The sequence below is a fragment of the Acomys russatus genome, chromosome 19, assembly GCF_903995435.1.
Source record: "Acomys russatus chromosome 19, mAcoRus1.1, whole genome shotgun sequence".
Taxonomy (NCBI): domain Eukaryota; kingdom Metazoa; phylum Chordata; class Mammalia; order Rodentia; family Muridae; genus Acomys; species Acomys russatus.
Window position 1 is genome coordinate 13,758,404 of NC_067155.1, and position 56,883 is coordinate 13,815,286.

General features: G+C 52.2%; 2 protein-coding genes and 1 non-coding gene across 4 annotated transcripts; 2 read left to right on the top strand and 1 right to left on the bottom strand.

The window, feature by feature from the left end:
- The first annotated feature begins 2,643 nt into the window (after positions 1 to 2,643).
- Rtn2 (reticulon 2) lies at positions 2,644 to 13,810 on the top strand. The gene is made up of 10 exons (XM_051162514.1): positions 2,644 to 2,782; positions 6,537 to 6,581; positions 6,660 to 7,130; positions 7,224 to 7,484; positions 11,274 to 11,481; positions 11,951 to 12,089; positions 12,219 to 12,288; positions 12,498 to 12,544; positions 13,485 to 13,543; positions 13,685 to 13,810. Exons 1-10 carry the CDS (start codon positions 2,749 to 2,751, stop codon positions 13,764 to 13,766), a joined length of 1,416 nt encoding a protein of 471 aa, XP_051018471.1. The 5' UTR covers positions 2,644 to 2,748; the 3' UTR covers positions 13,767 to 13,810.
- Positions 13,811 to 18,745: 4,935 nt separating this feature from the next.
- Positions 18,746 to 18,832, top strand: Trnastop-uca (transfer RNA opal suppressor (anticodon UCA)). The gene has a single exon. It is a non-coding gene; the product is annotated as a tRNA-Sec (tRNA).
- A 3,374-nt stretch (positions 18,833 to 22,206) lies between these two features.
- Positions 22,207 to 27,382, bottom strand: Fosb (FosB proto-oncogene, AP-1 transcription factor subunit). 2 transcript variants are annotated; one of them, XM_051162516.1, is made up of 5 exons: positions 26,996 to 27,382; positions 24,786 to 25,106; positions 24,203 to 24,310; positions 22,732 to 22,887; positions 22,446 to 22,591 (listed from the first exon to the last, which is right to left on the bottom strand). In XM_051162516.1, exons 1-5 carry the CDS (start codon positions 27,119 to 27,121, stop codon positions 22,589 to 22,591), a joined length of 714 nt encoding a protein of 237 aa, XP_051018473.1. In that variant the 5' UTR covers positions 27,122 to 27,382; the 3' UTR covers positions 22,446 to 22,588. The 2 variants fall into 2 exon arrangements, with proteins under 2 accessions (XP_051018472.1, XP_051018473.1); XM_051162515.1 differs by having other exon boundaries at positions 22,207 to 22,887.
- Positions 27,383 to 56,883: the final 29,501 nt, after the last annotated feature.

The window sequence follows — 56,883 nt, forward strand, 5'->3', positions numbered from 1 at the left end:
TTTACACTCATTTAATGTGTGTACTGGTCAGATGGCAACTCCGCTTCCACTATGAGGGTCCTGGGGCTCGAACTCAGGTCGTCAGGCTTGGCAGCAAATCGTGTTTACCCATTGAGCCCTGTCACAGGTCACACACTATTTTACATGGCCACTTATTTATTTAGTTATTAGTTATTTAGTTAGTTATTTTTTGGATTTTCGAGACTGGGTCTATTTATGTAGGTAACCCTGGCTGTCTTAGACCTCACTCTGTAGATCAAACTGTCCTGGAACTCACAGAGATCTGTCTGCTTCTGCTTCCTGAGTGTCAGGATCAAAGGCATGTGCCACTACTGCCCAGCTATTATTATTGTTGTTGTTGTTGTTATTATTATTATCGCCATCATCAGTGTTCCGTTTTTTTGTTTGTTGTTTTTGAGACAGGGTCTCTCTGTGTAGCCTTGGCTATCCTGAACTCGCTTTGTAGACCAGGCTGGCCTCGAACTCACAGCACTCCATCTGCTTCTGCCTCCCGAGTGCTGGGATTAAAGTTGTGTGTGCCACCACGCCCAGCTCATCATCGGTTTTTGAGACAGGGTCTCGCTATGTAGCCTTGACTAGCTTGGAAATCACTATGTAAACCAAGCTCTCAAAGTCAGAGAACTGCCTGCCTCTGCTTTCTGAGTGCTGGGATAAAAGACTTGTCCACCACAGGTGGCTTTTTTTTTTTTTTTTCTTGCACTTTGCTTTTAGATTTATTTATTTTATGTGTATGGGTGTTTTGTCCACATGTATGTGTGTGCACCATATGTGTGCACGATATTCTTGGAGGCCGGAAAAGAGAGTCAGATCCCTTGGGACTGAGTTGCAAAACTGTTGTGAGCTGCCACATGGGTGCTGGGGATTGAACCCGGGTTCTCTTTAAGAACACCAAGTGCTCTTAACTACTGAAGGAACACTTGACCCCTACGCCTAGTGCCCAGCTTTTATGCGACCAATTTAGAAAAGAGGAAACCGAATTACAGAAAAAAGGAAGCTGTGTTGCAGGCCCGGTGACCTCTAGAACTGGTGTCCTCAACCAAAGGGTCTCCTTCCGGTCCTAGATTGTCTAAACCAAAGCTCCAGCCACTCCAGTGGGGCCAAGTGCCAGCTCGCGAACGGCTTCGTTTCATTTTTGTTCAAGCCAGATCCTCGTGTTGCCCAGACTGAACTCAGACTCGCTGTTGTAGCCGAGGCTGGCCTTGAACACCTCATCTTCCTGCTTCTGCCTTGTAGGTACTGGCTAGCCGGATGTTGTGTTATAGGCCTTTAAGGCCAGCACTTGAGAAGAGGAACAGGAAGTTCAAGGCCGTCTTAGGCTGCATAAAGCCCTGTCTGAAACAAAACAAAACAAACCTAACAATAATACCTTAAAAGCCATAGCTGTCCTCTCTCCAAATCATGATCGATCGGCTTACCGACGTCACCTTCCTCTCATCTCCGGACCTATCTATGACATCATGCTATTACTGTTGTTTCAGCCACATCTGTGTTTAAGTCTCCCTCCGTGCCTCAAAAGTTTTCAGTGCCTTGTGGGCAAGAAGGCCCAATGGGGTAAAAGTCCTTTGCCTGATGACTTGAGTTTGGTCCCCGAAATCCGCACGGTAAAGAGAGGGAATCTCGGCACCTGGTGTTGGCCAGACCTACCTGGGAGAGGAGTTGAGGATGGATGTGGTTGATAATCCCAGCACTCGGGAGGCAGAGGCAGACGGATCGCTGTGCGTTCGAGGCCAGCCTGGGCTACAAAGCGAGTCTGGGACAGCCAAGGCTACACAGAGAAACCCTGTCTCGAAAAAACCAAAAAAAAAAAAGAAGAAGAAGAAGAAGAAGAGTCAAGCTAGAAGCTGGGCGGTGGTGGTGCACCCCTTTAATCCAGCACTCGGGAGGCAAAGGCCGGTGGATCGCTGTGAGTTCGAGGTCAGCCTGGTCTACAAAGTGAGTCCAGGACGGCCAAGGCTACACAGAGAAACCCTGTCTCCAAAAAAATAAATAAATAAAATAAAAAGTCAGAATAAGAGTTTTGTCTAATTTGTTTATAGTGTGTCTCTCTGGGGCCTAGAATAGTGCCTGTCTCGCCACATGGGTTCAGTGAATGAATGTTGAGAAAATGAACGCACAGAAACTTCTCAAGGCTCCTTCTTTGAAGACTGAGAATAAGCTTCCTGGGTATGTATGTGTGAGTGAAGGAGAGTGACCTACACACATACACACACAAACACACAAGTAAGTGTAAAAATAAGTTTTATGTTTGTGTACTTTCCCCCGCCCCCTTCATGCCATCTGCAAGTCTAGGCCTCTCTCAATGGCATCCCTAGATCCGCCCGAAAGCTCTCTTATCCTCGTGCGCATCCTCTGGGCACTCTCTCCAGCTCCTCCCTTCCACCCAAGCCCCGCCCACTCCCTCTACAGGCCGCACCCACCCGAGATCCAGACTCCTCTCTTTAGAACGGAGGCCCCGCCCTCCATGCCCTCAAGCCCCGCCCCTCCTCTCCAGGCCCCGCCCCCGAGCCCCGCGCTGCAGTGCCTGCTCCTCCGCGGCCCCGCCCTCCCGCGCCGTGCGGAGCAAAGGGCGGCGGCGGCGGCGGTGCCGGTGGCGGCGGCTGCTGGAGCAGCCGGGGAGGAGGATGGCGGCGGCGTCGTGGACGCGGCGGAGATGAGCGCCCGTGGCCCCAGGCCCAGGGCGGCGCTGCCGGAGTGGGCGGGGGTCCCGATGCAGGCCCGAGGGGGGCCATGGGGCAGGTCCTGCCGGTCTTCGCCCACTGCAGTGAGTATGGAGAGGCTCGGGCCTGGTGTAGGGCGCAGAAACCCGAGTGGGGTCCTCCTCGGGTCTCCATCTTCCGCGCGCCTACTCGAGGGAGAGACGGGCTGCAGGGAAGGAGACAAAGGAATCCCTCCCCTCCCCCTCGCGCTTTGGCGGCAACTGGGGCGTCCTGACCCAGAGAACCCGGTGCATTGGGGTGGAGGTGGCGGGTGGCGGGGTGTGAAGATGTCATCGAGATCGCGGGCTGGGGTCGCGCGGGGCGCAGGGTTGGGTTGCCCCGCCCAGTCATAGAAGGAGCAGGCGCGTGGGGAGCTGTCCCCGGCCCTGGTGCTGGCCGCAGCTCCACGGGTTGAGTCTGGATGGAATAGAAGGATCCAACTCCTCCTCAGCATCCCCATTTAATATTTTCATCCTCATGATCTGCCCAAAAGGCACTCCTAATGTCATCCTGGGTGCCTGACCCCCTGTCCCCAGAAAACAGCCACCCTTGGGCTGCTGCCAAGACTACTGAGTCTTTAGCGGGCTTTTCCGCTCGTAGTAAGCGGCTGAAGATCCCACTCCTTTTCAGGCCCCTGCTTGCCCAAGTGAGGACATGAGATGCGAGTAGGGGGGGGTCCGGTTTCGGTTTTCGAAGGCTGTCGAGGGTCTCCTGTGTGCAGAGCCCCTAAGCTAGGGTCGAGGGGCTGGCTTCGCGGTTCCAAATCCTTCGTCTGATCCTGCTCAAATCGGAGGCGTGGGCTCCCGCAGTCAGACGGTGTTTACCATCCTGCATCCCACACGGGGTGCTTCTGACAGCTGGGGATGCCGACGCCAGCAGATCTAGCCACTTTGCACGTCTTGGGTATCCAGATGCCCAGGTTCTGAGAAATGTGTGGTTTGGACATTTTTAGTTTTACCCTCCTCCTCCTCCTCCCCCTCCTCCTCCTCCTCCTCCCTCCCTCCCTCCCCCCCCCTCCGTCCAAAAACCTTGTCTTTAGCTGAAACCACAAGGGGAGACCCTTCAGGCCTGTCCTCAGTCGCACCTCTCTTGTCCCCATCTATAATCTGTCCCTACCATCACTCTCCTCCATTTACCCCTTCACAGCCCTCTGTTCCTCATCTAATCTCAGGCTTTGTGCCGACTTTCCCCTTCCGTCTGGGAGGCTTCTCCGCGGGGCGTCTGCGCGACTACTGCTTTCCTTCAGGTCTGAGGTCTGATGCTACCAGAAAAGCCTTGGATACCATCTTGTGTCCGGTGGCACCCCACCACCCTTCCCTTGTTTGACTCGGTGTTTTATGGGCTCTTCCGCGGGGTGTAACTTTATGGAGTCAGGAGTTCTGTCTAATTTGTTGATAATGTACCCTTCTGGGGCCCTGGGACAGTGCCTAACACATAACCTGTGCTAGGTGAATAGATGTTGAACGAATGAATGAATGGAAACTTCCCAAGGCGAGATTAAGCTTCCACGTAGGGCTGGGACTGTGTGTGCTGTATAGGCAACCGTCTGAGGTTAACCTTGAACTCTCGATCCTCCCGCTCCAACCTCTCCCATGTGCATTACAGGCATTACCAGCACTCACCATCACAACCTGTTTATTTGATGTCGGAGATGCAACCCGGTGCTTTGTGTACTGTAAGCGAGCACTGCATCCTTGACCCTGGATCAGACGTCTCTCCGCTTCCATGTTCCTCCCATCCTCCTCTTCCTTTTCTGTTTCTTTAATGAATTTCATTTATGCTTAATTTTATTTATTTTATGCGTATGCGAACTCTATTTGCATATACACCTGCAGGCTAGAAGTGGGATCAGATCCTATTACAGACGGTTGTGGACCACCATGTGGCTGCTGGGAATTGAACTCAGGAACTCTGGAAGAACAGCCAGTGCTCCTAACTGCTGAGCCGTCTTTCCAGCCCCCTAATTTTTAAATTTTGATTTTTTTTTCCCCCGAGACAGGGTCTCTCTGTGTAGCCTTGGCTGTCCTGGACTTGCTTTGTAGACCAGGCTGGCCTCGAACTCACAGCGATCCGCCTGCCTCTGCCTCCCGAGTGCCGGGGTTGTATGCTATGTTGCCTTCACGTTCAGCTATGCACCACATTCGTGCAGTGCCCTCTGAGGCCAGAAGAGGGCGTTTGATCCCTTACAATGGTTCTCAACCTCCCTGATGCTTTAATACAGTTCCTCATGTTGTGGTGACCTCCAAACTACAAAGGTATTTTCGTTGCTTCTTCGTAACTGTAATCTTCCGACTGTTACGAATTGTCATGTGAATATCTGATACACAAATGTTTTTTTTTAAATACTTTATTTAATTTTAATTTATGTGCGTTGGTGTGAAGGTGTCCGATCTTGGATTTACAGACAGTTGTGAGCTGCCATGTGGGTGCTGGGAATTGAACCCGGGTCCTTTGGAAGAGCAGGCAGCGCTCTTAACCACTGGGCCATCTCTCCAGCCCCACACAAATGGTCTTAGGAGACCCGGTTTGACACCCTTTAAGGGGTCTTGATGCACAGATTGAGAATGAGAACCGTTGTCTTAGCTACAGATGGTTGTGAGCTGCCCTGTGGGTGCTTGGAATCGAACCTGGGTCCTTTGCAAGAGCAACAGGTGGTCTTAGAGAAAGCCATCTCTCCAGTCCCTCCCTTCCCCTCCAGCCCCTCCCTTTTTCCTCTTCCTCCTCCCCGCTCTATTCATATGGGCTGACAAGCTGGTAAGTGATCCACTCTCCCAAGCCTTGGCTGCCCTGGACTCACTCTGTAGACCATGCTGGCCTCGAACTCACAGCAATCCACCTGCCTCTGCCTCCCGAGTTCCGGGAATTAAAGATGTGCGCCACCACCGCCACCAAGCCCTTTTTGCTTTTTACTTTGAAACAATCTTGCTAACTTGCCCAGGCAGGCCTTGAACTTGTGGCCCTCCTATTTCAGTCTTCAATAGTGACATCAGGCCTGCAGCTCTGAGCTTCTGGCATCAATGTCCCTACTGTTTTACAGCCTGTATACAGAATGTGAAACGGACTACCACTCAAATATTCTTTTTTTTTTTTTTTTTTTGGTTTTTCGAGACAGGGTCTCTCTATATTAGCCTTGGCTGTCCTGGACTCACTTTGTAGACCAGGTTGGCCTCGAACTCACAGCGATCCGCCCGCCTCTGCCTCCCTAGTGCTGGGATTAAAGGCGTGCACCACCAGGCCCGGCATCCACTCAAATATTCTAAGATTTCTTAAATTCATTCCAACAATCCAGGCCTCCTGCACTTGGTGCACTTCCCTGATTAAATTTTTATGGTGGCGCACGCCTATAATCCCAGTACACGGGAGGCAGAGGCAGGCGGATCACTGTGAGTTAGAGGCCAGCCTGGTCTACCAAGGCTACACAGAGAAACCCTGTCTCGGAAAGAGAGAGTGGGGCGGTTATATTTACTCTGGCCAGTGGTGGCATAGTTCTTTAATGCCAGCACTTGGGAGGCAGATCAGGTGGATCTCTGGGTTCGAGGCCAGCCTGGTCTACAGATTGAGTCCAGGACAGCCACAGCTACAAATAGAAACCTTGGTGTGTGGGAGCAGGGGATGGGGGGGCGTGTGTGTGTGTGTGTGTGTGTGTGTGTGTGTGTGTGTGTGTGTACAGACTCTGGGTCCTGTGTGTGGAGGTCAGAGGTCAACTTTAGAGAGGCAGGTAGACAGGTTAGTAGCATGCACCTGCTGAGCCACAACAGCTCGTGCCTGTGATTTAAACCGTCTGTAGATTCTAGAATCTTCCTTTCTTTCCCATTACAGAAGAAGCTCCGTCTACAGCCTCTTCTACCCCGGATTCCACAGAAGGTAAGTGAGTGGGTGGACAGGAAGCGGGTGTCACTTCTGGGTGCTTCCAAGAGGCTGAGATCCCTCCTTCCACGGCAGGAGGGAATGACGACTCGGATTTTCGGGAGCTGCACACAGCCCGGGAATTCTCAGAGGACGAGGAGGAGGAGACCACATCGCAGGACTGGGGCACCCCCAGGGAGCTGACCTTTTCCTACATCGCCTTCGACGGCTTGGTGGGCTCTGGGAACCGTAGAGACTCAATTGCCCGTCGCCCCCGGCCCCAGGGACGTTCAGTCTCAGAACCAAGGGACCCACCCCCACAGCCCGGCCTGGGTGACAGCTTGGAAAGCATCCCTAGCCTAAGCCAGTCCCCAGAGCCGGGGCGCCACGGTGACCCCGACACCGTGCCTCCAGCTGAGCGCCCACTGGAGGACCTGAGGCTGAGGCTGGACCAGCTGGGCTGGGCTGCCCGGAGTGCGGGATCCGGGGAGGATTCGGCCACCAGCAGCTCCACCCCGCTGGAAAACGAGGAGCCTGATGGATTGGAGGCCCGCGACACGGGGGAAGGTGAGACCTCAGAGATGCATGGAAGGGGTGTGGCTAACCAGGATAGTCCCAAGAGGAAAGCTCATGGCCTTCTCTCTCTGTGTGTGACACCAGAGACGAACCTGGAACTCGGACTTGCTCAGCCTCTACATTCGCAACTTGAGGTCCTGACTCCTCATCCTAGCCCCAGCTCCGGGACCCCGCGGGCGCACACCCCATCCCCACCGAGGTCTCGAGATTCTAACTCCGGTCCTGAGGAGCCTCTGATGAACGAGGAAGAAGAGCACTGGCGGCTGCTGGAGCAGGAGCCAATCACGGCACGACGCCTCGATGGCGCAGACCAATCAGAATTCACGTTGGAGCCGCTTCTTCTAGGTGAGCGGTTTGTGAGCATAGGGTGGTCCCCTCTTGGCAACAGGAGGCCTTGTACATCCGGACGGAGGTGGAGAGATTTGCACTTAAATGTGACAGACCAGCTTGGCACGGGACCCAAGGATAGTGGAGATGGGAGTCCCCCAAAACTCCCTTTACCTGAGAATATGTACTTCGGGGAGTTCTCCCCAACAACACACATTCACACTGGTAACTAATTCCGGGGTCCCCCCCTACACTCTAGGCAAGTGCTGTACCACTCATCTCTAATCCTCTTCACCTTTTATTTTATTTTATTTTATTTTATTTATTTTTTATTTTCGAGACAGGGTTTCTCTGTGTAGCCTTGGCTGTCCTGGACTCACTCTGTAGACCATGCTGGCCTCGAACTCACAGCGATCTGCCTGCCTCTGCCTCCCAAGTGCTGGGATTAAAGGCGTGCGCCACCACGCCCGGCTCACCTTTTATTTTGAGGGAAGGTAGAGCTAAGCAGCCAGAGTGGCATTGGGTCTTTCTATACAGTTCCCTACCTGCCCACAAAATCAGGGATCCTTGGGACACCGAGATTGGGTGCTGCCAATAAATGAATCCTCCCTTTTACAGAGTGCTCCATCTAGAAAGCTGAATCTGCCCGTGGGACTCTTTAAAAAATTCTTTAATTAACTAGATGGGGCATTGTGGCATATAACTTTAATCTCAGTACTTGGGAGGCAGAGGCAGGTGGGTCTTGGTGAATTTGAGGCCAACCTGGTCTATAAAGTAATTTCTGGTCTAGCTCAGGGTATATTGTGAGACCCTGTCTCAAAAGTGTTTTTAATTAATTTATTGTATGCAGGTGTGTGTGTATGTGCGCATGTGTGCTAAATACAGGCATTTGCAAATCATGTCAAGTCTGTAGAGGTCAAAGGACAACCTTTTTTGTTTGTTTTTGTTTTTGTTTTTCGAGACAGGGTTTCTCTGTGTCGCCTTGGCTGTCCTGGACTCACTTTGTAAGCCAGGCTGGCCTCGAACTCACAGTGATCCGCCTGCCTCTGAGTGCTAGGATTATAGGCATTAGCCACCATGCCCAGCTTGTCTTTGTTTTTCAGGACTGGTTTTCTCTGTGTAGCCTTGGCTGTCCTGGAACTTAACTCTGTCAACCAGGCTGGCCTCGAGCTCAGAGAGATCTGCCTCTTGAGGGCTTAGATTAAATGTGTGTGTCGGGCTGGAGAGATGGAAGAAAGAAAGAAAGAAAAGACAAAACAAAAACAAAACCTTTTACTCAGCCGGGTGTTGAAGAGGAATGCTCACTTTTAATCCCAGCAGGAAAAAGAGGCAGTTTTTTCTTTGTTTTTTGTGTGTTTGAGGTGAGCCTGGTCTACATAGTAAGTTCTAGGACAGTCAGGGCTGTGTGGAGAAACCCTACCTCAAATAAACCAAATAAAAATTTAGAAATAAAAAAGCAAAGCAAACGAATAAACAAAAACCCTCTACTTGGGCCAGACATGTTGAGGAACCCTCACATTTAATCCCAGCTCTAGGAGGCAGGTGCATTTTTGTGAGCGCCAGCGCTTTTACAGCAAGACTTTGTCTCAAAAACAAAACATTCTGCTTCTCCCTAGATGTAACTATTGGTCATTTGTAAGTAGACTCCTTTTAAAAAGCCTGGGCCTCCAGGAACAGCAAGCAGTTGGTTAAAGACCTCTCCTTGTCTGTTTACAAAGTTCCAATTTGGGAATTGTCCCCACCTCTCCAGACAGCCATTGGTTGGATACAAAGGGGGCCCTTCCCCTCTGCTCTTTCCCTCGGGTCCCCATCAAGTGGGCAAAATCCCCAGGAGCCGGGCGTCCGCAGCCGCTCTCTTGGAGCCGAGATGGGTAGTAAAGGTGGGCTTGTTGGATGGCCTGGAACCGGGGTCCGGGAGCTGAGCAAAGGGGTTCAGACTCCTCCTTCCCTCCCTTCGGTCTGGGGCATGATTTCCTCCTGGGACTTGTCAGAGACGCATGCTGGGGCTGGGGCGGCGTATCAGGGGGGAGGCCTCCTTGGGAGGACGTTGAGGGGACTTGGGGTCCCCTCTTCAAGGCAGAACTTTGGGGCCCAGGAGCAGAGAGGCTCCCATCCCCCAGCCTTGTGTCCTGGCTACGGGGCGGGCGCTGTCACTCACGGTGGGACGTGCCAGCACAGCTGTGTGTGGAAGGCCCCCTCCCCCTAGCGTGCCTAAACTTAGCCCCTCCCCTCCCCCACCCACTGGTATCTGTCTAGAGAGACAGACTGGTATCTGCTCCCCCTCACCCATCCCCCACCACCCCCCACCCCGCTACCCCCACCCCACCCGGACCCCGCGCATTAGGGAAGGAAGCCTCCTCTTTAGTGTTTGTCTGGGAGATTAAATATATAAGGAGTGTTCAGATGTGAGGGAGGAGCAGCGGGCCTGGCCACGCAGTGAGGGTGGGAGAGAGAAGGAAATGCTGGGAGCTCACATGGGTGTGGCTTCTTGGGAGCACTGTGCAGGTTTAGGTGGATAAGATGACCCCTTGCTTAGCTGGGCTACACAGAGAAACCCTGTCTCGAAAAAGGTCCCCAACCAGGGCCTCAGGCCTAGCTTGGGAAGAGGACACAATCTCTGGGAGGGGTCAGTACGCGTTTAGGGTTCAGAATATAAGGTGCTGTAACTATAAACTTAGGACTTAAAAAAAAAAATTTTAGATCAGCCGGGCGCGGTGGCGCACGCCTGTCGTCCCAGCACTCGGGAGGCAGAGGCAGGTGGATCGCTATGAGTTCCAGGCCAGCCTGCTCTACAAAGCGAGTCCAGGACAGCCAGGGCTACACGAAGAAACTTTGTCTCAGAAAAACAAACAAAAGCCAAAAAACAACAATGTTTTGGCAACTAGGTATAGTGGCTTCCGCCTGTCAGCCCAGCTCCTGGGAGACAGAGGCAGGAGGATGGCTGTAAGTTCCAGGCCAGGCAAGGCTACATAGTAAGATCCCACCACAGAAAAAGAACTCACCACCAACAACAAAATTGTTCGTCTTCCTTATGAGCGAGACAATTTTACACCATTAAAAGAATAGGGACCAGGCTTACCCAAGTGATTTCCAACCCTGGGGTGTATTTCAGAAATAGACACATGCAGAGGTGAGCATATTCATAGAAAGAGAGGGGGCCCCGAAACAAAATGAATGACCCCCATGTTCAATTCAGAGTTGAATAAAATGAAAAAAAAAAAAAAAAAAGTCACAGTAGAGTATTGTGTGGCCCTTTAACCCCGGAGCCAGGCATGGTGCCACACAGCTTTAATTGCAGCACTCCGGAGCCAGAGGCAAGCGAATTTCTGTGAGTTCAAGGCCACCTTGGTGTACATAGCAAGGTCCATAACAGCTAGCACTATATAGTGAGACCCTAACAAGCAAACAAATAAGGCTGGTCAGGGAGATAGATAGATAGATAGATAGATAGATAGATAGATAGATAGATAGATAGATAGATACCAGTGGTCGGTGATATAGTTCAGTTGGCAGAGCACAGAGCCCTAAGTGTGAGCCTCAGCAGTTCTCGGCACCCAGGAAGTGGAGGCAGGAGGATTGCCTTGAATTTGGGCTACAGAGTAAGACTTAGTCTTTAAAAAAAAATAAAAGAAATTAAAAAGTTAATCAGGAGCTCAAGACCAGCCAGGGCTGCAGAGTTTGAAGTCAGCCTTAGGTCCACAGTGAGACCTTGTCTCTAAATATCAAACAAACAAACAAACAAACAAAGAAAAAAAGGGAGTCAGCTCGGTCAGGTCCAGGTCCCAGCCACTGTCCTTTTCTCCACAGTGGCAGACTTGCTGTATTGGAAGGACACCAGGACGTCAGGAGCCGTCTTCACGGGCCTCATGGCCTCTCTCCTCTGCCTCCTGCACTTTAGCATCGTGTCCGTGGCTGCACACCTGGCCCTGTTGGGTCTCTGTGCCACCATCTCTCTCAGGGTTTACCGCAAAGTGCTGCAGGCCGTGCACCGGGGCGATGGCGCCAACCCTTTCCAGTGAGAGCTCCTGGCCCAGCCCAGCTGACCATCCAATTGTGATCCTTGACCTCAACTCATCTTTTTTCATTCAGATCACGAACCCTGGTCCCCTGTGAGCCCTTGAATCCCTTTTAAAGTCCTAAAATTGACTAGCCCTTTCTATAAGAATTCTCTGGGCTGGAGAGATGGCTCAGAGGTTAAGAGCACCAATTGCTCTTCCAGAGAGGTCTTGAGTTCAGTTCCCAGAAACCACATGGTGGCTCACAACCATCCATAAATGAGATCTGGTGCCCTCTTCTGGCGGGCAGGTGTACGTGCAGCCATAGCACTGTATACACAATAAATAAATCTTTAAAAACATTTTTTTTTCAGCCCCAACTCGATTTTACCAACCACCCCATTCTCTCCCTTGTTAAAGCCATTTGGCCAAGCCTGAGCCCCACCCACATTCCGAGTCACCCCCACACTCCTTTACCCATCCCTCTAGGGCCTACCTGGACATGGACCTGACCCTGACTCGCGAGCAGACAGAACGCTTGTCCCAGCAGATTGCCTCCCAGGTGGTCACCACAGCCAAACAGCTGCGGCATTTCTTCCTGGTGGAAGACCTGGTGGATTCTCTCAAGGTACCACACCCCTCCCCCATCCCCTGCCCCCAAACTGCTCCGGGATTCTCAACTCCCTTCCTCTGTGCCTGCGGTGGGGGTGGGGCACAGCACGCGTAGGTCTTTCTGACACTGAGCCGAACCCCACAGCTAGCTCTGCTCTTCTACATCTTGACCTTTGTGGGAGCCATCTTCAACGGCTTGACTCTTGTCATCCTAGGTGAGCTGGGAAGGCTGAGGGGGAGGGGAGAGGAAGGGAGAAGATGGGAGGGGAGGGGAGGAAAGGGGAGGGGGTTGTTGAGGTCTGATGAGGGGCGGGTTCCCGTTGGAGCTGCCCATCAGCTAGGAAAACCTGATATATTCCCTCTCTCTCTCTCTCTCTCTCTCTCTCTCTCTCTCTCTCTCTCTCTCCCCTCTCTCTCTCTCTAGGAGTGGTCGCTTTGTTCACGGTCCCTCTTCTATACAGAGAACATCAGGTGAGTAGGGCAGGCTCTCTGTTGTCCACACGGAAGCCCAAAACAGGCCGTATTACTGCCTCCTTCTAGAGTGGGGGTCCGGGTGAGGGTGGGGTCCCACAGCCATTATGGCCCAGGCCGACTCAGGAGCTCTGTGGCCACCCAGCACTCCAGAGAGTGGAGCAGGAAGATGTTACAAGTTCTAGACCAGCCTACCCAGACTCTACCAGTGACGGCCTTGCTGGGTACGGCACATGGCTCGAGGAAGGGAGGTAACAGATTTCACAGGCAAAAGGGTCCAGCCTGTGGAAGGCCATGGGTGCAATGCTAATGCCACAAAATAAATAAATAAATAAATAAATAAGTAAATAAATAAAAGAAAGAAAGAAGGTTAAAATTCATATTAAACTACTGTTGCTCCCAGCTTGGAGCACGGGCGAAACTGCTGACCCTGCTGCTTGAACCTCAGTTCTAAGAAGATGTGTGGGTGAAACCTTAACAGTCTGAGAACCTTGGAGACTGAGGTTCAAAGCCAGTTAGAGCTCTGTAGCAAAGCCCTGGCTAAAAAGCTAAAAAGGCAGGCTGAGGATGTCGCGCAATTAATATCGGCCTTGCCTGGCATTGCCTGGCATGCGTGAAGGCCCAGGTTCGATCCCTAGCAATGGATCAAACCAAGTGTGGTGGTGCACACCTGTAATCCTAGCACTTAGGCGTTACAGATAGTTCGATGCCAGCCTCTGCTACGTTGCATGGTTGTGGCCAGACTGGGCTACATGAGACCCTGTCTCAAAACAACAAAGGCAGAAAAGGTCAGGTACGGTTCTGGTGGTTGAAACTGGAGCGGTGGGTCCCACGCCCTCTTCTGATTTGGGACCAGAAGACCACCGGGAAGGCACTGTCCCACATCAATTACCCACAACCCCTTGCAATTCCCCCATTTGTCTCTTTTTGGTCTCCCCAGGCCCAGGTCGACCAGTATGTGGGGTTGGTGACCAGTCAGTTGAGCCACATAAAAGCTAAGTAAGTTCATGAGGACGTGACGGCGAGGGGGGGCGGAGCCTGGGATATTTGTTGTTGTTTGGAGGTGTGCCGTCCTGTGCCGTGTCTGTCTCCCCTAAATCTCTTGTCGCACAGCACCTCACGGCCCCTTTGTTCCCACAGGATCCGAGCTAAGATCCCGGGGACAGGAACCCTTGCCTCAGCAGCATCTGCGGTCTCCGGATCCAAAGCCAAAGCCGAATAAGAGGGGTGTCTCTGCCCAAGGGACGCCTGTCCACACCCCAGCAGCCCTTTATTTCCCCGTGCATCCATCCACACCCTCTCCCACTCGGCCGAGCCAGTTCCCAGTGGGAAGTGCCCGAGCGACCCAGACTACATTTCCTAAGAGGCTCTGCTCTTAAGAGTCCAGGAAAGGCCATGCTCCTTGGCCCCGGAGCCTGCTGGGACTTGTAGTTGAATAGTCGGGACGCTGCCCTGCACTTCCGTGACCCGCCGCTGGAGGCGCCATGAGGGGTTGGTGTCTCTGAGGTCACCAACCCCTATTCTGGGGCTTTGCATGGGGCCCAGGCGAGCCCTGAGCTTGGATTTACACAGTAATAAAGACTGCTGTGGAAAATCCACGGCCTTCTGTGCTTTAAAACCCCTCCACTTCGGCCGGGCATGGTGACACACGCCTTTTAACTCCTCAGCACTCGGGAGGCAAAGGCAGGTGGAGTGAGTTTCAAGACAGTCAGGGCTATGTAGAGAGAGACCTTGTCTCAAAACAACAAAGAGAAATGACTGGGGGAATGCAAGATGGCTCGTCTAGGACGTGGTGATCTGAGTTGGGTCACCCAAATGCCCCCATGGTAGAAAGAACAGAAACCAGCCAGGCGGTGGTGGCCCACGCCTGTAATCCCAGCACTCGGGAGGCAGAGGCAGGCGGATCGCTGTGAGTTCGAGGCCAGCCTGGTCTACAAAGTGAGTCCAGGATGGCCAAGGCTACACAGAGAAACCCTGTCTCGAAAAACCAAAAAAAAAAGAAGAAGAAGAAGAAAGTCTTGACACTTCCGCATGTGTGACGTCGCTTACCTGCATTCACCCACTGCAAACATAAGTGTCATTTTAATAACTTCCAAAAAAAAAAAAAGTTAGAAAATAAATTCTTGGGGCTCTGGAAGAGCACCTACCTCCAAGCTGATCGCCAGAGTTCCATCTCTGGGAAACACATTGTGGAGGATCAGAAATGCCTCCTTCAAGTTGTTTAAATGTTTAAAAAGCCAGGCATGGGGGCTGGAGGGATGGGTCGGCAGTTAAGAGCACTCACTGTCTGTTCTTCCGGAGGACCTGAATTCAGTTCCCAGCAACCACATGGTGGCTCGTAACCATCTATAAGGTGATCCGGTGACCTTTTCTGGTGTGCAGGCATACATGCGGGCAGAACACTGCATATATAATAAATATTTTTTTTTTAATTTAGGCACGACAGAGGGGAAGTAGACCCCTGAGTTCGCGATCATCCTGGTCTGTATAATCAGACCCTGTCTCAAAAAACAAAGGGATAATATTTAAGATCAGTGACAGAGCTCAGCAGGCGTGGCTGTGTGAGCTGGATCTGGGGAAGCTACGTAGAGGAAAACCATACGGCTGGGGAAACAGCGAGCACAAGCTGCCTTTCCGGAGGTCCCTTGGGCTCAGTCATCTCTAACTCCAGTCTCAGGGATCCGATGCCCTCTTCTGGCCTTTGCAGGCACTGCATACACAAACATGCATGAAGATAAAACACATACGGTAAATAAGTAGCAGTAATAAAGATCGGGAGACAAAACTGTCTCCATGATGTTGTCCCCTGACCTCCACATTCACGCTCTGTCCTGCGTATACACATAATAACAACAAGTACATTCTCCACGTGTGACCTGGCAGAAGTGCTCAGTCCTAGAAACGTCTATGATTAGTTGGTTAGTTATGATAACATTGTGTCCTTTGTGAGGACCCATGCTAGGGTTGTAGTCCAGTGGGAGAGCATTCGCCTTGCCTAGCATGTATAAGGGCTGAGTTTAATGCCTAGAGGTGCCTGGCACAGAAATACCCAATGGGGCCGGGCGTGGTGGCGCACGCCTTTTAATCCCAGCACTCGGGAGGCAGAGGCAGGTGGATTGCTGTTAATTTGAGGCCAGCCTGGTTTACAAAGTGAGTACGGGACAACCAAGGCTACACAGAGAAGCCCTGTCTTGAAAAACAAAACAAAACCCAACAAAACAAAATCAAAAATACCCAATGGGAAGCCAGATATGGTTGTACATGCCTGTAATCCCAACACCAAGTTCCAGGCCAGCTACATGATTCAAAGCTAAACTGAGCTGTAGTGAGACTCTGTCTCAAAAGATCAAAGGCTAGGTATGCAACTCAGTGGTAGAGCACCTGCCTAGAATCTCCCAGTGAGGGGCTGGGGGTGTGGCTCAGTGGTAAAGCCCCTGCCTAGAATCCCCCAGTGAGGGGCTTGGGGCGTGGCTCAGTGGTAAAGCCCCTGCCTAGAATCCCCCAGTGAGGGGCTGGGGGCATGGCTCAGTGGTAAAGACCTAGCCTATCTTGCAAAGAGCCCCAATAAAATAGAACAAATATCTTCCATAAAGAGATGTTACTTGCCACCTTGGAAGCGAGCCAGCATCGCTTGTCAGATACAGATTACAGTAAAAACAAACACAGAGATTTTAAGATCTGTTTGTTCACCCCTTGCCTCTTGCTGTACATGTCACTGCAGGCGACAGATATGAAAGTGCCGAGCAGGAGTTACAGACACCGAGTTTGCAATGTGGGACGCTGCCTGGCAATGCAGCAGCTGACTAATAAAACGGAGAGGGGCTGCGAGATGCCTAAGGCACTTGCAGCCAAGCCTTAGGGCCTGGGTTCAAGCCCTGGAATCCACAAGAAGGAGGGAGAAAACTAACTCTCAAAAATTGTCTTCCGCAGGGGCTGGAGAGATGGCTCAGTGGTTAAGAGCAATACCTGTTCTTCCAAAGGACCCGGGGTTCAATTCCCAGCACCCACATGGCAGCTCACAACTGTCTGTAACTCTATGATCTGACGCCCTCACACCAATGCGCATAAATTAAAAATTAAATAAAATATTTTAAAAAATTGTCCTCTAGAGGCAGCAGGCAGAAATAGGCCGATCTCTGTGAGTCAGAGGCAAGCCTGGTCTAGGTAGTGAGTCCCAGGCCAACCAGGACTATGTAGTAAGACCATGCCAAAATAAATAAATAAATAAGAATTAAAATAAAAGAATTGTTAAAAACTGCACCAAAACAGCAATATCTGTATCTCCAGCCTAGTTGCTCTATTTTTAAATTTTGTTTACTGGTGTTGTTACTTTTGTCTTGGTGTGGGTTGTTTGTTTGCTTTTTGTTTTGCCATAGGGCATTTGCTTAGCAAGGGAGAAGTCATAGGTCACATCCCCAGGACCACACCTACAAGCACACAAAATGACAAGGAGGCCCAGAGTGTCATTTTTTTTGTACATGCACCCGCAAGGATAAATTGTTTTTTGTTTGTTTGTTTGTTTGTTTGTTTTTTAATAGGGTTTTTCTAAAGATGCTTTCTATCTTTCCTAAGATAGAGTGTTCATCTCAAAGAATCGAGGTGAGGGAAGTGTCCTGGTGAATAACGGGGTCCAAGAACGCTAAGGCCCTGAGGCCTATCCCACAGTCGGACTAGGGCTCAAAAACAAAAACAAAAACAAACAACAAAACAAAACAAAAAAACAGTTTAAGAATTGACTTAGCCGTCAGCGAGCGCCACCTAGTGGCCGTCTCGATGGCTGATTTACACTTTATTGGTTTGTAGTAATTGCTCTAGGTCGCCTGAGACCTTGTGGAAATACAGACATTTATCTTAAGATCTCTAACAGTAGCAAGCTTACAGTTACGAAGTAGCAACGTGTGTGTGTGTGTGTGTGTGTGTGTGTGTGTGTGTGTGTGTGTGTGTGTGTTGGGGGGCGATGGGTCACGACAGCATGAGGAAGTGTATTAAAGGGTCGCAGCGTTCGGAAGGTTGAGAACCGCTCCTCTAGGGAATTCAGTGTCTCAGACAGGTTATGATGCAGATGGGGGAAACTGAGGCTCAGAGACAAGTTGGGGCAGCAACTCTTTATTTAAGTCGTCAGACAATAAGCGAAAAAAGCAAGTGGTGACTTGGTTGTGTGTGGCAGGGGAGAGAAGTGACAGTTACCTACTATTTAAACCGGGGTCAGGCCAGAGGAGGCCTTACTAGGTGGTGGTATTTGAGACGGGATCGGGGCGTCGGGGGGAGGTTTTGGGCCACGTGGACACGGGGAGGGAAGACAGCCCGGCTGAGGGAATCATGCCCAAAGAGAGAAGGGCTCTGCGAGCCTGCTGCCTTCCTCAAGCCAGTTCCAGAAGGGTGGGGCGGGGTGTTTATGGGGCAAAAGGAGTTAGATTTAGGTAGAGAACTCTCTTTCTAAGTCACTGTAAGGTTAAAGGTGACTCACGCCTGTAATCCCAGCACTTGGGGAGGAAGTCCACTTCAATGTTCAGGCAAGCCTAAATTTCAAGCCTACCCCCCCCCCCCGTCCCCACGTCCCCCCCAAAAGTCTCAACAAACAACCAATGTTCATAACAATATAGTAATTACTATGGTTTAGGTTTCATTTCCCCTAGGGAGTTGGGCTGCAGGAAACGGGCCGCGATACTACCCATATCTGTGCCTCAGTTTCCCCGGGAAACTGGTTTGGTTCCTAGGGGCTCAGCTGGTTCCGTACACACGTGCAGTTCCACAAAGGAACAGCAGGTGTCGCTCTGCGACCGCGCACCATTAGACGGCTACGAGAGGCTCGCCTCTCCCTCTCAGAAAAATTCGGAGTTTTGCCACGAAGGAGCTTCCAAGTACCACACGAGGAGTTTTCCCTTTAAAAATAAAGAAAAAATAGATCTGGCTTTTCACTTTGGGAAAAAGTTCTGGTCCTAGAGTGCTAGGGAGGTAGGAGCTTTAGGAGCTGCTTCCCAGAATGCAAGGCGCTATGCAAATGAAGCTATTTCGCGTTATAGTAAGTACGAGCCATTCACGGAGCACGTTGCGAAGAAAAAGACACGATACTGATAAAGAGTGAAAAGATCATCAGAGACATTAGAACTAATGATTTGATGCAAATAACAAGTAATCACCACAACTGTAAAAATTTTTATACTTTGGCCTTTATATATGTGTCCGAAAATAGCTTTTCTCGCCCGGATGATCCTCAGTGGTCTGGGGTGCAGGCTTCAAACCTGTAGCTGTTTAGCGACAGAGTGGTTCAATTCCACCTTTCGGGCGGGAGTATCTATCCCATTTTGCTTCCTGCAAACCATACTCGGAACATCTCAAAACCCATTACCTCTGTTTGTTCTCATTTATTCTCGTTACCTCTATTTATTCTCTCTTCGTGGGTTACTTTTTTTCCCCCCCTCTCCCTGAATGACCAAATACATCTCAAAAATGAATTTCAATTAGTCTAGGATAGTCCTGATTATCTTTGATGTCTCCCCTTCAATGACTTATTCATCCAGTCAGTTGCTCGCTTATCTATTTAATCACGTAAACACTTATTAATCATATATTTGGCCAGGGGTGGTGGCGCACGCCTGTAGTCCCAGCACTCGGGAGGAAGAGGCAGGTGGATCTCTGTGAGTTCGAGGCCAGCCTGGTCTACAAAGCGAGTCCAGGACAGTCAAGGCTACACAGAGAAATCCTGTCTCGGGAAAGAAAAAAAAAAAGAGTGTATAAAATCATATATTTGTTTATTTGTTCACTCTGGCTTAGCCCCAATCTGTGTTTAAAGAACAGTGATGCGATGCGATGGGGGGGTGCAGTTGAGATCACACCTTGAGTGTATTTAACGAACTGGAGAGAAAAGTTGAACGTTATTAGGCCAGGGTGACCTTGAGACGCACTCTTGCTGGATCCTTCGTCTGTGTCCTCGGCTTCCCGTTTTCAGACCTTCCCGAAACCCTCAGCGTCCACCTCAGCCTCGCACTTTTGTCTTCTAGCCGCTCTCAGTCTGGGGCTGGAAGAGTCCGCCCGCCCGAGGCTAACCTTCCCTTGCTTCTGGTTTGCTCAAAACCTGCTGGGGCTCCCTGCTGCTTTCAAAAAGCACCTAAACTCTCTGCTCTTAAGAATGCTATTGCCTGTTGGCTCTCCCTGGGGGCGACTCTCTCTCTCCGCGCGCCCTCTGCGCCCCTCACCGCGGGCCTCTAGCTTGCCAGCTGTACTGAGCCCGTAATGGGTCTTTACACCTTGACCTTGAACTCCTTCCTAATCCTCCTGCCTCCACCTCCCAAATGCTAGGATTACCAATGTGCCCCACTACACCCACCTTGTCACCCCCATAGCTGTTGCTGAACCCAATGGACAGCCAGGGTCCCCGATAGTTCCTTTCCCAGCCACGAAGTCTCCCAGACCCTTCATCAAATGGTCACCTCACGCTTTTTCCCCCCTTACTTTTTCCAGTAGGTGGCACAGCCCGCGAACATGGGGAGTCCAGACAAGTATCTACTTTCTTTTTCTCCTGTTGGTGTCCCACTCAGTGCCTGGGAGGTCTTCATAGCAACCCAAATCCATTCTGCCTTGCTGAAAGGAAGTCATGTAATGGGTGTCCAGGGAAAACAGACACTTTGACCTGATGGATACATTTTTTTTTTTAAGCTTTTTATTGGCGACAGTGCAGAACCGAGGGGGGAGGGGAGCTGCCCAATGCTAGACTGCCCCAGCACCCCCTGGGGTCAGGTGCAAAATACAAAAAAAAAAAAAAAAAATCACAAATACAGCATGAGGGGGGCTATGGAGTCAAAGAATTGTGGTTGGTAGCGGCAGGCCCTTCTCCTGATCTTACATTTCCTCCCAGAATCCTCAACAATACACATAGTTAAAAAAACAAAACAAAACAAAAAACTACCACCCAGTCGCACTTACTCACAAAAGTCAAAAGTGCATGTCCCCAACAATCCCAGAATTAACATACAGACCAGATGGATTTGAGAGAGGACATATGTTGGAAGTGGTCAGAGGGAAACAGACTAAGATAAAGGGAGAGACAGGGACCGTCTCCAACAGAGGGGCCCAGACAGCAGAAAAGTGAGTTAGGGAGGGGACACAGCCCGAGTCTGACTTGAATCCCCAGAAGCAATTTCCAACTCCACAGCACACTTGCAAACGAGGATGCTCGCACACACTCACTCACACACAGACACTCATATATAATATATTTATTTATACATAATAGATATAAGTGCTTTTTGGGAACCAAGGATAAATAGCTGGGGCGGGGGTGGGGTTGTGGGATTCGGGTTGGAACCGAGAACCCAGGACAGGGTGTGGAATGTGTTCCATGCAGCATGGGGGAGGGGGCGGTAGGGCCCATCTCCCCAATATTTTTAAAAAATAGAAATCTGACTCGTGGACTTCTCACGAGGTGAAAGCTGGAGGGAAGAGCCAGAACCCATACTTGGGTGGGTGGGTGGGCGGGCTCGGGGAATTGGGGGTGGGGTGGGATGGTGAGAACGCAGTCCTCTCTTTAAGTATGCCAGTCCAAAAATATTTGAGGGTTCAAATATCGAGGGAAAGGGAGCCAAAGCCTCGGCCCTGAAAAAAAAAAAAAAAACTTCTCTGGAAAATTGCCTCGGCCTCTGTGAGAGTATGCGGGGCTCCCAGGGCCGGGAGAAGTTGGCGTCCTAGGCTGGGGAAGGCGGAGAGGCCTTAGAGAAAAAGTCTGGGGCCTGAGCAAGAAGCCCACCGGGGTGCATCACCGTCACTCCTTTTGAGTCCAACTCCCTGTCGATGGGGGAGGAAGGAGGCAGTTGGAAGAGGGAGAGGCCCAGGGAAATCTTTGAAGGGTTGGGGCGCAGGTCCATCTCACCCCGGCGCACCCCGCAATCCGGCTGCTCCCCTCATCATTCACAGTATAAAGCTCTCCAGCAAAGACGGGCGTCGCAGCGCCCCCTGCTGCCTGAAACCAGAAAGGCCCAACGAGGACGGCCAAGGGCGGCTAAGGGTGAAGGGGTGGGGGGTGGGGGTGAGAGGGACATGGCATAATACTGCACAGGGGTGGGCGCGGGCCTGAGTCGGGACGGGGCTCTGTAGCAGATGAAGAAGAAAAAAAAAAAAAAAATCCGACCCGAGCCAGTTTTCCCAGAAAGGAAAAAAGACTGGACAGTCAGCTAGGGGTTCACATTTTAGAATCAGCGGGGAAGTAGGGTTAGCGGACTCCCAAATAGAGCATCGACTTCCCTCGGTGGGGGGGTGAGGGGGCTCAATTCGTCCCGGAGGAGGTGAGGTTTTTGACCTCTTGGAAATGTTCGGTTCATCAGCTAGGGCCGGAGGGAGCAAAAGAGAGCTAGCTATCATGGTCACCCTGCACCCCGGAGGGTGGGGTAGGGGAAGAGAAAAGGACAGGGCTGTCATTTCCTCGTTGGGCCTTTCTGGGGGTGCATGCCAGCTCGACCTCAAGCCCACCCTGCACCCCACACCCAGCACACTTTCCCTTCCAGCCTCACGCAAGACGCCAAAAGTGGGCGTCGCATCCCACCCACCCACCCATCCATCCCTATTAGAGTTGAAGTGACAGAACAAATAGATGTCGGTAGGAGGGATGTCCATCCCCCGCCCCACCCCCTGTCCCCAAAGTCACCAGCTCTCCGGCCTCGCCGGGGCAAAGAAACCAGAGATGGAGCACAAAACGCAAAGGAGGTCCTTCCGTCCGTCCTGTCCGATGCGGAGGCGGCAGTCGGGTCAGACAGAAGAGTCAAGGGGTCCACACGGGGACACACACACACACCCCCGACCGACTGCTTCTTTCCCTCTCCTCCTCTTCCTCCTCCTTCTTGTTCCTTGCGGGTTTGTTTGTTTGTTTGTTTTTGTTTTGTCTAAAGAGTTCACAGAGCAAGAAGGGAGGGCGAGTTCAGGGGGTCGGACGGCTGCTCGCTGCCGCTGGTGCGTTGGGCGCCGGCGAACGCGGAGACCTCCGGGCAGGTGAGGACAAACGAGGAAGTGTACGAAGGGCTAACAACGGGGAAGGGGTCGCCGAGGACTTGAACTTCACTGTGTGTAAAGAGAGAAGCCGTCAGGTTGGGGGGTGCGTCTCGGCTGGTCTGGAAGGGCAGGGGCGGTGGTGGAGGGGGCGGCAGCAGCCAGCCGAAGCCGTCTTCCTTAGCGGATGTTGACCCTGGCAAATCTCTCACCTCGGCCAGCGGGCCTGGCCCCGGCCCCTCTTCGTAGGGGATCTTGCAGCCCGGTTTGTGGGCCACCAGGACAAACTCCAGGCGTTCCTTCTCTTTTTGCAGCTCGGCGATCTCCGACTCCAGCTCGGCTTTTTCCTCTTCCAGCTGATCCGTTTCCTAACGGAGGCCAGCCGAGGGGGGGGGGGGGCAGGTCATAGGAGACAGAAAGAAAGGAAAAACATTGGTCAGCGACTACGCCAAGTGGCTCGTCCCACCCATACTACATTGCGGCTGCTGGTGGGTGGTGGGTGGGGGGTGCTGGACAGCTCCCTCCCGACTGATGGCAGCAACCCCTGACAGAGAGACTCTTGGTAGACTATGAGACTTGGAGCCTCAGTTTCCCCCATCTGACCAAAAGATGGTTGAGAAAAGGCCAGACGAGAACGGAAGTCTCTGATGGGCAAGAACTCCAAGGCTGGTGTGGAGGTGAGGCTGCGGCAGCGGGAGGGCTATTTGTTTGAGGCCAGCCAGTACTAAGGAGCACTCTGCCTTAAAGGGGGTGAAAGGGCCACTAGGCTCAGTGAGTAAAATCGATTGCCAGCAAGCCTGACGAGTTGAGTTTGCTCCCTGGGACCCACCAGATAGAGAGAACCAACTCTGAAAATTGCCCTCTGGCCTCCATGTGTGTGCTGTGGCACACCTGCACACACGTGAACATAGGCAAATAAATAAATAAATAAATGCAATAATTTTCTTAAAGAGAAAAAAGAAAAGCACTTGAAGTTTGTTGAGTGGGTAAACAATGGTTATCGGTTGTTGTTGCTATTTGTTTTTTGGGTTTTTTGTTTTTGTTTTTGTTTGTTTGTTTGTCTTTTTAGTGTGGTTCTGTTGCCTGGCTCCTTGGGCCTCCCAGTAGGAAAGCAGAGGTGTGCCCTGGTTTCAGGGGGCAGGAGGTATGAAACCTTCGGGCATAAAGTGAGTGAGGAACCTGAGGTAGAAGGAAAAAGGAGCGGGTTGGGTGGGTGGAGGACACCACCAGCTCAAGTTCGGGAGGACTGTAGGTGGCTGGGGCAGCAGGTAAGAAACTGACGTAGCATAAAATAATTTAGTTTCTAGCCATCTGGGATGAGGGGGGAAAAAATGGAAGCATGGAGGCAAAATGGACCATTCTTTATCCAGGACAAAGGGAGAGAATTACTTCCTCCATCTTGTCCCCTTAGGCTGAGAGAAAGCCAGGAGGGTGACATGTGGGGACATCCGGGAAAAGTGGGCAACAGCAGGAAATAAACGGGGGGGGGGGCGGGAAGGAAGGGTTTGAGCATGCGCATAGCGCTCCGCCATCAGGCTGCACTGCCCTTTGTTTCCTAAATGGGAACCCTCGCTCAGGACCTCAGGATGTAGGCATAGTGAGAAAGAAATGGGGAAGGGGGCGGGCAAAGGAAGTCAGAGAGCCCCCAGCACAGCCTCGCCACAGCCCAGAAGCTCTCCTTACCGCCTGGAGTCGATCTGTCAGCTCCCTCCGACGGTTTCTGCACTTGGCCGCAGCCAACTTGTTGCGCTCTCGGCGGACCCTTCGCTTCTCTTCTTCTTCTGGTGTAAGCTGAGCCAAAGAGATGAGGGCCGTGAGATTTGGGTATCCCTCTATCAGCCAGCCCCGAGAAACCCCCCTAGAACACCCCCAAACAACAACCACTAGTCTTCACTGGCAGGAATGATGAAGTTCCTTCCATCTTGAGGCCTTGAGGCCCCCCTCCCCAACTTAATAGTGACAACGCTACGGTCACCCTCTCTCACCTCCCTCACCCCCAGGTTAACTTTTTCAAAATAATGATCTCTTGCAGTCCAGGTTGGATTCAAACTCAGTGCGAAGCACCAGCTGGCTTCCAACTCGCGATCCTTCTGTCTGCACCTCCAGAGAGCTGGGGTTACAGACCTGCCCAACCATTCCTGGTGTATGCTGTGCACGCCATCGCGCACACCATCATGCACACCAGTAAGCACGCCAGCAAGCACTCCACCAACTGAGCCCAAATCCCTAGGCTCCTCCAGATTAACTCCTGAGGCCTCATACTTACTGTCTCTTCTCGGGGTCTTCTAGGCCTGGCTCTGGATGGGCGGGCAGGCCCGGGTCCACTGGTGGCAGCGCTGGTTGAAGGCCCAGCACTTCCGCTTGCTCCAGCAGCGCTGTAGGCACTGAGGCCCGGGGTTGAGTAGCTGGTTCCTGGCATGTCATAAGGGTCAACAACCGGAGGTTGGGAGGCCAGTGGCTGCCCCTGGGACTGGGCCATGGAAGAGATGAGGGTGGGTTGCACAAGCCACTGGAGGTCCTGGCTGGTTGTAATTGCGGTGACCGTTGGCACGAAGGAGCCGGGCATTTCCCCGAGACCGGCGCACTCCTACGGGGTGAGACATACACACACAGGCGTAGACACACAAACAAAGCCACCGACACACGCACGCCCAACACACATAACACACACCGACCCCTGTGAGTGAGCACAGGGTGAGCGGGTGTGGATGTGTGTGTCACAGGCAAAAAGCCACAACACCCACCCTTCCACTACACCGTGACGCAGTGGTTAATGAGAGGATTCTGTTCAACTGCCATGTACCTCCTCCTTTTTCCTCGGGGAAAGGTTGCAGCGAGTGGTGAATCACACCCCGGGTTGGTGACTCTTAGGTGTGTGTGGGGGGTGGTGGAGGGGAGGCTGGACAGAGCCTGGTGACAGAGCCTCCCGGGATGGAGACACACACACACATACAGTCATAACACCCCACCCCCACCCCCACCCCAGAAGGAAGGAGAGGGAGAGGCCTTAGCCCAAGCCTTCCTCTCCACTCAACACACAAACACACCCCCCACACACACACACTGCATGAGGGCTCCCGCAGGGGCGGAGATCCCAGCTCCAGGGGTGTTGGGGGAAACCGGTCTAAGAGTTGAGCTCAGTCTCTTCCCTCACTGAGACCAAGTGACGGGGGTTTTTCAGTGGACTGATAGTGAACAGTGACTGTGAGGTTCCATCGGATTGTCTCGCAAGGTTTTGGGGGATGATGTAGGATGTGCATCCCAGAACCCAAGAAGCGCACATCGCCCCCCCCAACCCCCCATCCCTTCCCGCAAGAGGCTTAACTACTCTAGGGGGCGTGGTGAGGGAAGGGCTGACTCCCTGGCCAATCAGAGCCCTGAGAACCAGGGGAAGGCGGACCTTTTAGAGACCACCTGGCTGCCTCCCCGCCGGCTAGCTCAGCTAGTGTTTGAACACCTCGGCCGGACCCGGTGACCAAAGCGCGGAGAGCGCGTCCCGGTGTGCCTGGAGACGGGGTGGCGGCCTCCGGTTCGCCTTAGAGGCGCTAGCACTCAGCCGGGAGCCCCTTGCTTTTGACAGCAGAGGGACCAAGTCCCCACAGAGTCCTCGCGAACCCATGGGGTGGCACAGAGTCGCCCGATCGCAACCAGAATCCCTCAGCTATGCCTTTCGGAGACCCCCACCCCACCCCCCAGACACAGAAGAACCACAAAAAGCAAGGGGACGCAGCTACGCTCTACAAATAGGAAGCGGGCGTTGATTGGCTAAAGCCCGCTCCTCGAGAACCAATCAGAAAGCCGCGCTGCCCCCTCCCCTAGCAACGTGGCCTCGGCGTTCCAAAATAGAACGTGCCCGGGACGTCAGGGGCGGGGCGGAGGGGGCGCTGCGCGCCGTGCGTGCCCCGCGTCAGACGGAGGATTCCAGCGCGTCAGCCTTTACGCACGGGTCCCCCGTTACGTCTCCGCGCAGGAGGCGGAGGCAGCGTGACCGGGGTTCGAGGCTCGAACTCCCGCCGGGTGGAGGGCGACCGGGGCCCTGCAGTCGGCGCTTGGAAGGAGGAGGGATGAGGAGGAGGCTACTGGAAGCTTCTCTAGAGTTTTTTGTTGTTGTTGTTTTCTTTTTCTTTTCTGACCTGACTTGCCTAGCTCTGGATTAGGGGAGCCGGAGCTCGGCTAAGAGTTCGCAGCTTCTGCTAACCGCCGCGTACACTTTGCACCGGGCATCGCCAGCGCTTGCCCAACTGCATTCCATTCCTGCGCTCCGCGCACATAACCGGTTGCAGACATCTCTCCATTCTTTGCAGTTTGCAAACAACAAAAACCAAAGTGCAAACCGAGCTTCTTGCTTTCCCGGATCCTTTTTTTTTTTTTTTTTTTTTTTTTTTTTTTTTTTTTTGGCGCGTCTCTATTTGAGAGGATGCTCAAATAGGTTATTTTTTCCCCCCACGACCACCACGTTTGCCATCTAGAACTTACCTGGGAGGCGGCGGCGGCGGGTGGACTGCCGAAGGAGTCCACCGAAGACAGGTACTGAGACTCGGCGGAGGGTGATGAGCTACACCGGGAGCCGGAGTCGTAGTCTCCGGGGAAAGCTTGAAACATTTCCCTGGGCACAGGGGGGCCCCTGTGACCACGCTGAGGTCGCCGGGAAGCCAATGCTATGGCTGAGTGGGATGAGATGTGAGTCCGGAGTGGACCGGACACGTCCCCAAAGTGCGCTGCTCAAGGGAGCTCAGCCTCCGGCTCGGAGGACTGCCCAAGTTTCGATGCAAGTCCCCTCAGCAAGCGCCCAGGTCCCCTTCAAGCCGCCGCTGTACCTCCTGAAAGTCCAGGCTCCGTCGGTTTCACGGGGGGGGGGGGGCGACTCGGGGATCGCTCCCCGCCCAGAGACCCGCCGCGCAGTGCCGCCGTGCAGCGTGCGCTTCGGATGTGGTTCCAATCCTTTCCAGGCGTCCCAGGAAATGAAGGAGGACAGAGGGGCGCGATCCAGAAGCCCACAGAAAGTAAGTCGATCCTCGGGACGAAACGGAAGAACGCTCTAGAAGGAGTCTTGCAAAAAAGAAACCCACAAAACTTTCTCTCCGGTTTTTAAAAAAATGATATATATATATATATATATAATATTCACGGCCGCCAAGAAGGAAAAAGAAGAGTCACCAGTAGTCAAGTCCCGCAAGCCCAGGCTCCGCGTGTCCCCGGCGTAGCCGCTCCAGTCTTATGAATGAAGCTGGGAGCCGCCGGGCTGAATTTATGCGACCCGGCCCCCCTGCTTGCGTCACCCTCTGCTCCATGCACAAACCTCCCGATCGCTCCTTCCTCGCCGCCCGAGCCCCTTGTGGCGCCCCCCCCAGGGCCTTGTGCACCCGCCACTTGCCCATAGGGTGACCCTGGTGGTCTCGAGGGTCTCCTGGGCTGCATTCTGAGGGTCTTCGCGGGAGGGGATCCCGCCCCGCGCTCTCCGGAGTTCCTGTGACGCAATTAGCCATATAAGGAGCTCGGCCGGCGCGGCCGAGTGTTTGTTTGGTATCCTAGCAATGACGTCAGAGGGAATCCCTCGCTCCGGCGCGCACCCGCCCGCCGCCGCCGCCGCCGCCGCGCCGTGCGGAACCCGCCCGCGCCTGCGCAGTGCCACGCCGCCCCGGGGGCTGAGATTGACAAGCGCCAGAACTGCCCGGGAAGGCCTTTGCTGACCCTTGCTGGGGAAGGTGCGACCCCAAATGCCCAGGCCTGCTTACCCCTGCGACTCCATCCTCCCCCAAACCTGTGCAGCGCCCCAGCTGGTGGAAGAGAGCAGTTCCCCAGTGCAGGTCCTAGTGAGAGGGGTATAGTCAATCTGGGAGGGGGAAACTGAGGCTCAGGCAGGCTTGGAGGGACTGTGATGTCCCCAGGTGTAGGCAGAGGTAAAGACGGAGCCCCCTCCCCACTAGCTTTGTCCCTCATTCTGCCTGACCACACTGAACTTGAAAAATGTGCTTCCTTCCTGAGCTAAAACTTCAGTGCTCACAGCTAAGGATGGGTGGCTACCTCGGTCCCTGTAGAATTGAAGCCGGTGGGACCCCACCCGAGTGAGTGCTTCAGGCTCCATGGTGTTGGGAGCTTCTCCTTCCCGCTTAGAAAGGAAAGTGTGTGCAATTAAGAACAATAATCATAATTGGTGGTATCAGTGGATAGTGGCGGCCGCCTTTCCCTCAGAAGCGGAGGCAGGTGGATCTCTGTGAGTTCAAAGACAGTCTGGTCTACAGAGGGAGCTCCGGGACAGCCAGGTCTACACAGAGAAACCCTGTTTTGAAAAAAACAATAAACCAGTGCTTAATAATAAATAATAATAATATTGGTGGCATGTGTTTAGCGATCCATGGATGTCAGCTTCAGTATTGAGCCTTTAAAGGGTAAGAGTTTTCAGAAAGTAGTGTCTTCATAGCAGAGGAAACTGAGGACCGGCGAGACGGCTCACCGGTAAAGGAGCTTGCCACAAAAACCCGACGACCTGAGCTCCACCCCTGGGGCTCACCGTGGAAGGAAAGAACCTACTCCTAAAAATTGTTCTCTGCTCTCCACACATGTGCGGAGGCACAAGCCAACCAGTTCTCGTATGTAAATAGTAATAATGATAATAATAATAATAATAATAATAATAATAAATTAAATAAAGGAGGAAATGAGGGCTGGAGTCTATAGATTAAAGTGGAGCATATGTCTAGCAAATGTGAAGCCCTGGGTCCTATCGCTATGCCAGAAGGAAGGAAAAAAAAAAAAAAAAAAATATATATATATATATATATATATATATATATATATATATATATATATATTTGTATGTGTGTGTATCAGAATCTAGTGTGGCTGTCCCCTCATCTTCCCCCCCACCCTCACCCCCTCTCTGTTTTTGAGATAGGGCCTCATTATGTAGCCCTGGCTAGCCTGGAACTCTTTCTGTAGACCAAGCTATCCTCTGCTTGAGTGTGTGTTGGAATTAAAGGCATGTGCCACCATGCCAGGCAGTGAACACATCTGACCATATATCCAAGTCTGGAATTTTCCTGTATCTCTGAGGATGACCATAAGCTTCTGAACCTCTTGTCTCCACCTTCATATTGTCACCTGGCCTGGTTTACGTGTTGTTGGGGATGGAACCCAGGGCCTCCTGCATGCTCTCCCAACCGTGATGCATCACTGGCCACAGCCCACACTAAGAAAGGTGTCACTGGGGGGAGACCCCCCCTCCCCCCACAGACCAGGCCTGTTACTGTGTGACGAATCTTTTCCTGGGAGAGATAACACACACACACACTCACTCACCCAAGACAGGGAGCCAGTGCAGGACAGACCAAAGGACAGATGCCACCAAAGTCCAACTTGGTGAACCATGGGTTTTATTGGGGTCACTCACATACGGGAACATGTACGGGTGAGGGGTTGCTTACAGGAGCAACCTGTAAGCAGAAATGACAGGAGGACAGCTGCGTCACCAAAGCTCCGCCCCCAGCGTGAGTGGCAGATGGAAAAGCTGTGAACCGAGGAGGGCACACTGCACAGCCTGCAGGCTTTTCCAGGTGCCTCAGTTGGTCTAAACCTCTTGCAGGCAGCAGCTCTCCTGGGTTCTGCTTCTTCGAGGCTTGTCTGAGAATCTTCTCTGCAGTTTGGCTTCCTTCCATCTGAAGTGTGTCGGGGCATGGGGCGCTGGGAAGGCGAGGACACTGGGCTTTTGTTGCTTACTCTGGCAGGGCGGGACCTAGTAAATCTGGTCGGTTTCAGGGACCTCCTGTTGTGAGTATTTTACCTTCCTCTTTAAAGAGCTTCGCGGTAGGATGGCATATTTCAATCTTGGAGGAAACTGTTACATAACTGCTGTGGTCCCTCCCAGAATCCAGGTAAGAAAGCAAAAAAGCACTTCATTGAGTTTTAGGGATTTTGTTTCTGTTTGTTGGTTTCTTTGTTTGTTTTTTGAGACAAGGCTTCTCTGTGTAACAGCTCTGGCTGTCCTGGAACTCCATCTGTAGTCCAGGCTGGCCTCGAACTCATGGACATCTGCCTGCCTCTGCCTCCCAAGTACTGGGATTAAAGTCGTGCGCCACCAGTGCCTGGCTACTTCAATGACTTCTTTAGCATTAATTGTTTTATGTATGCTTATGAGGGTGTTTTATTTTTTTAATGTGCACCCTATGTGTGCCTGGTGCCCACAGAGGTGAGAAGAGGGCATTGGATCCCCTGGTCTGAAGTTAGATGCTTATGAACCACCATGTGGGTGCTGGGAACCAAACCCAGGGCCTCTGTGAGAGCGGCCAGTGCTCTTAACAACTGAGCAATTTCTCTGGTCCCAAGAAGCACTTTAAATATGTTGAATCTAAAAAAAAAAAAAAAAAAAAAAAAAGCCGGGCGTGGTGGCGCACGCCTTTAATCCCAGCACTCAGGAGGCAGAAGCAGGCGGATCACTGTGAGTTCGAGGCCAGCCTGGTCTACAAAGTGAGTCCAGGATGGCCAAGGCTACACAGAGAAACCCTGTCTCGAAAAACCAAAATAAATAAATAAATAAATAAATTAGTTGAATCTTCACAGGAGTGGTGGTGCATGCCTTTAATCCCAGCAGTCAGGAGGCAGGGGCAGGTGGTTCTCTGTGAATTCGAAGCCAGCCTGGTCTACAGAGCAAGTTCTAGGACAGCCAGGGCTATGCAGAGAGACCCTATCTAAGGACAAAGTGTGATTTCTGACCCCCAGGAGCAACTTGATTCTCTGCACCTATAATGGAGAGAGGGTGGTGAGCCACAGAAGGCTAAAGTGGGTGGTGACAAGTGATGACAGAGATTGCCAGACACAAGCCTAGCCTCAAGCCACCCTCCACCTGGTTCTCCACGCCCCCTCTGTCTGCCCCAGTCAGGAGGGAAGGACAGGTACTCAGGGATGACACAGCAGCCACTGGCAGGCAATGACTCGGCTCGGGCATCAGACAGGGAGTGACTCGTTAGTGTTCTGCCCTTCTCAGCCTCTCCTCCTCTTGCTGGGGGATAAAGGAGACAGACAAACGCCCACTCCGCCTACCCTAAGGCCCTCAGACCCTGACACAGTAGCTCAGACACTCAGAAGGCCACCACAGGGCCAGGCAGACATCTGCCCACAAGTAGTAGCCCACAGGCACTTAGAGACACTTTCTAGAAGCACACCTGCACAGGGAAAGACACCAATGTATACAACAAGTGTCTATACACACAGGGAGCCAAAGAAGCCCCCAGGGAGACAGGGACAGAGCACAAAGTGCATAAAGACTGCTGGGCCTTGCTACAGAGGTGCACAGACACACTTGCTCTTAGCTGCTGAGCCATCTCTCCAGCCTCATTAGTTTGTTTTGAGTCAGGGAACCGCTATGAAGGCCAGGCTGGGCTAGAACTCACTGGATTGCACGCCTCTGTGAGCATATACATCCATCTCTCTGTTTTCTGAGATTGGCCTCACTCTGTAGCCCAGGCTAGCTTCGAACTATCAAACTATTACCCATCCTCCTGCTCCCGACTCCCAGCTACCAACGGCACCTGATTTTCTGCTTATTTGCTAGAATGACATCATTCTGGCCGTCAAAAATACAGGGTCCTCCCTCTGGTCTTCCCTTGGCCAAACCTTTGCTACTGAGTTCCTCAGTTCCCATGAGCCCTTGGGTCACACCCTAACCTTAGCCCTCAGGGTCCCTGTGAGCCATGATGTCCGTGGGTGTTCCCATGGCCTGACAAGAGGGCCTGGCCTCGGCAACACGTGAGTGTCCTTTTTCTGCCCTCCTCGCTCTTATAGATCTGGTAGCCTGTCCCCCACCTCTGAGGCCAGAGCTGAGTTGGCTGGCTCGGTTAGTCCTTGTTAGTAATCCCGGAGGCCTCCTGGAGGTGGTGCCCATGGCTATGAAGAGAAACAGAACGGCCCGAACTGTGGTACCTGCCAGCGGTCTCTGTCCCAGCCTTTCCTCTCGTTGCTTGTATCTGTTTCTCCTTCTGTCTGGAGTGCCATTCCCGGTTTGCTTGGCTCCCACCACCACTACCTTGGTCTCGGATGAGCCAGTGTTCTGCAACAAGTGTGTCATGTCCCAGGTGTCCTCCTCAGAGTTGGCCTGGGTCTGCCTTGTGTCCCTACACAGGGCACAGAATCTGCAGGTGCTGAAAAAAAACGTTGTTGTCATGAATTTACCTTATTTATTTATTTATTTATTTGTTTATTTATTTATTTATTTTTACTTTATTATTTGTGAGGCAGAGTCTCAGGTAGCTCAGGCTAGCATCTAATGTTTTATATAGCTAAGGATGACCCACCTAGGACTTCTCTGGTCTTTTTGACTCCAGCCCCCCGGCATTGGAATTACAGGTGTGTGCTACCACACCTCGTTTGTCTAGTGCTGGGGTCAAACCCAGGGCTTTATACACACTCGGCAAACACCATGACCTGAGCCACCTCCCCTCCAGCCCGACCATGTATTCAGTTTTCTTTGTTCTTTTAACTTAAAATTTGTGGTGTGTGTGTGTCTGTGTGCGTGTGTGTGTGTGTGTGTGTGTGTGTCTGATGCCTTGAAGGAGTTCCTGCTCTTCTTCCGTCATGCAGATTCTAGGGCCTGAACTTGGATCCTCAGACTTGTAGGCAAGCACCTTTGCCCACAGGGCCATCTTGCCAGCTCTCTCACTCTGTAGCACAGGCTAGCCCCCAACTAACTGGCCCCAATCATCTTACTTCAGGCTCCTGAGTGTTGGAATTAAGGCCTTAGCCTCCATGCCTGACTCTTTCATGTTTTCTTTCATAGTGTCTGATGGGACCACACAGTCACCTGGACCTCTCGGTTTCTTTGAACAGGTAGCTAGCGGACCACCGGGTGGCAGGGACCTTGTGGGTGAGTGTCCGAGCTGACTCCAGGTGTTTCTTTGGCACAACCTGTTGTGCCCAAGCTGCTGGGGGAGGAGCCTTTATCTCAGGGTCTTCTGATTTGCAGGGGGGCTGTGTACATTTTTGTTGTTTTTGTTTTTAAGACAGGGTCTCACTATATAGCCCTGGCTGTCCTGGAACTCGCTATGTAGACCAGGCTGGCCTCGAACTCACAGAGATACACCTACCTTTGCTTCCCTAGTGTTGGGATCAAAGGTGTGCGCGACCATGCCTGGCTAGCTATGTGTATTTTGTTCGGCGGGTTTTTGGTTTTTGAGACAGGGTTTCTCTGTGTAGCCCTGGCTGTCTTGGACTCACTTTGTAGACCAGGCTGGCCTCGAACTCACAGGGATCTGTGTGCCTCTGCCGCCCGAGTGCTGGGATTAAAGGCGTGCGCCACCACCGCCCGGCGTTAGCTATGTGTAGTTTTAAGGAGGGAAAAAGGAATGCAGAATCCAGAGAAACACACATATGAGTGGGGGGGAAAAAAGGAAAAGAAAAGGAACATGACTGCTCCTAGGTGTGCTGAAAATTGATTATAGATATGTGGGTGAGCATAGCCAGAGGCAGGGACTTCTGGGAGAGTCCAGAGCGGACATGGCCCTGAGCAGGCCCATGTGACAGGACAGAAGGGGAAGAGAAAGGGGAGAGAGGAGGACCAGGCTCAGTAGTTAGGAGGCCCAGAGATAAAAAAAAAAAAAAAAAAAAAAGCAGATAACCAAAATGGCTGGATTATATAGGGACAAACAGCCCAGTCCCTGGGCTGGAGAATTCAAGGTAGGGGGTGAGGTATATTTGCTACGAGGGCCCTGTAACAGGTCAGGGCACTCGGGAGGCAGAGGCAGGCAGATCGCTGTGAGTTCGAGGCCAGCCTGGCCTACAAGGAGAGTCCAGGACATCCAGGGCTACACAGAGAAACCTTGTCCCAAAAACAAAAACCAAACAAAAACAAAAAAACAAACCAAAACAAACAAACAAAAAACCAAAGTGAAAATCAAATATCATGAACAGCAACCTTCATAATGAGAGTTATGGAGGCCACTCACTGAGGCAAGGAAACAAGCCTTGGGGGGGACAGGCTCGTTCGTGTGTGTGTGTGTGTGTGTGTGTGGTGAGCTGCAGCCCTGGCATGGTTGCAGGCTGGGGCTCTCCCACGCTGCCTTCTGTATGCACGCACGTGCCTGCGTGCGCCTGTGTAAGAGCCCATTGTCCGCTGACCCCACCGCCCTCCGGTCCTCCGCTCACACTCTGGCAACTTCGCCATTATGTGCGCAAAACACCAAGATCCTATTCCACATCCCTGCCACAGGTTCCCCAGGCCACTGCCTCAAAAGCCACAGCTTCCTGTCAACACCCACAGGTACTTCCCTCTCCCTGGCTTCCCTTCCTCAACTTTCTCTTCCTGCCTTGTAGATGCTGTGGTTGGTGGTCTCTGTCAGTAGGTCCACCCTGTCCCTGACTCAGGCTGGTAAGCCCTCTCTGACCCTGATGTGGCCCGCCAGCACGCCCCCACAGCCAGACAGCCACTTGCGGGGGGGGGGGGGAGTGTCTCAGGGGGTCACTAGTGGCCACGTGCCCGTGCCCAAGGTGACTGACTTCAGTCCATGATTCAGTCATCTTGTCTAGGCCACCAGGGTTGCCCTGGTCGCATGATGTCAGCAGTCAGGTATGTGGCCAGCGTTTCTCCAAGGTGACTCAGCCGCCTGAGATACCCCATTCTTCCTCCAGACACTCTGGGCCACTGTCCAGGGCATGCAGCCACTGAGCCTGACACTCCCTTCCCGGCCCCCTCCACGCCCCATCATGGCCCAGAGCTGGGGACACAAAGGAAAGAGAGGGTTCCCAGACGCAGGGCCCTGGGCCAGACCGGGCTGGCCACGAAGCCATCCCCTCCCTCCCACAGTCCATGGACGGTGAATCACATCCATCTGTCCATCCATTCATGCATCGATCCATCCATCCATCCACTCATTCATCAGCCATTCAGATATATTGTTATTTTTTGAGACAGGGTTTCTCTGTGTAGCCCTGGCTGTCCTGGACTCCCTCTGTAGACCAGGCTGGCCTTGAACTCACTGAGATTCTCCTGCCTCTGCCTCTGCCTCTGCCTCTGCCTCCTGAGTGCTGGGATTAAAGGGGTGCGCCACCACTGCCTGGCTAGCAATTTAGACATTTAATCAGCAGTCATCCCCCATCCGGTGAAGTCCCGGGGCGCAGAAAGAAACAAGACGGGGCAAATACATCCAGCTGGTGACATAGACCTATCGTAGTTGGGAGGTCGAGGCAGGAGGATTACACCGTTCAAGAGTAGCCTGTACACATGCCCTGTATTTGTGGTCTTTACCTTCTAATCCAACCTCCTGTCTGTTTTCAGTTATTTCCCTGAGAGTTCTTCGACGCAATCCCAGTCTCTCAGAGCCCTGCACGCTCATCGGTCATTTGGAGGAAGTCCTTTCAGGAGTCTGCCCTTAGGCCGGCCTGCTTTAGCAAGTCCCTCCCCCCCGCCCCTTTTTTCTACATCTTGGTCCCCAAGCTCCACCATTCACCTGCCTTCCCCAAACATGAACTTCCAGAGATATTTGAAGTGGGGCCTTAGAGATATTGTGCATATGTGTTGTTTTTGTTTCAGTTTGGTTTTCGGGTTTTTCGAGACAGGGTTTCTCTGGGTAGCCTTGACTGCCCTGGACACACTTTGTAGACCAAGAAGCCTCCAATTCACAGAGATCCACCTGCCTCTGCCTCCCAAGCGCTGGGATTAAAGGCTTGAGCCAAACCGGGTAGGTATGGTGGCACGCCTTTAATCCCAGCACTCGGGAGGCAGAGGCAGGTGGATTGCTGTGAGTTCGAGGCCAGCCTGGTCTATAAAGAGAGTCCAGGACGGCCAGGGCTCAGTTACACAGAGAAACCCTGTCTCAAAACCAAAAACAAACACAAACAAATAAAAGGTGTGAGCCACCAGCCCGGCTTTGTTTTTGTTTTGTTTTTGAGACAAGGTCTCAATATGATGTACGTAGTCCTGGCAGGCCCAGATCTTTCCCTTAATCACCCTGGCTCCGCTCTCCAAGTACTGGGATCCTGGTGTGTGCCACCATGTCTGGCTGTGCCAAGCACTTTGTAAACAATTCTCGTATGGACTTGAAGCAAGGTTTCATTCTAGCCTTTGCAAACCCCGAATTTGCTATGGCTCCCGCCTCTTCGTGGGTGTCAGGATTTCAGGCACGAGGCACCTCACCTGGCCATATTACCCTATTTGAAAAATGGCAGAGGCCAAACAAAAGAACCCTCATGCTAGAAGCAGACAGAGTCACACTGGGCACTGACACCATGGTGGGTGTGACAGCATCTTCCAACCCATCAAAGCACTGAAGACAAAGCTCACACACACACACACCCTCCTCCCGCAACACACACACACACACACACACACACACACACACACACACACGAACTTGTACAATAACATGCAAGACACTCAGGTCACAGCAATTAATGTTGGGGACCCGGGGTGTGTGTGACACCCGGGGCCCTTCCCTCAAAGGATGCAGTGCGGTGCAAGAGACAGGCAACACTGGAAACTGTAGGCTCTATCATGGCACAGGCCTGTCATTCCAGCACTGGGGAGGCTGAGGCAGGAGGCTTAGGGAGTCAAAGCCAGCCTGGGCTATGAGGGGAGGGGGTGCTAGGCACATGGCTCCAGTGGTAGACCGCTTGTTTAAGCAGCCATGAAGCCCTGGGTTCGAACCCTGGTACTATCTAAGCTGGGGCATAGGGGTTCATGCCTGTAATCCCAGCATTTCACTCGGAAGGTGGAGGCGGAAAAACTGGAGTTGGAGAGATCTTCCTCCGCTGTATATTAAATTTGAAGCGGTCTGCACAATGTTAGACGCAGCCAAAGAAGAAGAAAAAAGAAAAGAAAAGAAAAAAAAAAAAAAAAGGAAGAGGTTGTGTTCAGTGCTCTGAGGGAGTTTGTAGCTCTGGGATGTGCAGCCACCGCCTTGCGCATGCCAAGCAAGCAAGCCCGCTGTATCAGCTACAACCGCTGGCGATCCTGGGGTTGTAGCTACAGTCCCCAGTGGAGTTGTCTGCACACGTATAGTTACATACAGGAGGCGGAATGGCTCCGCAGGAGGTGAAGCCACCCACAGGCTCTTCCACATTCACAGTTACACACACACACACACACACACACACACACACACACACACACGCTGGGCACTGTCCCCTGATCCACTCATGCGGTCACACCCCGCTACTCAGAGCTTCGGCCCAGCCCTGGTCACATGAAGCTATACAGCATGGGGGGCCCTGGGAAGGGCGGGGAGGGGGGGCGGTGTTGGGCCAGTGAGTAGACCTTCCCAGTTCGTGAACAGCTTCTCAGTCTCTCACACTCTTCCCGAGGGCTTCAGACTGATGACACAGGCGGTGGAGAGAGAGAGAGACAGAGACAGGTAAGAAACCCACAAGGGGATGGGAGGGAAGGGGCAGGCAGAGGAGAGGCAAGAGCGGCGACCCCACGTGTGCGCGCCTGAGTACAGGTCGCGCACTGCGCAGCCATCTCCCCTGGTTGGGGGGGAATCCCCCTGCCTCAGCACTGCACCCAGAGGGCCACGTCTCCTGTTTGGGTGTGCTGTACAGTTTGGCCGGGGGGGGGGGTGGGGTGGGGGAAGGAGACAGTCAAAGGCGCGGGAGGCTCCGGACAGACGGGCACTCCTGCGAGGAGGGGGCGCAGACGAAAAGGAGACGGTGGTAATTTGGGGACCCGCGGGTGTCCCGTCGCTCGCTGCCATCCCCGGGTCGGGCCCCGACTGTCTGCTCCTGGCTGGTCCCGGCTGCCCAGCGCGGTCGCGCCGCCTGGCTGGCCGGGGACAAACAGCCTTCCCGTCGCTAGGCAACGGCGTGCCACAGGCCGTCGCGTCACCACGTCGGCGCGGGCAAGGGGGGGCGCGGGAGGGGGGGGTTGCTGGGCGCACGGAGTCCCCGGCGGCGCCGCGGTTTGTTGACGTTGCCAGGCAACCCGCGTGGCGCTGCCTGGGCAACGCGGGCCGACTGTTCTCCGTCTTAAAGGTGCAGACACCAGTTCTGGTTCCCGCGGGGAGACCCGGGAGCGGCAGGGAGAGAAAAGCGGTTCCTTCTAGACAGTGGATTTGGAGGCTGAGTTAAGCGCACCCCCCAGGGTGCTGCTGTAGAGACGTCTTTTTGGAATTCAGTCTTCCGAGACAGGGTGTAGCCCTGGTTGTCTTGGAACTCGCTTTTGTAGCCGATGTTGTCCTGGAACTCAAAAGAGATGCACCTGTCTCCTGACTGACTCTCCTGTGATGGGATTAAAGGCACACACGACTACCACCCGGCTTAGTTTTTAAATTTATTTTATTTTATTTATTTATTTTTGTTTGGTTTGGTTTTTGTTTGTTTTTTTGTTTTTGGTTTTTTGAGACAGTCTCTCTGGGTAGTCTTGGCTGTCCTGGACTCACTTTGTAGACCAAGCTGGCCTTGTGGCTTAGATATTTCAACTCAAGTATTTGAGATGTTGATGTGTTGATCGCACCTATGGCCAGGATCGCTCGCTGCAGGTGCACAAGGTATGTACGTGGTGGTGAGAGAGAGAGAGAGAAAAAAAACAAAAACCAAAAACCTGGATTCTAGTACCCGCTCTGTGACTTTGACCTGTGAGTCCTTTAATTCATGGGGTGGGATTGTCACAAGTGTGACTTCGCTAAGTTCTGTAAAGTGTGGGTAGTGGGTAGTAAGTACCATGGACCGCCTAGATGGCCGGTGGGCAGAAGCGCTGGCCACCAAGCTTGAGGAAATGACTTCACTCCCTGGGAGCCACATGATGGGATGGAGGAGAACCAGCTCCTACAAGTTCTCTGATTTCTTCACATGCATGCTGGCACCTGCACCTCCTACCCTACACAATAAATAAATGTTAATATTTTAAAAACAAACCTAACCTGATTCTGTCCCCCTACCTCACTGATTTTGAGATAACTGAAGGAGTGAGGCAGATGGCTGAGCCGGCAGAGGCGCTGGCAGCCAAGCTTGGCAACTGAGTTTGCTTCCTGGGACCCAATACAGGTGAAAAGAGAGAACCCGGTTCCTGTAGGTTGTTTTCCGACTTCTACACACAGGACGTAAGCGTGCACGTTTGCCCCACACAAAACAGATTAATAAAAATGTAAAATCAAATAGGTGGAGACGGAAAATGAACTGTACTTCCTGCAGGGTGGCATAGTAAATATGCAGATGTGTTGTGTACACTAGTGATTATATGCATGTGTATGTGTGTGTCTGTATGTATGTATGTATACTTTTTTTTCTGTTTTTCTTTCTTTTTTTTTTTTTCCCTGAGACAGGGTCTCTCTGTGTAGCCCTGGCTGTCCTGGACTCGCTTTGTAGACCAGGCTGGCCTCGAACTCATAGTGATCTGCCTGCCTCTGCCTCCCGAGTGCTGGGATTAAGGACGTGCACCACCACATCCGGCTTAAAGTACATTTTTTGGTTTATTAATTTATGTATATGAATGTGCACTACCTGAGTGCCTGGGAGTTACAGATGTGGGTGTCGGGAATCGAACCCAGGTTCTCTGCAAGAGCAACAAGTGCACACGACTACTGAACCATCTTTCCATCCCCTATTAGTGATGCTTTTACTATGTTCCACGGACGGGCAGACTGGGCTGCAGTCCTGCCTGTGTGACCCCAAGCAAGTGTCTTGTCCTCGCTGACCCTACTTTCTCCTCTGTGAAACCCATGAGCTCTCTGTGTCACAGAGCCACTTCCGGGTAACGGTCATGGGTGGGGGTTCCCCTCGCAGGGCCTGTCAGGTCGCTGCCCCATGTCTGACTCACTGGGCTATGTTATGTAAAGCTCTTAGGTTCTGCGAGGAGGGCAGGTTATGTAAACGATGTCTTTTATACATCCTACATAAGAGGCCTGGGGAGGAGAGCTAGGTCCCCTGAAATTGCCGACCCATGGCCATGCCTGTGTGTAGCAAGCATGGGCCATGTGTACCCAACCCTGTTGGAAGAACATGTAACCCTCCTGGGGGTGGGGATGGGGGTGCGGGTGGGGATGCGGGTGGGGGTGCGGGTGGGGGTGGGGATGCGGGTGAGGGTGCGGGTGGGGGTGGGGATGCGGGTGAGGGTGCGGGTGGGGGTGCGGGTGGGGGTGGGGTGCGGGTGGGGTGGAGTGTCCCTCTGTATATTTAATTGTCATACTGGCTTTCTCAGTCATGGGTTTATTTGAAAATTTTATCTATGTTTAGTGTGTGTGTGTGTGTGTGTGTGTGTGTGTGTGTGTGTATATGTGTGTGATACTTGTCCAAAAGCCAAGTCCTAATACCACACTCGAAGAATAGGTTCTGCAAAGACATGTGGGTACAAACAAGCGCTCATTCCATTCCGCTGCAGTTAGGTAAAGAGGTGTCAGCCTGTACGTATCCCAGCCATTCAGGAGGCTGAGGTAATGGAGATTGCAAGTTTGATGCCTGCCTGGGCTATCCTGCCAGTTCAAGTCCAACTTCAGTAACTAGACAAAACATGTGTTTCGAAATATAAATAAAGGAGTTGGGAAGGTAGTTCAGTAGTAGAGCCCCTGCCTAGAGTCCCCCAGTGAGAGGCTGGGGGCGTGGCTCAGTGGTAGAGCCCCTGCCTAGAATCCCCCAGTGAGGGACTGGGGGCGTGGCTCAGTGGTAGAGCCCCTGCCTAGAATCCCCCAGTGAGGGGCTGGGGGCGTGGCTCAGTGGTAGAGCCCCTGCCTAGAATCCCCCAGTGAGGGGTTAGGGGTGTGGCTCAGTGGTAGAGCCCCTGCCTAGAATCCCCCAGTGAGGGGCTGGGGGCGTGGCTCAGTGGTAGAGCCCCTGCCTAGAATCCCCCAGTGAGGGCTGGGGGGCGTGGTTTAAAGGGCTTTGAGTGCTTTCCTAGCCCACAGAAAGCTCTGGATTCCATCCCTTGCACAGAAAAACAGAAGTTGACAGGTAGAAAGCTTTTGTTTTCATACTGTCAGAAAATGCATCTCCAAGAGCCCAGGGTCACATCTCGGTGTACACGTGTGACTAAGTTTAGCAGGTCGCTGCAGGAAGCGTGAGGTGTGTCTGGGTTAGGATGGTGATTGATCGTGGAAGCCTGTGGGTCCACCCCTCGGCATGTGCCAGCCTGACTACAAATGAATGACCCAAGTCAGCACAGGTGATGGCCTGACAACTCTGCCAAGCCACATTCTCCCTGCTGTGTCCTGACAACACCCTGCTGGGTGTGGTTATCCTGGGAACCTGGCGCCAGAGCTGTGGCACAAAGCCATCATGGAGGGTTGCAGCAGCGGGCTGCTGTGTTTCGGGGGGTGGGGGGTGGAGTATATCTTTTTTTTTTTTTTTTTTTTTGGTTTTTCGAGACAGGGTTTCTCTATGTTATCTTGGCTGTCCTGGACTCTCTTTGGAGACCAGGCTGGCCTTGAACTCACAGCGATCCACCTGCCTCTGCCTCCCGAATGCTGGGATTAAAGGCGTGCGCCACCACACCCAGCAAGTCTATCTTGAGAGACAGTGAACTACATGTCCTGGGTGAATGACATTCCGGGGCCTTAGTTTCTGCATATATAATGTCAATTTTGTTCTTCTTTCTTTTTTTTTTCCTGGCTTTTCAAGACAGGGTTTCTCTGTGTATCCTTGGCTGTCCTCGACTCACTATGTAGACCAGGCTGACCTCGAACTCGAACTCACAGAGATCCACCTGCTTCTCCCTCCCAAGTGTTGGGATTAAAGGCGTGTGACACCACAGCTGGAACACTCCCTTTTTCAAAAATGCATTTTTAATGTATTGCTAGTGTGTGTGCATGTGTGTATGCCATGCAATGTGATGTGTATGCGTCTGATGTGTGTGTGTGTGCTTGTGTTGTGTGTGTGTATGTAATGTGATGTGTGTGTGCTGCCACATGATACATGTGCGGGCATGTGGTGTGTGTGTGCATGTGATGTGTGTGCACTGTCATATGATATGTGTGCGCATGTAATGTGTGTGTGCGCATGGAATGTGATGTGTGCGCATGAGATGTGACGTGTGTGTGTGATGTGATGTGTGTTCTGTGCTGTAATATGTGTGCATGTGGTGTGTGTGTGCATGTGATGTGTCTGCATATGCTATGACGTTTGTGTGTGCATGTGCTGTGATGTCTGTGTGTGTGTGTGTGCGCTGTGATGTCTGTGTGCGTGTGTGTGTGTGTGTGCTGTGATGTCTGTGTGTGTGTGTGTGCTGTGATGTCTGTGTGCGTGTGTGTGTGTGTGTGCTGTGATGTCTGTGTGTGTGTGTGTGCTGTGATGTCTCTGTGTGTGTGTGTGTGCTGTGATGTCTGTGTGTGTGTGTGCTGTGATGTCTGTGTGCGTGTGTGTGTGTGTGTGCTGTGATGTCTGTGTGTGTGTGTGTGCGCTGTGATGTCTGTGTGCGTGTGTGTGTGTGTGTGCTGTGATGTCTGTGTGCGTGTGTGCTGTGATGTCTGTGTGTGTGTGTGTGCTGTGATGTCTGTGTGTGTGTGTGTGTGTGCTGTGATGTCTGTGTGTGTGTGTGTGCTGTGATGTCTGTGTGTGTGTGTGTGCTGTGATGTCTGTGTGTGTGTGCGCGTGCTGTCATGTCTGTGTGTGTGTGTGTGTGCTGTGATGTCTGTGTGTGTGTGTGTGTGCTGTGATGTCTGTGTGTGTGTGTGCTGTGATGTCTGTGTGTGTGTGTGCTGTGATGTCTGTGTGTGTGTGTGTGCTGTGATGTCTGTGTGTGTGTGTGCTGTGATGTCTGTGTGTGTGTGTGTGTGCTGTGATGTCTGTGTGTGTGTGTGTGTGCTGTGATGTCTGTGTGTGTGTGTGCTGTGATGTCTGTGTGTGTGTGTGCTGTGATGTCTGTGTGTGTGTGCGCGTGCTGTGATGTCTGTGTGTGTGTGTGTGTGCTGTGATGTCTGTGTGTGTGTGTGTGTGCTGTGATGTCTGTGTGTGTGTGTGTGCTGTGATGTCTGTGTGTGTGTGTGTGTGTGTGTGCTGTGATGTCTGTGTGTGTGTGTGTGTGCTGTGATGTCTGTGTGTGCGCGCGTGCTGTGATGTCTGTGTGTGTGTGTGTGTGTGTGTGCTGTGATGTCTGTGTGTGTGTGTGTGCTGTGATGTCTGTGTGTGTGTGTGTGCTGTGATGTCTGTGTGTGTGTGTGTGTGTGTGTGCTGTGATGTCTGTGTGTGTGTGTGTGTGCTGTGATGTCTGTGTGTGTGTGTGTGCTGTGATATCTGTGTGTGTGCATGTGATGTGTGCACATCGGCATGTGTGTGTGTTTGGGGATTTGCATGTGTGTGTGTTTGGGGATTTGCATGTGTGTGTGTTTGGGGGTTTGCATGTGTGTGTGTTTGGGGGATTTGCATGTGTGTGTGTTGGGGGTTTGCATGTGTGTGTGTTTGGGGATTTGCATGTGTGTGTGTTTGGGGATTTGCATGTGTGTGTGTTTGGGGATTTGCATGTGTGTGTGTTTGGGGATTTGCATGTGTGTGTGTTTGGGGATTTGCATGTGTGTGTTTGGGGGTTTGCATGTGTGTGTGTTTGGGGATTTGCATGTGTGTGTGTTTGGGGGTTTGCATGTGTGTGTGTTTAGGGATTTGCATGTGTGTGTTTGGGGGTTTGCATGTGTGTGTGTTTGGGGATTTGCATGTGTGTGTGTTTGGGGATTTGCATGTGTGTGTGTTTGGGGATTTGCATGTGTGTGTGTTTGGGGATTTGCATGTGTGTGTGTTTGGGGATTTGCATGTGTGTGTGTTTGGGGATTTGCATGTGTGTGTGTTTGGGGATTTGCATGTGTGTGTGTTTGGGGATTTGCATGTGTGTGTGTTTGGGGGTTTGCATGTGTGTGTGTTTGGGGGTTTGCATGTGTGTGTGTTTGGGGATTTGCATGTGTGTGTGTTTGGGGATTTGCATGTGTGTGTGTTTGGGGATTTGCATGTGTGTGTGTTTGGGGATTTGCATGTGTGTGTGTTTGGGGGTTTGCATGTGTGTGTGTTTTGGGGGACGCTCATGCTACAGCCAATGTGCGGAGGTCATGGAGTATGTTTGTGAAATCTCCTTTCTCTCCACATTTATCCAGTTCATGGGACTGAACTCAGCTTGCCAGGCTTGTCCAGCAGGTGCCTGTACCCACTCGCTCAGCCACCATACAGGCTCTGATGGTGACGTCCGTGGGAACCGGATGGACAGCATCTGGCATCATGGTGGCTGCCACTCTCTGCTAGGGACTTGTCAGGAGTGTGACCAGCAGCAAATTCTGCAGATCAAAGTTCCTAAGCCTTCAGAATCTGTCTTTTCTTGCTCGCAGCCTTGTTAGTGTTCGGCAGGGTCTTTGCCGTGTTACCCTGCATGGCCTTAAAAGTGGACACCTCAGCCGGGCGGTGGTGGCGCACACGTCTTGAATCCCAGCACTCGGGAGGCAGAGCCAGGTGGATCTCTGTGAGTGCAAGGCCAGCCTTGTGTACAGAGTGATTCCAGGACAGCCAGGGTTGTACACAGAGAAACAGGGCTGGAGAGATGGCTCAGAGGTTAAAAGCCCTGTCTGCTCTTCCAGAGGTCCTGAGTTCAAACCCCAGTAACTACATGGTGGCTCACAACCATCTATAATGTGATCTGTCATGCAGGTGTACATGCAAATAGGGTACTCATATACACAAAATAAATAATTCTTTAAAAAAAAGAAACAAATATGCAGAGAAACCCTGTCTCAAAAAAAAAAAAAAACAAAAAAACAAAAAACCTAAAAAAAGTGGACACCTCTGTCCTCTGCCTCCCCAGTGCCAGAATCACAGAAGCTCACTACTGCACCTGGCAGCCTGTGGATGCTGATGACATCACTGCTGTCACCCCCTGACTGGCCTCTTGGCCTCCATCCTGCAGTCTGTGTACACACATAGTGAGCTGTGTCCTGTTCAAGTCACAACCACCCCCATGCAGTTCTTCGTTTGTTTGAGACAGGGTCTCATGCAGCCCAGGGCGGTCTTGAACTCTTCTCGGTTCTTCAGCCTCCATGTTCTGAGCGCTGAAATTATGGGTGTGCGCCACCAATTCCGGCCGCGTGTAGCACTGAAGCCCAACACTCTCTCAGTACCGGGTAAAAGTCGAAGGCTTCACTGTGGCCTGCAGAACAGGCCTGTCCCGTCTGCCACTCCCACCTCTGGATCCCTCTGGTACACTAACCTCCTCCCTGTTCTGGCAAGTTCTCTGCACTTGCTGGGCTCCCCTGGCCACTTTCCAGGCTTTCCAAATGCTACAGAAGTCACAGCCCAGCCCCTCCCTGGGGGATTCTAGGCAGGGGCTCTACCACTGAGCCACGCCCCCCAGCCCCTCCCTGGGGGATTCTAGGCAGGGGCTCTACCCTGTGCACCTGTTGTTTCCTCCTGTGGGTGCATCCTCAGCCCAGATGTGTCTACAGGCTTCTATTTTAACTGAAACATTGCCTCTCTTATTTAGGACTTCCTTTAAAAAAATACTTTTTAGTACATTCAGAATTTTCATTTTATTTTTACGTGTGTGTGTGTGTGTGTGTGTGTGTGTGCCATAGCTGTGGTGTGGAGAACAGAGGCTAATTTGCAGGAGTCAGTTCTCTCCTTTCACGTTGTAGGTCCTGGGAATTTAACTCAGATCTCCGGACGCGGCAGCAGGAAGCTATTCCTCTGAGCCAATTCACTGGCTCTTCCTGTTCACTCTCCTCCTCTTCTTGACAAACCATTTTTTTTTTTTTTAAAGAGGATTTATTTGTTTTTATTTTATGTGCATAGGTGTTTTGCCTGCATGTATGTCTGTGTAAGGGTGTCAGATCATGGAGTTACAGACAGGCGGGAGCTGCCATGTGGGTGCTGGGAATTGAACCTGGGTCCCCTGGAAGAGCAGTCGTCAGTGCTCTTAACTGCTGAGCCACCTCTCCAGCCCCAACGAACCATCTTTGCTTTCTAAGCTTTCCTATAATCTAATTTGCTCGTGTATGATCTATCTATCTATCTATCTATCATCTATCTACCATCTACTTATTCTGTGTAGCCCTGGCTGTCCTCGAACTCGCTCTGTAGACCAGGCTGGCCTCGAACTCACAGAGATCCACCTTGCCTCTGCCTCCTGAGTGCTGGGATTAAAGGTGTGCGCCATACCTCACCGCCACTAGGCTTCGTCTAGATTTATTTATTACCCATTAATTCGTTGGCTAGTCCCTTCCCTCCTCACAAGAGTCAGAAGTCCCATCATCTTCGTCACACTCACAGCTGGGTACGCAGGGACTGGCTGGTAGTAGAACCGTCAAATAGAGGTTGAGTGACTGGTGCGTTGGGTGATCTGCGCTGCAATCGCCAGGTCTTTATCGTCACCGCAGTTACCTAAGGCCTGCGTATGAAGGTCTCTAAGTTTACAGATGTGAAACTCAGATGAGGAGAGGGGAAGTCCCAGAAACAAGGCTCAAAGGCCCGAGTGAGCAAAAAATAGACTGCCCTGATATTAGGGATGTCCCGGCAGCGTTGGTGCTGCCTGTGTGTAATCGCACTATCTCGATGTTTATTTCTGGGGCTGGTCCTTGCTCTTCTAGTTCCAGGACCTCTGCCTTATCACTTCATCCTTGACAGTTCCTGGTGGCTGAAACCTCTTAAGGGTTTTTTTGTTTTTTTTTTTGGATTTGTTTTGGTTTCTGTTTTTTTTTTTTTTTTTTTTGCTCCAGGGTCCCGAGGTCTGTTTGGCCCTGTTGTGTCCGGGTGTCCTGGTCTGTGCGTGCTTCCGCCAGGACTGGAGTGGGCGGGGTGTGGGGGGGGGGAGGGGAGCGTGGCGGTGACCCCTGTTCATCACCACCAGGTCCCAGTCCGGCCTCTTTGCAAGCGCCCTCCTCTGGCCCTGGCTGCGGGGTTCCCACAGGAGCCGCCCCGGGGCGGGGCTTGTTGCCTCGGAGACCAATGTTTTGCAGCGGCAAACTGGGTCTCTGGGCCACCACCGGGAGCGCGGGCCTGGGAACCCGGGGCTCGGCGTGAGAGCGCGTCGGGAGGGGTGCAGGGCCACCTCGGCGTGGGCTGGCACCCGAGGAGTGACTAGACTTAGGACAGGAGAGATGGTAGAATAGATTGAGGGACGACAATTGAGACCGGTTCAAGGCGACAGAAGGAACCGGGGAATAGAAGGCTAGGCTAGAGAGATTTCTAGCGGTCCGTTGGAGGGAAAAGAGGAGAGGTTTGGGGGAAGATTCAGAGGTATTGGGGAGCATCAGGAAAGGTCAAGTGGGAGGTCGGGGCAATTTGGGGTGCTGACGGACAGACTAAGGATGGGTGGACCACAAAGGAATGTGGAGGCTAGAAGTTTAGGGGGGTGGGGTGGGAAGGGGATCGGAAATTATGGGAGGTGGTCATAAAGGTAGGAACTGGGGGGCCTGGTGTGGAGGACATATATTCTCAGGGTGTGCGCGGAGCTGGGTGGGTTGGGTGTAGGATTGCGAGTGGACTTTGAGAGACATCAGAGTCGCGTCCTGGGAAGGTGGCAAAGAGCCGGAAATGCGGGTGAACCAGAAAAGGCGGGGTGGGGGGGGACTGGCCACTTTCAGGCGCCAAGAGGGACAGCCCCTCCCCGTCTATTGTCCCCAGCCAGGCCAGGACGTCCGGCGACTTCCCGAGGGACAAGAGGGCCGGTTATGTAACCCTGCTTGGGCCTTGGATCCAGGGTTAGTCTCCTCCCTAATCCCCCCTCCATCCCCGACAAGGAGGGGCCTGGGTCGGGATCCCCGCCCGGTCCTCATTACGTCACAGTGGGCGGGGCACGGCCAGGCGGGAATTGCTTTTTCTTGTTCAGGCTCCTCCCAATTGGAGAATACAGATCTTGATCTGAGGCCCAGGTAGACTCGATGCTTAGGGATGTCCTGGTGGGGGATAGTCATTCTCATGGCCGAGGCTATCAGCCAGGAGGGTAAACTGAGTCCCAGGTCGTAAACTGATCCCCACAGAGTGCTGGTTGCTGTCTCGCCACGCATTCACTTACTTAATATGGATTGAGGGGCGGATGTGGTGGCTCTTTGGCTGGTAACCCCAGCTCTCTGGAGGCTGAGGCAGGGATATTGTCTCGAGTTCAAGGCCAGCCTGGGCCAGAGAGTGAGCCCCACTCTTGAAACGACAACAAATATATTGAATGCCTAATCTGACCCAGCCTCCAACATCAGCCCTCTGAGAGACTCTAACATGGGGCTGGGGACAAGCTAAAAATCTGTCAGCTACTGAGTTCCAGGACTTCCTCCTTTCCTCATCCCCAGGGCATGACTAGGGGTGCCTACGTGTGGCGAATCACTCTGATGTCATAGAGCCAGCTGCGCTGGCACCATAGTGTGTCCCTCAGATGTCATCCTCTTTCTCTTGCTTTAAAACACTTCTGGGTGCCTCGGGGGCCACAGGAAGTGGGGACCGACACTGTAGTGGCATCAAAACCTCCCACCGGAAGGAAATGGAAGTTCCTCTAGGGAGTGCTTCTCTTTGCCCTAACCTGAGCCTTTCTCTCTCAGCTCATAGCCTCTTCCCATAGCGCGTGTGCGCGCACATCTATGAGTGTGTACATATGGGTGCCCGTGCATTTCGATGTGCGCACACACGTGTGTATATATGAAATGTAAAAGCCAGAGCACAGCATCCTGTATGATTCCCCAGGCGCCAATCTACCTTGTTTTTTGAGATAGGGTGTCTCACAGGCCTGGAGCAACAGAAACAAATGAGGCTGCCCGCTTCCCCACCCCAGCCCGCAGCTCCAGGGACCCATCTGTGTCTGCCTCCATAGTGATGGCATCAGAAGCGGGCTTTAACTATTTTTATTTGTTTTTTTTTTTTTTTTTTTTTTTTTTTTTTGGTTTTTCGAGACAGGGTTTCTCTGTGTAGCCTTGGCCATCATGGACTCGCTTTGTAGACCAGGCTGGCCTCGAACTCACAGCGATCCGCCTGCCTCTGCCTCCCGAGTGCTGGGATTAAAGGCGTGCGCCACCACGCCCGGCTTTTTATTTGTTTTTTATTGTGTTGTGTATATATGTATGAATGCCACATGTGTGTAGTACCTAAAGAGGCCAGAAGAGGGCACTAGAACCCTGAAATTGGAATCTGAGCTGCCATGTGGGGACTGTGATCCCCACCCTGGGCCTCAGCAAGCATAGAGTGTTTTCTATCTCTCCAGCCCCAGTGCCTGGCCTGGCTTTTTATTTAACCAGATTTTTTTTAAAGATTTATTTATTTTATTTATTGCATATGAGTGCTTTATCTGCAGAAGAGGGCATCAGATTACATTATAGATGGTTGTGAGCCACCATGTGGTTGCTGGGAATTAAACTCAGGACCTCTGGAAGAGCAGGCGGCGCTCTTAACCACTGAGCCATCTCTCCAGCCCTTAATCATATTTTTAAAAAAGGATTTATTATACTATTTTATGTGTGAGCATTTTGCCTGCGGTCTTGTGAGAGAACAGGTGAATGGGCTCTGGGAGGAGATATATAAAGGAGCCCAAAACTGGAGGCAGGGCTTTTGGAGACTGGGGATAGTTTTGGCTGATCATCGCTCCTCTACGAGACGCTCCTAGAGAGACCCGCTGGAGGGAAGGCTTCGGGGCTCCAGCTCCTGCTGAGGTTCTGGGTTCTGATTACTCCAGGTCCCAGCAGAAGAAATCCTGCTGATTACACCAGGAGAATCGTTCCTCGGAAGTGATATCCTTACGGTTTTGTTATTGTATACTTTAATCCTCTTTTTCTATTGGTCAGGATATAAGTGACGTACTCTCAGTCAATAAGTTCATAATAAAATATATTTGTTAAGAAAATTGACTAAAGATGATGCCGGGTGTGGTGGCGCACGCCTTTAATCCCAGCACTCGGGAGGCAGAGGCAGGCGGATCGCTGTGAGTTCAAGGCCAGCCTGGTCTACAAAGTGAGTCCAGGACGGCCAAGGCTACACAGAGAAACCCTGTCTCAAAAAACCAAAAAAAAAAAAAAAAAAAAAAAAGAAAGAAAATTAAGCCTACACTGCCTAGATCCTACTAAGATCCATGAAGGTTAGTACTGAGATAGGTGATATGCTGGGTGTAGGGGAGCGAGCTTGCCATCACAGTGCCCAGGAGATGGGGGCAGGAGCACAGTTGAAGGTTATCCTGGCCTACAAAACCACATTAAAGCCATCTGGCCTATGCCAGACTCTGTCGTGGTAAGAAAAAAAGGTAAAAGTTAAAAGTGGCAGATATGCTAATTAGCCTATGCTGCTCGATGTGCCCTGTAAATGAAGCTTTAAAAAAGACATAGTGCAAGCCAGGTGGTGGTGGCGCACGCCTTTAGTTCCAGCACTCGGGAGGCAGAGGCAGGCGGATCGCTGTGAGTTCGAGGCCAGCCTGGTCTACAAAGTGAGTCCAGGATGGTCAAGGCTACACAGAGAAACCCTCTCTCGCAAAACCAAAAAAAAAAAAAAAAAAGACATAGTGCAAGTCGGGCAGTGGTGGCGTACGCCTTTAGTCCCAGTACTTGGGAGGCAGAGGCAGATGGATCACTGTGAGTTCGAGGCCAGCCTGGTCTACAAAGCAAGTCCAGGACAGCCAAGGCTACATAGAAGGGACCGTGTCTCGAAAAAACAAAACAAAAAGATATAGTGCCTCATGAATATGTGTAAATATGACATCAGTCAAAGGACCTAGGAGGTAGCACAACTGGTAAAGTGCTTGCCTTGCTAGAGGGAGGACCTGAGTTAATCCACTGCTCTCCCAGAGGACCTGAGTTCAATTCCTGCCAACCACATGTCGGCTCATGACCATCTGTAATGTGATCTCGTGTCTTCTTCTGACCTGCAGGTGTACATGCAAATAGATCTCTCATAGACATAAAATAAATAGATAAAAATCTCATATAAAAAAACAAACAAACAAATCGTTGGGAGTGGTGGCACGTGTAGGGGAGTGAGGAAGGTAGATCTCTGTGAGTTCGAGGCCAGCCTGGTCTGCAAAGCAAGTCCAGGTCAGCCAAGGCTACACAGAGAAACCCTGTTTCAAAAAACCAGTCCAAACCTAAACCAAAAGGCACATGCATACACACACACACAGAGACACCAAAACAAAATAAAACCTAAAAACAAACAAAAAGCTGGGCTTGGCAGTGTGTGCTTGTAAGCCAGAGACAGGCAGATCCTGGGGCTCCCTCGCTAGCCTACTGGGCAGGTTTGACGATAGTGAAGAACCATGAGTAAAAGCCCTGGGCTGGAGAGATGGCTCAGAGGTGAAGAGCACTGTCTCTGCTTCCAAAGGTCCTGAGTTCAATTCCCAGCAACCGCATGGTGGCTCACAACCATCTACAAAGAGATCTGGTGCCCTCTTCTAGTGTGCGAGCGTACATGTAGTCAGAACACTGTGTACATAATAAATAAATCTCTTAAAAAATAGGATTTAAGCTGGGCATAGCACATATCGCTGTGAGTTCGAGGCCAGCCTGGTCTACAAAATGAGTCCAGGACAGCCAGTGCTACCCAAACCAAAATAAATAAATAAATAAATAATAAAATGAACAGTAATGCAGAAGGGGCAATTGTGGTCCCTGCCTTCACTCCTAGCACTCAGTAGGTGGAAACCGTCATATCTCCACGGGTTTGAGGCCAGCCTGTTCCCCATAGTGAGTTCCAGGGCTGCCAGGTTGTGCTGCGAGACTCTGCCCCCAAAAAACACAAAACAAAACAAACCCAGCAACAAGAAATAAAAAGTAAGGGATCAGAGTCCCCGCTCTAGCCATCTCAGGGGACCCACACTAACAAAGAAGGATGTCAGACCCTCTCAGCACTCAGCCCAGCTGCCTCCCGGGACCCGGCGAGCCCCCACAGGGATGGGATGGACAGACAGACGCAGAGGTCCGATGGGCCGACAGATGCAGGGCCTGACCGGGGTTGGGGTACGGGGGTGGGGTGGGGAGCAGATCCAGGCTGGGCTGGCCTGGGTGACCGCGGATCCGCCTCCCGGCTGCCTTCCGCTCCCCGGAAGCGCTGAGTTGTCGCTGCCTTATCTGGCGGCCGCTATTTCGGGCTCCGCTCGCAGCAGCGCGGTGACTATTTTTAGCGGCGTTCGGGTAAAAATGGAGCCGCCGCGCGCGCGGGTGGCCGAGGCCGTGCGCGCCCGGGGGAGCCGGGGACGCGCCTGAGTCACCGCCGCGCAGAACCTTCCAGGAGCCCGGGGAGCGGTTTAGGAGGGGGCATCGCGGAATGGGGAAACCGAGGCATGCAGACACCTCCCCACCGCCCGCCTCCCCTCTCCGGGGGGCTTGTAACGAGGGCTAAAGGGCTGACTGCAAGGTAGCATCCTGCAACTTCAGCTTGGATCTCTCTCTCTCTCTCTCTCTCTCTCTCTCTCTCTCTCTCTCTCTCTCTCTCTCTCTCTCTCTCTGTGTGTGTGTGTGTGTCTTTGTCTCTGTCTGTCTCTGTCTCTCTGTCTCCCCCCCTCCCATCTCTCTGCCTCTGTCTTTCTGTGGCTTTCAGCTTCTTTGCCTCTGTGTCTCTCTATCCCCTTCCTCCTTCCCCCTCCTCTCTCCTCTCTTGTCTTTGAGACAAGGTCTCACTATGTATTAACTCACAGAGATCTATCGGCCTGTCTCATATGTCCTCCCTCCTTCCCTAACTCTTTCTCTTTTTCTCTTTCTCTGTCTCTGTCTCCCTCCCTTTCCCACTTCCTCCTTCCTTCCTCTCTGCCTGTCTGTCTCTGTCTCTGTCTGTCTGTTTGCCTGCCTGCCTGCCTGCCTGCCTGTCTGTCTGCCTGTCTGTCTGTCTGTCTCTGTCTCTCTGTGTGTGTGGGTTACACACCTTTGCTTCTAGCACTCAGGAGAAGCAGGCAGATATCTCTAAGAAAGGCCAGCCTGGTCTACATATTGAGTTCCAGGCTAGCCAAGGCGGCATAATGAGATTTTTTTTTTTTTGAACACACACACACACACACACAGAGAGAGAGAGAGAGAGAGAGAGAGAGAGAGAGAGAGAGAGAGAGAGAGAGAGAGAGAGAGAGAGAAACAACTTTGTGGAGTGGGTCCCTAGGATTGAACAGGTGGCTAGATTTGGTGACAAGTCCTTTTGCCTGCTTGAACCCTCAACATCCGTTTTTCATGGCTCTTGTATGTGGCAGGTCTGGTGCTTGGCTGTGGGGACACAGCATTAACCTTCATGCTGTCTGTGATATGGGGGTGCGGGGGGCGGGGAGAGACCCCAGCACATGGTCCACAGTGCATTGTGAGAGCTGAGCAGCTCCCAGCAGCCATGGAGGACCATGGAGGAATGAAAAGCATCAGACCAGGCTCTGGCTCATGTGGACAGGAAGGTGGACATGCCTGGCCACTGTAGACAGCCTGCCTTGTGAGGACAAGCACCGTGGGAGATGCTGACAAGATCACACAGCCTGGGCCTCTCAGACTCCCAGCTACCATGCAGCAAAGCTTAGCATGTGCTGAACCTGGGCTCACAGCAGTGGAGCTCAGGGCTACTTATGGGAGGCCTTGGAGACAGAAGCAGGCCTTCATCGGAAATTTCTCAGCCTTGGCCAAACACTGGTTTAGGAAAATATATTGGCCTCCCAACTAAGTAAACAGCACAGAGAGTGGAGGGGAGGGAGAAAAAGAGAGAGAAAAAAAAGTGAATATTCAGCTTCAGTCATAGCTTGTACCATGAAATCACTGTCTGCTATCTGCATTTTCATGTTTCTCTGTGAGTTCCCCCAGGGCAGACTCTGCGTATTATTTATTTATTCACTTATGTACAAGTGTCACGTGTGTGTGGAGGTCACAGGACAGCTTTGTGGACTTGCTTCTTTTCTTTCTTTTCTCTTTTATTTATTTATTTATTTATTGGTTTTTCAAGACAGGGTTTCCCTGTGTAGCCTTGGCTATCTTAGACTTGCTCTGTAGACCAGGCTGGCCTCGAACTCACAGAGATCCGCCTGCCTCTGCCTCCGGAGTGCTGGGATTAAAGGCGAGCACCACCGCGCCTGTCTCTGCTGTTTTTCTTGAGATAGGGTTTCTCTGGGTAGCCTTGGCTGTCCTGGAACTTTCTCTGTAGAGCAGGCTGGCCTGGAACTCACAGAGACCCACCTGTCTCTGCCTCCCAAGTGCTGGGATTAAAGGGGTGAGCCATATACCCGGCACCTTTTTTTTTTTTTTAAAGATTTATTTTGCTTTATGTGTGTGACTACTGTGCCTGCATGTATGTATAGGAACCATATAGCATGCAGAGCCCAAAGAGGCACTGAATTCCTGTTATGGACTGTTTTGAGCCACTATTTGAGGGCTGGAGACGTGTCTTAGTTTCTGTTCTATGCCTGTGGTGAAACCTCACGACCAAGGCAACTGTTAGAAGGAAGGAAGGAAGCATTTAACGGGGGTGGGGGTGGGGAGTGAGGGGGCTAGCTTACAGTTTCAGAGCGTCAGAGTCCCATGACCATCATGGCAGGGGGTGTGTGGCAGCAGGCACACGGAGGAGGCATTGGAGAAGGAGCTCGAGAGTCAGGAGAGTGGGCGGGGCCCTGGAGTGTGTGGGCGTGGCCAAAGAAGTGCGTGGGCGGAGTCCAGGAGAGTGGGAGGGGCCCATCCCTAGTGACACACCTCCTCCAACAAGGCCACGCCTCCTAACGAGTCTCAAACAGTTCCATCTGCCTAGAAACCAAAGATTCGAATCTATGCGCCTATAGGGGCTATTCTCATTCAAGGCGCAGGTTCACGAGCAGAGCGTGTTCTCAACCAGGACTGTGAACTTCTGGTCCTACTGCTTTCACCTCCCAAACGATAAGAGAACAGGATTGCGCCACCAAGCCCAATAAATATGTGGTGCTGGAAATTGAACCCCGGAGCTTCGTGGTTCCTAGGCAAGGACTCTACCCACCCAGCCACATCTTTGGATGTGAAATAACCTATCCATTTGCTATTTCATGTAACGACGTGATGTTCACACTATTTTAGGAAAAAAAGCTTACTATGCTATGCCCGCCATGGTGGCACCTAGCTGTCCAAGCCTCCTGTGCCTCGGCCACCACTCACTGGCCCCAACAGGGTCACATGCCTACCCCCAGGTAGTCACAGTCACCTGTGGGCAGACGATTGGGCTGGGCCAGTATGTGATGGGTGAATTTGCCTGAAAAGGTAGAGCAGACTGAACCCTAGGTGAGCTGTCCTTTGGAACTGGAGCCTTGCCCAGCCAGCTGGATGGCACTAACAGAACAGCAGGCTGAACATCTGGGCCCCTGTGGCCCGGAGCGGTTAGGAAGGCAAGTCAGGTTTTCCTCTGTGTTAAACATATGAGAACAAACAGTACCTTCCCTTCCAGGGTGAGGGTGAGCATTCAGCCCACAGTTTGGCAGGGAGCGGGTGCTGGGTGGCAGGCGGCTGCTACTTAAAAAAAAAAAAAAAAACAGTCACCAATATTACCACTGCTGCTGCTGAGCGATGTCCATGAGCTGGAAGGTCACGAGCTCCCTGGCTCAGGAGGGAACCAAGCCGAAGCTGAGCAAACCTTAGATGGAAGCTCATACTCTCCACCATCCTAAAGGCCCAGTTGGGAACTGAGCCTCCTGTTAGTCTCCCTCTGGATGGAGGGGAGGAGGAGGGAGGAAGTCAGAGGTTTGAGAGCCTGACACTGTTATTCGCCTTGGTTCTCAACAAGGCTTGCCTGCCTGGTTCACTTTCAACAAAGCCTCAAAGCCTTCCGGCTTCCTCCCCTCCCTCCCTCCTTCCCTGTCTCCCTCCCTCCTTTCCTCCCTCTCTCCCTCCTCTTCCTTCTTCCTTTTTTATTTTTTTGGGCTTTTTTTTTTTTTGAGACAAGGTTTTTCTGTGTAGCCTTGGCTGTCCTGGACTCACTTTGTAGACCAGGCTGGCCTTGAACTCACAGCGATCCGCCTGCCTCAGTCTCCCGAGTGCTGGGATTCAAGGCATGCGCCATTGCGCCCACCCATCCTTCTTTCTTTGAGTTTTCCTTGGCCTCAGAGAGCACCTGAGCCTCCTCCACTGTTGCATCCCCACAGGGTACCTGGGCACACTGAGAGAGCACATAAAGTTTTTATTTTTATTTTTATTTTTTTTGAAACAGGGTTTCCCTGTGTAGCCTTGACTGCCCCGGACACACTTTGTAGACCAGGCTGGCCTCGAACTCACAGCGATCTGCCTGCCTCTGCCTCCTGAGTGCTGGGATTAAAGGTGTGCGCCACCACGCCCAGCTGCGAGCACATAAAGTTTATCAGGAGTAACCAACACTGGGGGATTCTAGGCAGGGGCTCTACCACTGAGCCACGCCCCCAGCCCCTCACTGGAGGATTCTAGGCAGGGGCTCTACCACTGAGCCATGCCTCCCAGACTCTCAGCTTTGCTAGTTTCTGTAACATTCCCAACAGAGTCACATTTGTCTATATTTTATGAATTAAAAAAAAAAAACACACACACACAAAACTGTATCCAGTTCTCAAGAGCTTGAGAGATGATTTCCATCTGTTCCTTCCTAACACG

Coding starts and splice junctions, on each gene's coding strand:
- Rtn2 (XM_051162514.1), top strand. CDS start 2,749: ATGGGGCAGGTCCTGCCGGTCTTCGCCCACTGCA. Junction 12,545..13,484: donor TTCTATACAGAGAACATCAG/GTGAGTAGGGCA, acceptor TGGTCTCCCCAG/GCCCAGGTCGACCAGTATGT. Junction 13,544..13,684: donor TTGAGCCACATAAAAGCTAA/GTAAGTTCATGA, acceptor TTGTTCCCACAG/GATCCGAGCTAAGATCCCGG.
- Fosb (XM_051162515.1), bottom strand. CDS start 27,121: ATGTTTCAAGCTTTCCCCGGAGACTACGACTCCGGCTCCCGGTGTAGC. Junction 25,107..26,995: donor CCGCCGCCGCCGCCTCCCAG/GTAAGTTCTAGA, acceptor CTCACCCCGTAG/GAGTGCGCCGGTCTCGGGGA. Junction 24,311..24,785: donor GAAGACCCCGAGAAGAGACA/GTAAGTATGAGG, acceptor TCTTTGGCTCAG/CTTACACCAGAAGAAGAAGA.